We start from the raw sequence: 71,310 nt of genomic DNA, 5'->3' as shown, positions 1-71,310 counted from the left end.
TGCACTTTTATCCTGAATTATTTTAAATGCCAGACATGTTTTATTTTATGCTCTCTTAACAGCTAACATAAGTGGTAGGTAAAAATTAAATAAGTCCTTTGTGATTAACTTTAAGGACATGTTAAACTTGAGAAGTCCTCAGACAGAAGACAGTTACATATAGTGGGGAATATAGTAATGACACATGCTTTCAATCAATTTTGTTTTGCAAAGAAGAAACTTCACATAAACATACAGCAAACAAACGCACCAGAACCAGAGGACGGCAGGCAGACACAGAGCGGAGAGCTCTCACTGATATTCAAAATGTACCAGCCAGCCAGCTTACCAGAGCGGCCACCTACACTCGGAAGAAAAGCATCCTGGAGGGAGAGAATTCACAGCGCAGAGAGAGACACAATTGCATGGAGCGAGACAGGAGGTAAGACAGGGCAGGAAGTCTTTTTTTAATAACATGATTTTCTACCGCCCCTATCATCATATTCTCAAAGTTTTTGAATGAGACAATTGCAAGAATTTTAAAAAAAAAACGACGTAGAACACAGTGTCTTTTTAAATAGTTATTGTGCTTTGTGTGCTTGCAGACGGAGAATTCGCATTTGCTGTGATGAACTCAATATGCTGGTTCCATTTTGCACCTCTGAGACTGACAAAGCTACAACACTGCAGTGGACAACAGCATTTCTCAAGTACATTCATGAAATACACGGAGACAGTCTTAAAAGGGTAAGTGTTTAAAATACAATTATGTTTTTGTATGAAACGTCTTGGTTTTCCAGTCGGAATAAAACCCTTTCGTGAACATGTAATAAATGCTCAGCATTATAACTACACTGCAGTCAGTTGTAATGTATTATCAGTGAGCAATATAGACTGGAGCCCTTGAGTTAGTATGATTACAAATAAGATAGTGAGAAGTGATGCAGTGGACAAGAATAGCATGAGCTGTTAGCATCTTGTAGAGGCAAACGTCTAAGAGATCTAAGATACAGCTGCCAGTGGTTAGTTTTCTTTTTGACTAGATCTAATTTATCAAGTAGATGTTGTATTTGTGGCTTTCTGAACTTTTTTATATTGAATTATTTAAAACCTAAATCTTACTTTCAAACCAGTTAATGTCAGCAATATTTTGTAGTAGCAACCAATGATTAAAAATCAACAGCTTTACTTGATGCATTGTTCAACTTTATTTGCACAATTTACTGTTTGCTGGAATCATGGCAGTATCACATAGTCCCATGACTCAAAGGCTGCTGGGAGATGTATCTGGGAACTCCTAGAAGCCTTTGTCAGCAACAAGCAATATTTCAACAAGGTACCAATAAATTAAGAGGAACAAGCCCTATATTATTTTGTTTTTAATACTGTGGTATGATTAATTCTGGCTATACAAATGTACACACAGCTATGTTCTGTAGTAGCCCATTGAGGTATTGTGTTGCTTTCAGAGTTGTGTGTTCTTTTCTGTCTTCACACTTATTTTTATTTTTTTAGGAGTTTGAGGGTGTTTTTTGTGGGAAGACTGGGAAGCGCATGAAGCTTGGTAGAGCTGAACAATTTGTGACTTATGGAGAACAAGGGAATTCACTGAGCAATGCAGCAACAGAGCAAAAATGATACATCTATAAATATATACGCCATATATGTGAATATATGATTTTTGAAACAAAATAGTAAAGTTAACATAAGGGCAACATATCTCCTTCCTCATGCTTATTGTTTTATGCTTCATGTGGAGGCTGTGCCTAGACTAGTCTATTCTGAACCACATAGTTTGAACTTTTAGCCAGCTGTTATAGCATGTTTGCTGGGCCACTGAATGGTTTTAAAAATTGTAGAAGAAATCATTTATTCCTGCATCCCTTCTGTACCCATCTGTAAATTATATACAGCCACAAGAAAGTAGCACAAGCAAATTATCTTTATACTTTTTTTTTTTTCTTTTAAACGTTTATCAAAGGCAAATTTCTTGCTTTAAGCTGTACACAGCGTGGTCTGTTTTTATTTATTTTTTGTATTGTGGTAAAACAGTGGCACTGATCCTAATAACTCAAGTCTAAAATGTTCATGTGCCCTTCCATAAATGGAAGAGGATGTCCTTTATTTAATAAACCTGTTTCTCATTCACAATTTGGTGAGACTGCTCAAAACTATACTGTGCCTATCTAAAATAAAATTAAATGCTGGGTTTTAAACCCTTCAGAGGTGTCACTGTTTCTTCGCGATTGTTTTACATGGCATATACAACATGGATTTCTAAAAATAAGTAGATGGCTTCAAAAATATATGAAACTGACACTTTTAATCTACTGTGTACAGTTTATTGGTGGAAACAAATTCAGTGCATGTTATCTTTTTAATAAAGAAGCCACATTCAGTTGGTTAATTGTACTATATTGTATGTAGTGATTTAAATAAAACAAATCATTACCTGTACCTTAGTTCAGTGTGGGATAAAATGTGTGTTTTGGATTTGTTATTTTTTGTTTTAAACTATCAATAGTGTGGCAGCACAAACAGTATGATGCTATGTTCTCATACTAGAATGTTTTTTTTAATGTTGCATGCTTTTCATTTAACCGTATTTACATTGAAAAATAAAATAAAAACTCAACACAGCTGTTTTCCTGTTTGCTTGTTAAGTGTAAGTGTGGAAATTCCATTTATAACTTGCAAATTCATTGACTTTTATTGATGTTTGGAACAGAGTAATGTTTTACTGAAAAGTGGCTTTATTCATTATTTCTTACAACATATGATGCTATAGAGCTTTACTGTACATACAGTCACCCACAGATAATAAATACTATTTAAAATCATGTATATTTAATAGTTACAGAACCATTGCATAGTGGATGTGGAGTTTAATTTGCCTAGATGAATAACACTTAAAGAAGATTAAACAAATTAACATGTAAAAAAATGAATAGTAAAATTTGCTGCAGCATCCACACACATTTTTAATGTTTTTATTTCTTTACATGTTTAAAAGGGAGATTTGTTGCAGTATTAAACAAAAAATGAAAAATAAAAACATCAGGGGTTGTTACAAAAAAAAAAAAGAAAATGGTCAGAATGTCAAGCAAGTGATGTTATTTTAGATATACTTAGGAACTATACAAAATACGTGTACCCTCTTCTTAATATATATACAAAGCCCCTTCACAGAGTTAAAGCTCTTGTACAGAAATTGTATTACAAATGAGATTTTGGGATTCGTTTTTGAGGTAAGCTTTCATAACTCCTAATAAGAAGAGATAAGTATTCCACAAACAGGCAACACAAAATGCAAGCTCTAATACTACTGCAAAGACGTTCAGAGAGAGTTGAAGGTAGCAGGGCTTCCATTTCATGAGAGGGATGGGAGGGGCAGGAGTTTATTATACCAAAAAATAAACAAAAGCTTGAAAAATATTGTGAACAAAACAAAAAAAAAGCCCTCAAGAATTGTCTTTTTAGCACCTTTTCAGTAGAGCATTCATAGGTGACTTTTTTGGTGGTTAAGGGACCTGAAATGTTGTTCATGTGCTCTTTATATTTTCGCTTCTCTCCACTTGCCTTGTGGAGGAGCCTTAAAATCTTCCTTTCTTCCCACTGTCTTTTGTTATTAAATATTCAGTCACTCACTCCTTTTCTGTCTGATTTCACCCAGTTTAATGATTTTTGGGGTTGGTTGATTTCCCAGCTGCGACAGGTCCCTGGCAGGCTGATGTATCACAGATTCCAGATGTTCCCTGAGCCCCAGTTGAGCCGACTCTTCCAGGCTCGCCAGGGTAGCCTGGGTCACCATAAGCGCCATCACGGCCATCTTTACTAACTCCAGCTACACCAGGAGCCCCTTTGAGCACAAGAAAACATGGTTTACAACTAGGTCAGCTAGGACTATCTCACTGACACCCTGCACACCACACGGCTGTGCTTTTACCAGATGATGTGCATTCAAATCCATATTGACACCCATAGCTGTATTTATACAATATTATCACTTAATATAAATACTTAGACCATTATAACAGTGCAAAAATTTTTAATATCTACAGATAAATAAAACATTATTTGTTGCTTTCCACCTACCTTGAGGCCCTTGGTCTCCGTCAGGTCCATCAATACCTTTGCCAATATATCCTTTGTCTCCTTTGTTACCAAGGTCACCTTGTGTGTTGGGGGGCGGGGGGGGGGAGTACAAACAAATCAACATTTCCCTTGGAAATCCTAATATGATACATTTCTACAGTAATTTTACAAGTCACCATGCTTTACAGTGTGTTTTTACTAATTAATTGTTTGCTATGTGCAGTAAGCCTGGATAGACCTGATTATTGGAAGATACCTCCTGTGCTGTTTCTATGTACAGTTGTAACACCTCTCTCCTGCCCCTATCTTTCTTACCTCTGGGTCCAGGGTCTCCCAGCTCCCCTGGAGGTCCTCTATATCCTGGGGGTCCACGGGATCCGGGATGCCCTATTGAGCCAGTAACGCCAGTCTGTCCTGGGGGCCCAGCAGGACCCGGGCGACCCACCATGCCAGGAGCCAGTGGTCTCCTCAAGTTAGCAGCCAACTGGGCTATCTGATCTGAAATTGAAGGGAAAACAAAGACATTTTAATTTATACAAGACATTATATGTAGTAACAGTGTAACCTGGGGGTTACCTGCTTTTATATTGTCAAAAGTCTCAAGAAATGTGTGTCATTCAATGTCGATTGCTTTATCTTTTTTCTTAGAGCACAGACTACCTTGGGTTACCCATGACCAATAGGTTAACAAAGCCATTATTAAGGACAGTCAGCATTATCGGAAATTGTCACACAGACTTTCACATGCACAGCAATGAGCTGTTGCAGAAATGACATGAAATTTAAAATATGCAATATTACAGTTTTGTTTCACATACCAAATAAGAAATGGCCAAATGTGAATTATCAGCACACCTATACTGTACCTTTGTGGCTCGTGATGTTCGTGCAGCCATTGGTAAGCAATTTAAACGACACTCTGGTGTATAAAATATTGAGAAACATATTGCATTAATTCTCACCATTGACCATTTCGCCACATAACTCCCTGATGTGCTGTTCACTTGCCACTTTGCCCTAGAAAGGAAAAAGGAGTCTATTAATAAAAATAAAAAATACAATTTGAGAGAGGCAAATAATCAAGCATGTCAAATAAAATGGGAACGGCATTATTATTATTATTATTATTATTATTATTATTATTATTATTATTATTATTTGCTAGAAACTAATAATTGTTACGCTACTTATCAATTTAGGTATCTAAAAGCCTGTTTTCATACAGAACCATTTACTGACATTTTTTGTCGATATTCCAATCCATCCATGCTCTTTAATACATCCATATATACAGGTTCGGGGATATAAATAAAAGTGGTTTACTAGCCTGTATCTCTGTGTGTTCACTGAGCTGAAGTTGTCATGATTTACCTGTTTTATTACTAGATTTTGATGCAGAATAAAAACAGTTGCATCACACTAACAGCAACATGCATTGTTTCCATATTTGTGTAAGATACCAGTATTTTAATGAAATATTATGGGGTTTCAGATTTTTCACACAGTATCTTTTCAGTGATCTCTAATTGGAAATAGTTGCTCTTTTTCCATTTAAAACATTCCTACCACCCCCATGCATGTATATCAAAATAAGGGCGAATCCCTTCAAAGAGGGGAGAGCTGGCCCCCTGGTGTAGGGATGTTTCGGAGTGTTTACTCACAGGAACCCCAGTTTTCCCTGCAATGCCGCTGAGACCTTGTTCGCCCTGGAAGCCCATGACGCCAGGTTTGCCAGGGGGCCCTCTTGCTCCAATAGACCCCTGAGGGCCGGTAAAGCCTTTTGGTCCCAACTCACCAAGTTTCCCAGACTGTAAAATGACAAAACAGAAATCAGAAACTAGACAACTGTATCAATGCTGGTGGAACTTATGAACTGGATAGTGGTGGATAACTGATTTCATTTAAATAAAGCTCTTTAGGTAACACTTTAATCAAAAAGCATTTACCCACTGTTAATTTGGTTCACATTTCTCAACTTCTGTAGTGACTGTACAACGGTGTTTGCTAACACACAGACTTGTGTATTTGACAGCGCATCGTATTCACTTGATCTGCACAGGAGTACAAACATCAGAAATCAAGTGGCATGAACCTGAGAATTAAGATGTTGACTCATCTGAAAAGGATTGTTTTGCTGTTGTTCACTAGCCTGTTCAAACTCTCACCACATCTTGTCCCAATGTTCTAAATCCGACACACTGGATCCACAAACACCACAGCAATAGAACACGCTGTAGATGTTTATGTAGGAAGTAAGGACAAACATACTGGCTAGCAGTACTTGTGTTGCTCTGTACTTGCAACTGTTATCAAATCTAACAGTTTTACAATTATGATATTTAGTCTAAAATCGGTCTTTCATTTTTATGATTTTTTAAAGTGCTGCAACAGCTCTAAGTCAGAAAATCAAGGGTGTTTTTTCTTTCCTATATTTTAAAGAACTATTTTTCCTAATTAAGCTGTGTTTGTTCTTTTTAATGAGGCTCATCTAAACTCTAAATCAAATGAGTAAAGCACAGCAGTATGATACATCAGTGTGCTTGAAGTAATTACTTTAATTGGGTTGCATTTCAGCTCTGCAGCATTAATTATAATTTATTTCCCATTGAGACTTGGAACGCACATTAATAAAGCTGAAACATCAATTCATTCCAGCAATTTCATTAATTGCTATTCAGCTTTCTACCTCTGTACCACAAGAGGGCAGCAGGGAGACACTAATGCTTCATTCAGTGCTTACTTGGCATACAGTTTATACTTTCTATCATACTGTACATGGGGAAGCATTTCCTGTCTGACATTATATTATAAAAGGTGATAACATTGTAGTAAAGTTGATTAAAGATAAGTCAGTGACTTTAAATGTGGAATAAAGATGCTGTTCCAATGTCTGTACCTAATCACTTCTGAGGCATACCAAATAGTTTCACTATACTAGAAATCTGACTTCCCCAGTAGTTTTCACTTTTCATAAGACATTTTTTTTTCTTTCGAACAAGGTGTCTAGGATAATACTTTTTTTGACATTCCTGACAATTTACTTAACAGACCAGTGACAAATTTAAATAAAAACATACCTCTCCTTTCTGACCAACTGGACCGGTAGGACCCTGAAAAAAAAAATATATATATATATATAAATATGCTGATAACTGATAAACATACTAACAACTGAAACATATTAATTTTATGCTGCAAATCAATTTTACTGACACTGTATTTGTAACTAGCCTTCCACATCATCCCATAATATAACTGCCCTATATTATTGGCAAATGCTGTGAATGCATATTACCATTCCTTGTAATTCTGAAACCCAAGTCTGAGTTTGAGGTCCGCCATGTTAACATTGACACTTATATTATAGTTCTCCAAAAGCCAATGATCCACAGCACCAGGAGATTAATAAGCCACTGGAATAATGACATATTCATAACGCATAGGGCCACAATGCATTTCCTAACTCACGAATACAGCCAACTGCTGGTGAAACCCTGTTCACAATCAGCTTACTAACAACTGTAAGGTTTAGGGAGCAAGCTTTTTTTGTAACATTTATGATAATAGCAAGTTACTTTACATACCGGTTCACCTTTATCTCCTGGAAGTCCATCACTGCCAGCAATACCCTAAAAGGGGAAATAAACCAGGAGATCATTATTATATATCGTCTTTGCATACAACGTTTTTAGCCTACAAAGTTGCTAATACATCAGTCTGCTTCATTATTTGATTGATGTGCTGTAATGGTTACACTAGCATTGTGGTACATTGGTGAGCTAGATAGTAGATCAGTTTGCAGGCATTGATCAAATATATTATGAAGGGCGTGTTTATTGGTGGTCATCGTAACTGGCTATGCCATTTGGTTATGGGACAGTTTTATTAAGGATTGCCAATTGGTTTTCAGACAACCCTATTTTGAGTTCTGGGTGAATCTAAATGTACAAACACTGACATCTCAGTTATAGGTATGTTACAGTGAACAAGAACAGAACCAGTTCTATCCAAGACAAGGCTTGTATTCACCATTCTTAGTTAACCACTGTTTTTATTTTAAGATTGAACTTTTCCCCTTCACCTGCAGTACAGCACCATGCCACAAAGTGTTTATTTAAAACAAAAACCAAAAACATGGGAAGAGAGTAACTAGTGACTTGTCATGAAGGAGTTAAACTGGCAAAAGGTCAGTGAGGTCACCAACTGAAAGTTTTCTTACCGGGTCACCTTTGGGGCCTGATGCTCCAACTGGACCCTGGAAGAGAGGAAGAGAGAAAGCGAATAATCACACGTCTGTTAGAATAACATTCAGGACCCCGGCAGCATGTGACTGGAGAGAGAGAGAGAGAGAGAGAGAGAGAGAGAGAGAGAGAGAGAGAGAGAGAGAGCGCCTGATATAAAGACTCACTTTGTTCTCACATTCAGAGTCAGAGCACATGCTATGAGACCGCCTTCCCCCCACATTAAAAACTTACAGTGTACAGGAAGGCAACTAGGTAGCGAGGTATTCCTTGGTGTTAGGTCTTCTCATCGTACCTGGCTCCATGTTGAAGCAAACCCTACTAAACGCTGTCTGTGTAATATGACCATGCTGAACCTGCTCCCACAGCTTTGCACAGAGAGCTCATTGTTGCTCTGAAGCAGCCTGTGTCTCGTGCTTTTGCAAGTTATCCACAGGAGTATTCACTTCACTAATGGAAATAATACTTGATAAAAAAAAAAATAAGTAAATTATACTTCTATTTCTTTAATAATTTTACAAAACATGTCTCCTATAGTGTTTTATTTGTTTGTAGAGAAATCCATCCAAGATGAAATACGGAGAGCTTTGACTTGCATCTCATCTACCATTTCTATCCATTTATCAGTAAAATAATGTACCATTTAAATTGAAGTGCATTACTTCTTACAGAAGATAGAGAGATCGCTGTACTTTCTGACGACAGGCTTGTGTCAGTGCTGTAGTGTTTTCTGTATGGGAGGGGAGTGATGGGGTTAATAGAAAGTGCATTGTCTGACTCACCCTCTCACCAAAATCTCCTCGGATTCCAGTCGGTCCAGGCAAACCTGGGTCCCCAAGTCCACCTTTAATTCCCTGCAAACGCACAGAAAACAATCTAGAATGGTATCAAATATATTGATGTATTATTAGCAATCCTGTTTATGAATCACCCCATTAAAAGCTTTTAGACTTTGTGACATTTTCATTTTCATGACTGCTTTAAGCCAACCCTCTTTACCTCCCTTGTCAGGTGTTACTGTTTACCTTTTGATTTGTAAAGGGGATAATAATGTGGGTGTATCACCACCTTGTGTTGGAATGATGTGTTTCTGACAGCACCTGTATCTGCTTGGTCTGTTTAAAGGGACAGTGAAAACCCTGCTCTAAAGTTCAAACAAAGTGTGACCCACCTGGAAACCTTTCACACCAGGAGGTCCGAGGTCTCCTTGAGCGCCGATCCCACCCTGAGGAAAAAAAAAACACACACAACACAATCCAGTGAAGAGCAGAACTCCTGAACAAAGACAAAGTCATCACTCACATAACCCTGCCACGTTGTGCACACAAGACCAAGGTATGCATTAGCAACAGCGGAATTTTAAGGGACCAATGTGCTGTCATGGAAACAGATGATAATAATACACACACACACACAAGAGGATTGTGCAGGTTTGCTTCTCTTGCCATTTAGCAAAATAATAATTTTTTCTGGATCCTTTAATTGAAGATGTCTACAGAGTTAAAACACAGTCACCAAGTACACTCGAAATATAGCTATTGCTGTATGTGACGAGTTTGTACATTGTTTTAAGGTGCTAGTTTTAATTATAAAAAGTCAGCTTGAATTGATTGGAATCAGTCATTCAGCTTGGTGACAGGGTGCCTCGGCTATGCTGTCTCCATATCACAGGAAAAGAGGATCGGTAATCTCAGTAGCAGAGAGATCCCATTTTCATAGCTATCTATTTGATGATTCACATCATATGTGTCAGGTTTTATAAAATGTACTTTGGAAAGTTGTCCCAACGTGGTGCAGTGTTTTATTCGATTTCTATGCAGGGTTAAGTTAACAGGCAGTCTGTCCATTCCTGGAATTCCCATAGTCGATGGAAGATCTTAAATATCCTGGCATTCCCCCTGGACTCTGGACAAAGACTCTTCTGTACGGAGAGCCACTGAAAACACAGTGGAGCGGAGCCTTTCCACATTCCTCTCTGAATTACTTCTCATCTTGACTATCTGTCACGAGTTTTGCATCCTGATATTTGTAAAGCCTTAAAACAATCAACAGACCAGCTTGTATTGTACTAAACAAACTGGCAATGTTTCCGAATTACGTTACAGTTTATCAAATTTTCATGTAATTTCGGAGGTCTCCAGCTGGACTGGTGGGGTTCCTAACTATTAGGGGTCACTGAAGTGTGGTGAACAATCTTCAGCCAACTTTCTCCCAAACCAGCGTCAGCACAGGTGCCAATGCAGCTCTACCAGTGTGCCCCCAGCCAAGATCGCCAACTCGGCGACAAGAGGAGTCGAACCCTGCTTGCATGACTTTTTTGTTGTTTTCAGGTAACAGCTCCACTTTACACCATACAGCTACACCTTACCAGATAAGTCAGAAACTTCCAGTATTTTCTTTCTGTAACAATACATTTGAAATAAAAATAAAGAACAAAATAAAATGTTGCCTGAAAACTGGTTCACAAGAGTGGATCTGGGTTACCAAACAGCTGGCACCCAGTAACCATCTCTCACCCGTATCCTCTAGAGTGGAGCTGGGATTTGAAGGCAGGGCTCCAAGCTGGCAGATCTCACTAGTGGGCTACACACCTCTCTAGGTCCCACTCAGAGAGAGTAGTGGCTGAGCTCTGCTCTGACCTCTTGACCACACTGCCTGTCAGATACTGTTCCTGTGAACACGTAACACACTATTATGAAGCTCTGATGTGCTTACTTACTGCTATTCCTCTAGGTCCAGCCTCACCCCTTTCTCCAGGAATACCTATTTCTCCCTGAAACAAACAAATACCCAATTGAGTCATTTGAACTGAGAGTCCAATAACAATGCTTCCAGAAATGATTTCTATTAGATCCCAAGATGCTAGTATGTTTTATGATATATACCCATGACCATTCAGATGCACTGAATCACTCAAGAACACATATCATAGGGGTATTTAAAAAACTTGATCAGGAGGTAACATTGAGATAATCACACCCCTACTAGAATAACAAAAAACAGCCACAACCTTAGTAGGTTTGTATCACAGTATTTATGTTTTATTTTACGTAGATATGATGTTCATTAGGTGGATATTGTGTTTTTAAGTGGATTTCTTGTGAAACATTAGCAATTAACACCAATGCCCTCTCAAATGTTCCCAGGCACCATGTGGTGATTGGGAGATGGGTGCACAGTACTACGTTTTTTGAACCCTAAGCTTCTCTTTGCAGAGGTGAGTGTTCTCTCCCACTAACAGCCCATACATTTATCATGCTTCTTTTAGGGATCTCGCCACTAACCTCAGAGAGACTACATTTCACTTGGTCAGTTATTCTGAGCATGTCCCTCAATGGATATCCCCAGCCCCTATGACTATGAAGTGCTAGTGGTTGGCACAAAGACCTTATAAAACCCATCAGATACATACAGGAATACCTGGCTCTCCAGATGGACCAGTGTCTCCCGTCACTCCTTGATCACCCTAAATGAAAGAACACAAAATCAGATAACAGTTCAAATAAAATCAAACAATGCTGATCAGAAATGACAGTTCATTCCATGCCACAGCAACTGATATATGACATTTCTAAGATGATTAAAGATCTCGTTTGCACACAGGAGACCAGCTCGTTGTGTTACTTACACTCTCTCCTTTAGAGCCTTTGGATCCAGCCTTTCCTTGTAATCCCTGAAATAAAAACAATAAAAAATGAGGATTGTATTGTTACGATTACACAGCATCTTTAACAGTCAATTATACTCTGTGCAGTAAAGCTAAAAGAAACTAAATGAAGTAGACACATGTTTTGACTAACCTTCTTCACAGACCTAACTAGGACTACATAACCTAAAACGGGCAGTTTTATTTATCATGTATTTTGACTGAATACATGGGTTGGATTTTAAAATATATGAACACTTGTTTGGGTTCAGTGTAGTCAATAGGTTTTAGGGCAACCATTTACAATGGTCTGAACACAAAGTCAACCCGTTTTTGAAATGCTGTTTTGTGGTATCTTCTTGCCTAGGAAACACCCTCAGGGTCAGCTGTGAATCCCGGAACCATTGCTCCAGTTCATCCCAACGGGGCTGTTAAGCACGGTCAATCTTGGCGCTGTGGGGTCCACGTGAGAGGCCTGGTGATGCTCTTTCCTAGTCCGGTAAACCACTGACGTCTTGAAAGAACCTCTTCACAAAAGTGCTTGTGTTGTAATCCTGCCATACCCAAAGTGCAAGCCAACCCACAGAATAGTCCAGCGTCACCACAGACGAGGTGCCCCATGTTGTATTCCTCTTCAGGCTGTCTTGAACATACCTGTCCATGGTTGGGATATCCGCTGAATTAGAATTGGTTGACACCAGTTATTCCACTGTTGCAGAGTGCAGTGTCATCTGCTGATGAAGAAGCTTGTTCGTTTGACATTATATCTGTCACCATCACTCTTTCTTTAATCTGTGTTGTATTTCCATTGGATGATGCATCATTACCATACGTCTGCCACGTACAAGCCTGTTCTTCAGGTCAGATCTGTGCACATCAGCACCAGCAATAATCTTCATTAGATTCACAGAGGTCGTTTCAACTGGATTGCCACATTAATGATTGTATCACAATGATCATGCCAGCTGATCAGAACCCCTTTCTTGACACCAATTCCACAAGTGTTCCCATTAAAAGCCCCCCCCCCCCCCTCCCCCAGTACTTCAGTATCATTTCATTTCAAATACTGTATATAACCTTGCTTTTCAAAGTTGGTAAGTTTTGGCTCTGTGTTATGGAGGTTTACAGAAAGGGTCTGAGTGACACTACTAGTATTCATAGAGTTACACATTGCTGTTTATATTACAGCATGACATTCGATTATGAAAGCACCAACATGCCGGTAATTGAGACAGTAATACGAAATACAGTCATGTGACAGGAAGCGGAAATATATAGTGCTGTTACAGAAGAGGGGAAAGAGAAGATGCATATCTCATAGGCTAACAAGAAGAGGACAAATGAAGTAATGCACTGAAGTTGGCTACTCCATGACTGAAGAGTTTTAAATGAGTCTAGTATTGTCTTAACCTGCCTCATGACTATTCCTTTGAAGTCTTATATCCCCAAGAAAAATCCTGCTGTACCTTATGGAATCAAAAACATTTTATCCAGGACCCAACCCATAGTTCTAATGTTCCCATTCTCTGTATCTGTCTTTTACATCGGTGCACGCTACCAGGCACACTTACAGGAAGGCCATTGGGTCCCTTCTCCCCTGGGACTCCTGAGCGTCCAGAATCCCCCTGGTGACAGAGAAAAACGCTGTTACTAATAAAACAAGAATACGCTTACATCAAGCCATGTATATTATAATGTACACATGATTATGAAATCATATTCCTGTCTATTTGTTTAAAAGTTACCAACCTTGTCTCCATCAGTGCCTGGCGTCCCGTCCTTTCCATCCCTTCCAGGAATACCCTTCAAAGTAAAGAACAAACTAAGATGAACATGCTGTCCATCAAATTTTCAATGTGCTACTGGGAGATATGGAGTTACCCCTCTTCTTCTCTCCACTCAGGTGAGCCATGGGGTTGAAAGTCTACTCCCGATACACCCGTCGCCATGTGCTCTATCATGTAGATGACAGGGATTTTTACCATTGGGTTTATTTAATAGTTGGTAACACCTTTTTGATTTCAAGATCAAGACTTTTTTTTGTGAACAGCATGTTAAAGAAATATCACTACGAAGCCCATTGTTACTTACACAGGTGACTACAATAATGATTGTTACTACTACCAACTAAACAGCAGTGACGGGCATCGTTCCTGTTGCAACTTACAGGCTCTCCTTTACTTCCAGCTCTTCCTGGCATTCCCTTCGCTCCGGGCTTTCCCTGGAAAAACATAAAGCACAGTGTGAACGACTGTGTGACAAAGGTCATACCTAGAGTGGCATTCAACCCATAATGACAGCCCTAGTCTATGGTGGAAGTGTGCCTCCCAGTAAAAAGGGGCAATTCACTTGTTTCCCCATGTAACAGACGACCAATTAAATCTCGCTTAACTTTACTTAAAAGGTTAGGGTTAGGGTTCTAACTCTGATAGGGGAGTAAATATTATTCAGCTATAAATATTGCTGAATAATATTCTTTTAAAACATTATAATTCTTGTTTTTTGTGTTATTATATTATAGTGTTTATAAGTTAACATCTTGTTGGTTATTAAAAATAAAAATGCAACGCCCCAGACTGCAAGAGAACACGTCACTCTGGTTCGGTGTTTTCAGGTGTAAGGCTGCGTACTTATTTGCTCTCTGATCATTTTATGTGAATTATTATTTTTAACAATGTGGTCTTCACTGGAATTGTGATGAAACTGATGATATGTACTTTTATTATGTAAAAATGACTTTAAATATCTGAACTTTCATTTGTTTTGATCTGATGATGTGTGACATCACAAGACGTTCCATATGTAGTGGGGTAAAAACGATCATTTTACTCACAATATCACCCTTTGGTCCTTTAAATCCTTCTGGTCCTTTCTCTCCTGCGTCACCCTGGAATTGTTAAAAAAACAAAAACAAAGAAATGCTGGGGCTCACCATAGAATACAGTACATCCCAGGGTACTGCTTTAGGGTATACAGGACCTCACCATAGCAACACCACTCTGCCAAATACAATCCATCAGACAGGGCCTTATTTTCTCTCTACATAAACACATAAACAACTTGAGACTGAGAAAATGGGCAGGTGGGCAGCACTGAGGAAGTGTCTTAAGGTGATTAAAAAAAAAAGTTTATCTGGATGTTCATTTTCATTTGTACTTGTCTCCATGTGTGGATGACTTAGAAAAATAACTATTATTATTATGATGATTTTTAAAACATTTTCAAGGGCTTTCTTTAAAAAAAAAAAAAGAAAATTGGCATACATCATATTGTGACACTTGCATCACTACACCCAGTCAGTTCCAAAGCCCAGGCACCAGCCATAGACCCCACTGATCCTATTTCATTCCTTCTTTATTCATCTTTTCATAGCTATTCTGGGGGTGAGGCTGGGTTACATCTAAAAACCTCTGCCTTTTCTGTGGCCGCTGTTTTGACTCTGTGTATAAAAACACACTTACTGTTTTCCCAATGACTCCGGCATTGCCAGGGTTACCACGGAAACCAGGCCGACCCTGAATAAAAGACACAATACCCGTCTTAATAACAGGAAGCACACCCTGCTGCATACTGATTGTAACACTGTCCTAATATATAACAATACATTTAATAGAAAATCAATTTTAAAAAACAATACTGTATCAAAACAGGCCGATCAAATAAAGAGGGGAAAACACAGGGGAACCATTACTATAGACCAGGCGTGGTCAAAGTTGGACCTTCCAGCCCTGGTCTTTGTTCCAACCCTGTTTAAATTGTTTAACTGAACCAAGTAAAGCTCACCCAGACCATGAAGTGATTCATTATCTAACCTTGCCTGTTAAACCTGCAGGGTAATGGCCCTCAAGTGCCATGACTGGACACTCCTGCTATAGACAGCTGGCCCTTCAATATTATAAAAACCATTGCAAACGACTGATGAAGCAATGGTGCATATTCCTTTGACAGTTTACAGTCTTTTAAGTTTTACTTACCCGGTCGCCGACTGCACCCATAGGGCCCATAAGTCCTCTTAACCCTCGAGAACCCTAATGGATAACAAACAAACATTAATTCAACGTATTTGCCACATATTTAAGTTAAAAACACAGCACAGATTTTATTTTCTAAGGATGCCCCATCCCCACCAATGCATCTGAGTTTGCACACCCGTTCGCTACTCTCAAACATTGAGCTCTAGGATCTTTATTGCCAAGAGACGGTCAGTCTCATTCGAAAGACAGCACATCCAGTAGCACAGTAAAACTTGAACTAGACTCAATAGAAGGGGTTTATCCGACACACTACAGCAATAGCACCCCCTGATTGAAACTAAACAGAAATGACGAGTTTAACATAACGCTCATCCTTGCCTCGCTCACCACTTAACAGAGATTCAGAATCACCGGAATCCCTCAGTTTGCTGGTTCTTAATACTTCTATGGGGGGCATCAATGCAAGAGCCGTAAACAAAATGAAAAAAGGACAAACAAACCTGCAAGCCAACAGTTCCTGGGATGCCAGGTGGACCTGGGGGACCCGGGTCTCCCTGTAATGAAAGAAATCAGGAGTATTGAGCCTTGATCCGTTATGTGCCACTGTACAAAACAACACATCCCACCCTCACTCCATTGACTGCTGTGTTGTTCTCTTTACCTTTGATCCATCCTTTCCAAGCTCTCCTTTGTCACCTTTGTGACCTGTGTGACCCTGTAACACAAAGGAGAGACACGTGAATTTAGAGACATAAGTGATTGGATTTGTTATATTTTCTGTGGAGTATCGACCTTTAATAAATCCTGTCTGATTAGGGTGGATTATTTTTTTTTAATGATGTTCTGTAGTCTTCTTGCTAAAGATTTTGTTATGATTTTAAGGAATCTTTAAAATCCTTGAAAAATACATTTAGCCATTGGATGGCACTATTTGCTATGAATTAAAAAAAAAAAAAAAAAAAATGATATGGCTTACAAAAAACAACCTTGCACTTGGGCATTTCAGGTGAATTAATAACCAACTGGGTTAATAACCCTGAGGCTTTGTCAACCAACTCATCCAGCGCCATTCCAGGTTCCTTATTAAGTTTGTAAATGATGTGATGTCAGTATGAAGGAAAGCGAGCTGGCTGTTCATTACCTTGAATCCTGGCATCCCTGGAAGTCCAGAGGGACCTGGAGGACAGATAGCAGGGCACTGCAGAAAGAGACCATACAATAAAGTCAAGAAATAGAATCGCTGTCCTTACGGGTTATCAGGAAAAAAACAAATCCCTAAGCATTAGCTGTAACAGCTAACCTAGCACCTGTTTATTTAAAACAAAAAAGAAACAAACACCTTGAGAATGTTCAGGGTGAAGTTCACTAACTTTCCTAACTTTGAAACTTCTCTGAAAAGTGTAACACTATAGAGCAGCTCCCCTCGGTCGGTCTGCAGGTGCTGCTAGTCCCCCAATGCATTCTGTGTTCGGGGACTTAATTGACCTGTTTAGGAGGCTAACTTAAGAAAGACTACACAGCGTTTGCTAGGTGGAGTTCAATATTGCCAGGGACTCAGGGGTCTATTCCATTGATCTAAACAGCGGCGGGTCTAATTACTGCCACTCAGACATTATACATGTGCACCTATGAAAATCAAACATTTAACACTGCATGCAAGTCTCATTGGTGCATTTCTGTATGGAAATATATTGAAACTTTTTTTCTATTTATTTAAATGATGTTGGTGTCCACTCCCGATCCTGGAGGGTCATTTCACTCCAGGTTTAATAGGTACATAATGAACTACTTCAGGGTCAGGATGCAGGTTTAACTGGTTCAAGAAAACGATTTAGAACAGGGTTGGAACAAAGACCAGGAGTGGAAGGGACAACTTTGGACACCGCTGGTTTAGATCAACTGAACAGACACCTCTGTCTACCCAGGAAAGTAAGCATGGGGGGGGCTTTAATAAGTCCGGTCCATACTGGATGAGAGAGCTTCTCCATAGTGTTATATAATGCATTCACCACAGTGTACCATGGTTTGCCAAGGTTTTTAACATGCTTTACCATACGTTACTGGGCTTTACCATGCTTTCGCTATGCTTTATTACACTTTCCAATGCTTTTACTATGGTAAACTTTTATAAGGGCATTTAAAAATAAAACGCTTTCACTGTTAACGTTTCCATTTTTTGTAGTTTACAAAAATGACCCCTGTTCCTGTATATTGCCACCTTCTCTTTAGTGGCAGATGGGTGCCTGTCCCGCACTAGAAGGTATTAGTCGTGTAACAGTCTGATTATTATAAGAGATGTCATCTGGAACTGTTCGGATTCTGTATGATCAAACTGTGTACGATTATTTCTTATACTAAATCATAAAAAAAACAAAGAACTACTATTAACAAAAGTGTTGCTGTTTATTAACTCTGGAACTGTGCTGTACTGTTCCCACTTGATGTACTGTTTGTAGACCCCCCCACCACCCTGTTAAATCTTCATCTTGACTGATAGCGACACGCCATTGAAATCATCTTTGTTTTTTCATCTTTTACTTGCCCAAGTGAGTTAATGAATTTTAATCAAATTTTCATTTTGGTGCAATCGATTACTGTTCCTTTGTTTAATTTATTTTAATAATATCCAGCTGTAACCTACATATTTGGTTGAATTAAAGGACAGTACATTATTTAAAAAAAATATGATTAACACTTTTAATAATTTCTTAAAGAAGCAAATACAAAATACATTACAATTAAATAAATAAATAATAAAGGCATTACACTACTGTGAAGGTTTTAGACTTCCACCTTGCACAATAATAATAAATGCTTACCAGAGCATCTCCACTGCCATCAGGAAAAGCTCCAGGGAGGCCCTAAAAACAGAGAAGAAAGGTCACCTCTGGAGCCACGGAGATCCCTGTGCAGTGGCACAGCACAGCAAGACCTTTCTCAGGCATGCTTTACCAGTCCTTCCATCCTAGCTGTGACAGAAATCTATGCTTAAGCAAACATGTCTCTTCATTTAAAACGTGATATTATGGAATCTTCTTCATGGTCATTTCACCTGGACAGTGAAACTGTCCCCACCCCTTCAGAGCCACCTTTCCTGTTAGCAACCAATCAGCTTCTTCCCCTAATGACTGACAGGCTTTGCAGCCTGTAAGATGCTTCGACCCAAGACAGTGCTGAGGTGGGAGGATCCAGGAAGTGCAAGTAGAACAGATTTACTTGAAGAGACACAAGCAAACTGAGGACTTTCCATTCCAGATGTTTTAAAATGAATGAAAAAGCCTGGTTGTGATGTCATGTTTCTTTTGAAACAGCACTTTTGAGACCTCTATAGTCAAGGGCGTTGCAAGACAGGTAGGGTTTATTTAGTTTGATAGACACGCTTTAAGGAAAATAACTCTCGGAGCGTATTGTTTGTTTTGTGTACGAGTTGCAGGGAACAGCTTGCTGCTCTCATTAAGATACATCAGCTAATTGGTTTCTATAGTAATGATCCAATCTGACATACTGTCCCCAGTAACTTGGCAGTCACAACCTAACTGGATATGAATTCATTTTGATAATCGGTCCTCAGCCGCAAACACACACAAATTAGTTCAATTACAAAACTGAAAATGTTAATGAAATCTGGTGTAACACTTTAGATAATATGGTGATTCTGTGCGACTTTAAGCTAAGTGACTCTCAATTACACTTAATTATACAGGTAACACAGCACTCATGCCTATGGATGTGTGGTTATTAAACAATTATATTTTATTTCTTAATGAAATCAACATTTATTTGTGATTCGACTGTTTTTAGACAGGTGGATGTGTATTTGCAATGTAATTAATATGCAGTCACATTCATATGCCAGCAGTTGTTTTCCTGCTAAAACCCAGCAGTGCCTGGTAGGTACTACCCAAGTATGAACACCTGCAAAACAAATACATTGAAATATATAAAGATAATAAAATACTGTTTTGCCTGCAGAGACAGTGCTGCTTGTGATCTGTTTACCAATCTTTCACCGCTGTTCATCTGCAGTTAATACTTTGTGATAAGTGTCTAAGATCACCCCTTTCCAAAGTCTGTCCACTACCAACACGAGACTCAATAAAGGACTGATAAATTCCTTTAGTGCTACTATAAACCCTATCTTGAGTTCAACGTGCTATGCTTATCTCCGATTCTTTGTTATGAAAGAATATGGTACTTTGTGAAAGCAATATCCTATAGTAACAGGAAACCCTTAAACAGCTTTGCCCCATGTTTTGCCTGCATGGTTTCAGGTGACTAGGAGACACAGGGGATGGATCAACAGCAGCTGGGAGGTTTCTTAGGAGCCGCCTTTGCAAACAACTGCTGACTTATGTGATTATGTGGTATTACTCTTAAAAGGTATTCATTTTGGGTCAAGACCCATAAAATAGTTTCAATGCACAGTAAATAAGGTGGATAGTGTGACTGTTTTGGTGCACTCTGGTATGTGGTTTGTTGTTTGAGTAATTTTTTTTTTTCTGCAACCTGTTAAATGTCCAGCAGGTGGCATTGGTGTACGGTATATACTAAGCCTTTGTAACACTGTAGTCTGTGTTGTGAGTAACCAGTGCGTGGACTGTCACTGTCACATGGCACTTACCTCATGGTGAAGTTCTATATCTACTCTATATCTGGATTTTGTAACACCCATGACTGATCTCCCCATTCTGTTTTGGGGAACAGGTCAACGTCCTTGCCACTTTATTTCTCTTCCCAATGTTACATAAGCAATCCCCAGCTTGGGGAGCTCTCTGTCTTTCTCACTCTGGCTGTTGGTAAGAAGTCTGCCTGCCTGTCCTCACTGATGTTACAGACTGCTACACGGGGGTGTTAGAGGTATACCGGACTGTATACCCACTGCTGCTCTGCCTGCAAATGAACCTGTGCAGTGAGTTGATTGTGTGGCCAGTCTTTACTTGTGCAGCCTGAGAAGTGAACATGTCCTATCATCTTTATAATGCAAAACATTTTAAAATGTAATAAAACTTACTGGAGGTCCAGGAGGACCAGGGGGGCCAGAAAGGCCAGGAAGTCCTTCAGGCCCCTACAAGAAGAAAAAAAAAGGATCAGTTGCTATCATCATAGCATTTTGAATGCATGTGACGTTTCCAGTTTTCATAGAAGTATAAGGGGGGTTCTGCTGTATTAGTATTAGATTTATTTATCACTGATTATTTTATATAAAACATTGATGATCTTACTGCAGTGTTAACACAAACATTTATTTTCACAAAAATGTTACCTACTGTAGCATCTTCTCCAGTCCCTTCCCCCTCCCAGCAGATGTCAGTAGTGAGCAAAGATGCAGAGGACATACATGTGGCACTATGCAGAACACACTAAAGGTATAAAGTTATATAAAATTAAAAACAGCATTAAACTGAACTCACTGTCGGTCCCTGTGGCCCCAATCCGCCTGGAAGTCCACTTGCCCCGGCTGGACCCTAAAGAGTTAATAAATAAGTAAATAAATAAACAAATACATAATTAAAGGCTTTTTTGTAGAACGTAGAGATCGGTTCATTGTTTTTTGTTTACCAATTTTAATGACACTAAAACAGATGCAGGTCAAAGGTCAGGACATGGTTGTTGCCGTTCATTTCAAGATGCTATTTTGTTTTTGATCGAGTGTTGTTAAGATCTAGACATTAAGGATATTAAGTTAGATAACTGCCCTAGAATTACTGGCTCAATTGGCAATAGTATAAGTTTAGAGAGTCAGCTAAAAACAGAAAAAAACAAAACAAAACAGGATCATAACATCCTGTAGACCTGAAAATAAATGCAACTGCTGGCATGCTGGCATGCAGAAAAAAAAAAAAAACACTTACTGGAGGTCCTGGTCTCCCTCTTCCCTGTCAAAAAGGAAATGTCAGCTTTAATCGTGATTTCGTTTTTCATACACTCCGACATTAAGTACCGCGGTGCTTTAGGCACGTGGCTGTTGAAAGCATGTTCCATTCTAGACACATGTGTGCTGTCCTTCATTGGACATTTAACAAACAGCCTATTGCTCTTAATTAAACACATTTTGTGTATTGGACTTAGAACCAATCAACTCCAAACAGATGTACCCAACACAGGGCAGCAGATTTATAAGTGAAAAGCTAATTTGGTAGTTAATGACTGCTATAATGTTACCCACACAATGATGCAATAGTACAATACTACTACTACTACTACTACTACTACTACTACTAATAATAATAATGCTTACAGGTGGCCCTCCGGGCCCTGCAGGTCCTTCTTCCCCCTTTGAAAGAAAGAGAGAGCACAGCATTAATACCAAGAAGTAAATACCAATAAAAGCCAATAATAAAGCCGAAGGGTACACAGGTTATTATTGGTGTCACCGAAGTGGATCACTCAAACTGACATACAGCCCACATGGTCTTCTTTCATTTGCTTGTGAAAACCAAGCTGGTGTGGACAGCATGGCAGCATTGAAAGTGAGAGCTAACTGCAGGGCTCTGGTGTTCTTTTCACTCGGGGGGGGGGGGTCATGAGAAATTCCACAATGTGTTTACACCCATATGTCGGGTCATCAGTGCCGCTTTTAAAGAATGACCCAAGAGTTCAAAGATAAGGCCCTGGAAAAACACAAATCAAGCCCGCACTTGTTAAACTTGGACATAGAATGGAATCAATCGAAATTCCCAATGGATTCCCCAGTTGTTTTGGGTCATTTATTAGTGACAGGCCCTTACATACAGTAGTATAGTCCATGTACATGCATCATGTCAACATGGTCTAGCAGCCATGACTAGAAACCTGAAATAACAAGGGGTCACGGTACGGTGCAGTTCAGAAAGAGTTTCAATCCATTCATTTCTTATACACAATAACAATTCTAATTAACGATAATAAGAGAAGGCATTAGCTTTGTGGAATGAGCAGCTGTCTTAAAGCAAAAAAGTGTTGAAACTGTGAGATTTCCAGACTTTAGCAGTAAGCGTGCACATTCCAGACAGGCTTACGAAGCCCTTCACCTTATCAAGGCAAATGCAATTCAAAGTGGCCCTCATTAAAAAAGAATCCAGCTAAGATCTAGCGGCAGCTTGACAAATCCGTCCCGAGAGTCCTGCACAAACAAACCCGCACCTAACATGTAGTGAAGGAGTCCTCTGATCGCTAACCACTCTGCTGTCACAACCTTCTTTAATTAAACAATGTCAAATAGATTTTATAGAACTTCCTGTGTTGTAACTTCATTCACAAGACAAACTTATCTATTTTTTTTGCAAAGCATCACTTTTAAGAAGAGGAAATTCTTCCTGTTAATGTTAATATCTACAGTTATAAACCTTACAGATTGCCCCAGGGCTTTAAAATCGAATAGTGGGTTTGTTACAAACATTCAACTATGATACATTACAGCAATAAATTACCTTTCAAATGTATTCATAACACCATTAGTAACTTCCGTGGATTCCTTGTGGATAATTACTTCTCACAATCTGGGGGTGTATGGAGACTGCCTGTCTATCTGTCTGACAACTTGGCTGAGTGTCACACTAACGTTTATACATTTTTCTAGAGAACTGCTTATCCAGTGATGATGAAACTGAAAGCTTCAAAAAGCTTATTTAATTGTGAAACTTGTCTGCATATCAATTCTTCCCATGTATACAGTGGATGCAGGTCATGGTGAGGGGCTTGTCTGTGAATGATGGCTCAAGGTTTATGTGAAAGTACTTACCCTGGGTCCAGGGGGTCCATCTTTACCTGCGATGCCATCCTGACCTGTTAAACCCTGCATCGAGAGAGAGCAGACATCAACCATCAGGAAGAAAAGAAATGCTCTTGAAGTTACTGCAAACACATTCAATTAGGTTTGAGTTCTTTCAGCAGTCACATATTCTGAATGGATCATTTACACGAATCCTTAATAAATGTAGGGCTTCATTTATCTTTAGAATATATTTAAACTATATCCTCCATCATCAGATGTATAATCGAGATGTTGAATTCATATAGCCCAGCTATATTTCGTTGTGATGCATGTGCCTGTTCAGGTTGAAGTTGATCTGCAAAGATTTTCATGCACAATAGATAGTGAAAACCTCTATCTGGTGCAGCATAGGTTCTCTGGTCTCTAGAAACATATAGCTTGACAGGGAGTTTTCTTAAAAGAATACATTATTCTTCAAAATTCTTAACATTGCCAGTTAAAAAACCCACCAAATAACTACTTTACTCTTTAATATATAATGTACTGAAGTGTCCTGTGCTGTAAAGCATGAGCCAGGGGAGCACTGCACTCAACAGGAAAGGGTTTTCAGTCTGTCTGAAATTCACACTCTCATAGGCAAGGCTCTACTGTATAGAGTACGTGTTCTCTTGGATACACTTCTCCCTCAGTCTCCAACTGCACAAATTCCACATGCCCTGAAGAAGCTTAGGATTGCTACCAAAGTCATGTCACTCGCCATTACTCAGGTGTTTGCACTTAACACCTGTTTTTAAGGTTATTAAGATACAAATTGAGTTCTCTTGCATGGTTTGAAAAATTTATTTTTAGCAATCCCCTAGTGGCGAAAGATGTGTCCAGCAATGTTTTAGGTAAAAAAACAAAAACAAAAACACATTACATGACTTAGTTCAAAATATCAGAATTGTGGCTAAAACCACTAACCTTTTAACGTGTTTTTATTTACCTTTTTTTTCCTTTTTTTTTGCATAGCACACAGTGCCACCCGATGGACAAATTAATTTTCTACACACGCAGCACACAGTTAGTATACTGGCTGTCATATCTAACAAATGTTAAAGGACCTGTTGATAATGTATAGTGCTTGTTGCAAATCTCAGTTGCAACCCAGTTGTAATGACAGCAGCAGCAGAATTAAACAAAATAAAAGTGGAGTACTCACGTCAACGCCTGGAAGACCAGGCAACCCAGGCTGTCCCGCTCCTCCTGGTGTACTGGCTTTTCCTTTAGGTCCCTAAAACACATCACAGAATCACACCTGTTCGCACACACAGTCATCACTAATCTTATTGATTTGTACTGTAAGGGAGTGATATTCTTACACCTGTACTTCTAGTTTCTTTTCTCTCAGTCAGCAGGGGGGTTCTTTCAAAGGTCAATACGTTTAGGGGCTGACAAGGAAAATCATGATGCATGTTTTGCTTGTCGCTACAGAAAGGGGTTCAGCCTCTCGGAGGTAAACTGAAATATTCCAAACTTGAACACACACGCGTTCAGCCAAGACTAAAGGATGCTAAACAGCAGCGTTTGCTTTTTTCACTGTCGTTTGTCCACACACCCCATAGAATGGTAAGATACAAATTCAGAGATTTTATTTTTAAAACTAGGGGCAACAACCCTTCAAAATAAAGATTCTGATTGTTTGCATTTACATTTTAATTGGACCACACCATAATGGCTGCGCAGGGGAAAAGTAGCATTCCTGGCAGACATTTTGGTAAGGTCAACATGCAAGCGCTAAAATGTGAGAAACCTTGCTGCTAATGGTGTTTACGATACAGGGCCCTATTCACAAGCATTAAAGTCATGAGTTTTTAAAATCTGTTATAAAATACTGATATTAGAACTGCTTTAGTCTTGAAAATCTACATGGAAAACATTTAGATGCCAACAATTTGTCTGGCACCAACAACAAACCCATAAAATATCAACAAGTGATCCTGTCGGGAATCTGTTTGGTTTGATCCTGCGCCATTCCTTGGTATTTTGAGATCAGAAGAAAATGATAATAGAGCATTTCTCTAGAGAGCAGAGACATTTCTAAACAATGGTTGCTAAGGAGTGGACAGCCTCTATGGAAGCAAAGGAGTTCTGAAGCCTGACCCCAAAGAAGAGCTACAGTATGTCAATCCAGCCGGTTACAATGGGAAACCTGTATTTCACATGAACACTTTCTACATCTTGAAATACTTACTGATGGGCCAGGGAGACCAGGAGGACCAGGTTTTCCCTGTAAAAGAAGCAAATAAATGAATCATTAAATTAGAAACAGCAATGCATTCGTCTTGACTGCAAGTGTCTCCTATTGTTCTGCTGAGAGCAGCACTCACACAGTCACCTGCACTGTAACTGAATTGTTACAACAGGACAGGCATTTGACTAGACGGTAGATATTTTAGTTTCATCCACTGGGCTCGTTCTAATGGGGCAGATCAGTAGGGGGGAGTACACCCTCCATCACAATGATCAACTGAGTCAAGACAAACAGGCAGGCCAACACTCACGAATTAGGAGTGCTAGCAGGGGGCGAAGTCTGAAATCCTGTTTTTTTTTAGTTACCCTGTTGACAGCAATGCCAAACTGTATCATTAATCTTTCCAGTGTTTAAAGTTATATATATATATATATATATATATATATATATATATATATATATATATATATATATATATATATAATGTTTCCCTTTTTTACCATAACTGTAGTATTAGTTTAAACTGATTGCAAAGATTTCTGGCCACAACTGCCACTATCTATGCATGTGTTTTGAAAAGGATGGAATAGCACTAATATGACTGGCTGCAGGTGGGCTCCCGTGACTGATGCTGCCTTATGCTAGTTGCATATGTGACTCTCCATGCTGATTGGCTGAACAGACTTTTGGGTTTCAATATACTGTGTGTTGGGCAGGCAGCAGCACAAAGGAATATCCACTAGAAACTGTCTTCAGAGCATCAGATGATGCTAAAGGGTTAGGGTTAGGGTTAGGTTTTAGGGCTGGGGTTGGTTAAGGTTAGGGTTGGGGTTGGGTTAGGGTCAGGGTGGGCTGATGTCAGAGAGGTGCAGGGCTCTGGAAGTGAAAGGAGGGAGTGCTGGGTAAATGCCCTAGAATCATCTGATGCCCTGAGGACAGTTTCTAGTGGATATTCCTTCCTGGTGCGGGCAGGCAGAGGTTCATGCCTTTTCCTGGGCGGAGCCTAAGCAACAGCCTGTGACAGACTGCTCAGTTGTCCAATGGGATAGTGATCGAGAATGGGCGGAGATTTCTCAACTTGTTAAAAAAACAAAAACAAATAACTTCTGTGGAGGTCATTGTTGCAATAATACTCTTAGAGAGTCTGATCAGTCTCCCTACTATGCAATGGTTACTTGACCTCTCATTTCAAACTAAATGTTTAAGCAAATATGAAATTAACCAAAAATGATTCAACTATCAACAGCATTGCAAAGGAGATGTTAAATCTCTACAGTCCTGTAATGCAGGACATACGGGTGATGGTATCATAAAACATAAAGTCAATATGATTATTTATGACATCTTGTTAAATAAATACATAGATGCAAATACATTTGTATAGCCTGAAGAAGACACAACAGTCTATTATAAACAATATTCATAAACATATGAAAAGCAGCAACTGCCTTGTCCAATATATTTCACAATTCTGTAACACAATATAGTTCCAATATGAAAGTCACTATACAAGGCTATGTTGTACTGTACTGTATTGCATTGCATTGTATTGTATTGTATTGGATCAGATTGCATTGTATTGTACTGTATGACATATTTTATCTGTAAATCTAGAAAAATATGCAGATGTTGAATTAATATAGTTGAAGCAAATGATGCACAGAAGTGGATGTTGGACTCTATTTGCACAGTGCCCTTGTGTTGGCCAATCACTTGATATAACAATAAAAGCTATATTCTATATGTGTATTACTATTGAGGCTTTGTGAGGGCTATGAGATAAGAATTCAACAGTAGGCCGAGATGCAGAAATTATGGATAACAGTACAGGAAGGAAATGCCAGGTCATATGCCAACGACTTATTAAATAATAATAATAATAATAATAATAGGTAACAATACTAATAATACCCATAATTAAACGAAAGCAGTGAGTCGTCGTAACCGCTATAGTAACAGCAAATACGCTAGTACCCTCGTCTCTCCACCCCTCCCTCCCTCCCTCCTTCTCAAGCCGAGCCCGTGACGCGCTCCTTCTCGCTCACACACTGAACACTCACATCAATGCCGTCCTTCCCTGGGGGTCCCGGCGGACCTGGCAGGCCGACTGGTCCTCGAGGGCCGGGTCTCTGTGGCAGATAAATACAGAACCGATACAATCAGTGACGTGCTTCATATTGATCAGGATATTCTGATTAGAATGGAATGAATCTATTATTTTAATTGATACCTACATGCCACCTGACAGATTTGTAAACTCGTTGAGAAGTCTGTGTATGGCTAACCTAGCCTTTGTTTTTATTTCGGGATACAACGTGTTAACGTTGTTGTATGATCTTTAAGTTACATCACTATTATTGAAAAGTAATACTGCCTGTTATAGTATCGCCTGGGATGACATGAGAGGCGCTGTATAAATGCTTCTTGAAATACTACATTGTATTGCTGTTAATTGCCATCATCGGTTATATGCTGCCTAAAATCTACGCTTGTTTGTAATAGCAAGTTACTTAATTTAACTCAATCGATAAACTGCTTGTTTTAGAATATAATAAAATCTAGCACCACTATATATATATCAATCACCATTATTACGATACAACCAAAAGCTAGTTTAGCAGGAATAAATACCGACTACAAAAAAAAAAAAAACATTAAAAAAACATTTTGATACAGTGTTTAATACTTGTGTGTTGCCCTAACCAAAAATAAAAGGTGACACAGAGATTTTCATGAAAACTCCAACAAGCTGAGCAATTTTACTGCCTGTTAACAACGGATATTAAACCATAAACCAAATATTACATAAAGTAGTATTTGGTTTAGAATGTAAATATCTTCCAGTGCAGAATTAGCGACCATTATGCAGGCACTTAAAATAACATTGTCCCAATGTAACATACAACACGGACCAATGTACAATATGCAACAAATACAATGGTCCGATACAAAATAATTACATTTAAGTTTGACTTTACAGTCGAGGAGGCAGAAAGTATTAAACAAACAAGGCATAGGAAAATGGAGCTTCTGTGATCCCTATGGGTATAAACCTCCCAGCCGTCAAGCCGAATGAACAAAGGTGTTACTGTATAATGGCTACTGGTCTCTCCAGGAGAGGAACGTTCCAGATTCCTGAACGTGGATGCAAAACATTCCTTCACATTTGAATGTTAGAATTTTAAAAAAAGTGTAACATTAGAAAGACCTGCCTGTATAGGCTTTGCATGTGTGTGTGTGTATGTGTATATATATATATATATATATATATATATATATATATATATATTATTTGCGTAAATGAAAACTTGGATAAGACTACCCTTCCTGCAGTTTCTCAGTTTATTCAGAAAACGACAAAGACAGCAATTGCAATGGAACTCGCTGCTGGAGTTCACGACTTAAACCTATAACGCATTGCTCCACACGTAAGCCGCTGTGACTGCGCATTCAGGTGTTTTCAATATTGTGCAGTTTCTCTCAATATCACCAGAAACTTTAATCCAGTCCCACAATTCGACTACTATACGCTTGCTAAACACATTGGTGAGCGTCAGAAGCGTAACTTGTTGCCAAACATCGCATTGTGGCAGGTTGAATACGATCCGTAATGTGCATACAGAACAGACGCACCCTTTCTTTATGCTGAAAAACCTTGCATTCCATCAAGAAACGAAATACGTTAAAATCAAGTCATCCCCAAATACATTACCTTTAGGAAAAAAAAAATGCATGGTATTAGTGACCGAGAAATTCACAATGTCCTTCAAAAAGTTATTATCAGGAGTACACTGCGGCTGGTGCGCTTCGGTTGCACGTTCTGCATTTAGACCGTGTGGATATTTAGCACTTACCTGGGCTAAGGAAGGGGTCAACAGCTGGCAAAGAAAGAGTAGCCCTAGAGCCGAGAAAGTAGCCATGGCTCCCGTCCTCTCAGCACTGATTTTAACTTAAAAAACGGCTCCCCCTTTCTCTTTCCTTCTCGCTCTCTCTCCTCCCGGTTTTAGACGGACCGTTCCGTCACCTTGCAGCTCAGACCTCGAATGCGTTCACTTTGTATCCAGATAAACCTGAGTCTCCAGCTGAAGGGGCTGAGCTCAAATCACACACAGAAAGAGGGGAGGGAGTGGAGGCAGAACACTGGGACCAAAGGGGGACTCTCAAAGTGGGCAGGTTGAGCAAAGCAACACCAGTTATGAGAGAAAAAGGGCTGTAGCACTGGGAATCAGTCAACAGGCATGTCAGACATTCTCTTAAAGACAGCAGCTTTTTTTTATTCAAACAATTTAAACAATATTCATTATTTTTATCCATCAAATGATACAAATAAGAATTTCATACAAATAATTAAAAAATGTTTTAAAAACATGAACAACGTATTCTTATTTTTTGATTAATTTGAGTAAACCTTTTTCAATTTCAACTGGAAAAATACTGCAATGGAGGTATTCTTAATTTTTGCTAACATAGTACCCCTTAAATTTTGTTTTCTTCTGTTGTAATTCATTTAAAACCTATTATGCTGACACCCATAACATTAAAACCAAACTGCTTATCTTGAACAATATTCCTCAAACCACCACAGAAAGGCAACTTCAGGATTTAAGTTCTGAAATTCCCACTGGTCTCAGTTTGAATCCTGAGAGCCACAAACACACTGTTCAAACTGTACCAGCATATACATATAATACAATACAGTACAACTGTAACTAATTTAGACTGCGCTTTTGTTTTTTAAATATCAAACTAATGCACTTTGACTAAGGTTAGAACAGCAGTTGCTTTCGAATGCGTTCAAACAGGAGAAGTAGCCAATCAAACTGTGCCACACGGAACTTTACATTCATATAACATTCATTTAGCAATGCAGTTTAAATAATTTCACATTCCATATCAGAGTCTTGACAAGCTCCTTCATTGTTTGTTGCGATGGGATCAGATTCCATTGGGCTTGGAGTTTCAACCTTTCCACTGGTGGCACCATCATCACCATCACCGTCGCTCATCTCAACATCTTCACTTGTGCACCCAATGCCCTGTCCTATGTGTGTGTGAGAGCCCTGGACTTCTGTATTCGTGTCTTTAGCTAGCCCTTCTTGTTCAGCTGTGTCCTCATTGCCACGGTTGGTAGTCTGATTTAATTCACCAATTCTTGCTGATTGATCCTCACTCAGCTGAGCCTCCGACACACTTCCAGCACTTTCTTGGGAGCCACCAAGGATTACAGTTGAGTTGCTCTCTGCCGTCTCAGTGCTCTTCTGTTCACAATCTGGACCTTCATCGGGTCCTTCACTTACACAAGCATCCGTTTGCACACCGTTCTCATTGTCTTTGGCTGCTGCTGTTTCAGACATCTCAGAACACCCTGTTCCATTTCCCTGGTTATCAGTTAGATCTGCCTGATCAACTGGCTTGCTATCTTTTAAGCCTGTATCATCTGTCACTGTCTCCCCATTATTACTTGCCTCTGGTAACCTCGTCCCTGAATTTGCTGAATCTTCATTTGGCTTTGAATTGTTTTTTCTGCTGTCCTCTTCGAGTCCTTCATCTTTGGATTCTTTGCTGTTGCCGTCCCCATTCAGGGAAGCATCACTCGTACCCTCGGCTGGCTGTACATTATTATCTTGGCATCTTTGTGCGTTATCAAGCTCATTATCAACCGATGACCCCTCTTCAAGAAAGCTGCCTTTGCCTTTCCTTTCTGCATCTATACTCTCTGCCAGGTCTTGTGTGGTTTCGCCTTTTCTCTCTTTCTCTGGCTCTACATCTTGCTGCATTTCTTCTCCCTTTTCTGGCACAGGCTGAGCTGCCTCACACTGATTAACTTCGCATGTGGAAAGACCACCACCGCCGCCTTTCTCCTTACGTTTCTCCCCAGGCGTGTTTCGTCTTTTGAATCGCTTCTGAATTTTCCGGGGACACCATACGAATTGTTCCTTGGATTCGTAGTGATGGTAGGCATATTCAATCAGTTCCCTGCGTTTCTTTTTGTCTCGGATTGAGAACAGGAAGTAGTCCAGAGCACTGTGCTTGACGCTGCCCAGTTCCTTGTTCACCAGGGTCTCAGTCAGGAAAAACTTCACGAGTGGGGCCTGGTAGTGTTCAAACCCAAGCTCTCCCAAGCACTTGAGGATGCGTGATATGCGGAGGTTATTGTGCGAGTTTCTGCATTAACAAAGACAAAAGGCAGTGATTTAGTAAAAATAAGACTCATGACTTGGACGCATATTAATAAACTGGCCCATATTAATCAACTTATAGAAGGGTATTCATTTTCGCTTGATCCTTGCAGGTAGATATAACAAACATGTATTTACTTCATTTATTTATAGCTTGATAAGCGGAGGCAAGGAATTAATATTGCGAGTAGAGTAGAGACTGACGTATTTGACAACAGCCTTCTTGAGAATGTCTTGCAATTGGATGTTTGGACAGTTGTTTGAGTCAGACACAAATGCTTAAGGAGTCCTATCTATGTTTGTATCTGAGCTAGGTGAGCAGGCGGAGATGTTCAAAGATAATGCATTTCTGCTCTGAATTAGGGGCTGTCAGCACTGACCGGTTCAGGTTACTGTATCGTTCCTCCCAGTTGTTTGCTCGTCTCACTTCTCCGGTCCCCTCATCCTCCAGCTCTATACCATAGAACCCCAGCATGAGTTTGTACGACTTGACCAGCCTCTGTTTTGCTTCCTCAGATTGCTGAAATGCCTGAAAAAACATGACATTACGCACAGCCAGCATGAGAAGGAGGGGATTGTGTCGGTCTGCGTAATTACTTACTGCAGCTCTTGAAAGCAGCTTTGAGAACGTTTTGCTGTATTCCAGCGGACCAGATATCAGTGAACTGGAGTACATTCTAAACTTGGAAAACATTTACAAAAAAACAAGCAAACAAACAAAAACAGTTACAAATGTATTAACAGGCCCAGTGTGAGTTTAGGTTTCTGAATAGGGTCTATTATAATGGTGCGTTAGTGCTTTTATAGCTGATGATTACAAAGTGCATCACTAGACAAATCAGTGTCAGTCTTACCAACATACTGTACCACTATGGTATACTGCACTTTTAAATGTGTCTGATACACCGATTTCAAAAGGCTTGAAATGCTTGGTGATCGTCCTGTGGGTTTTCTTTTGTTCACAAACCTTAATTTCCTTCTGTGTGAGTTCATAGGCCCTGTAGTTCATTCCTGGGTCCCGCAAAGGAAACAACCTAAAAGCACAAATTAGTGAATATTAAAATACAATGGAACTGTTTCCCCTTCATTTATTGAGCTTTACCGTAGTTTTATCAAAAGCTTTACCCCATTTACTGATTATTACCCCCAGTTGTCTGTGCTTTGCCATACTGCAATGCTCATCCCTACTTTGAAGAAATGTTCTTACCACTGAATGTAGGAGTGAATTCTTTCCAGTTTCTTATAGTTTGTCTTCCATTCAGAGTGAAACTCCTCTATTGTTACCCCTAGACAAGCAAACATAATAAGAGTTTCCATGAATACACATAGAAACACACGACTAACATTCATCCTATAAAATACTGACATACTGTACTACTAACCCCTCTGTTTACTACTGTATTACTATTATGTCTGAATCCTAAAATTCTAGGTGATGCAAAACTTTTGGCCAAGCTGTAGGTCAAAGGGATTCCTCTCAATGCTTGGCTCTCAAGTCCAACTACGCAAGGAGTTCCTTGAAGTAAGAACGGTTTGGGGTGCAGGTCTTAAATACTCATTGTTTGCCAGCACTGCTTTCTGGTGCACTTGCACATAAAGCATTTGGAATTAGATTTTCTATTGAGAATTCACTGTCAGCACATATGCATAGTTGTTGCTAGTCTGTATGCGAGTATCACTTACCGTCTGGCTCAGAAGGAAATGAATTCTGGTAAAACAACAAATTACACATTTCCTTATTTACATTCTCTTCATTTTCTTGCAGATTCTGTTGGACAAAGACAGTTGAAAAAAAAAAAAAAAAACTTGGATTAAACCAATTCCACAGGTCTCTGTTCCATCTTAGAGAAACAGAACACTGCATCACCTATTTTAACAAGTTTAAAATGAAATCACAATACTTACTGGATATCGGTGCCGATAAATCTGCATATCTTTAGCAGCACGCATATTTCGTGAAGATTGGAACCAAAAGCCCTGCAAAACAACATAAAAACAAAGTCAAACTAAAACCTCTCAATCGAATAAACAAACATTTTGTCAAGGTGTGTTTGCATGGAAAATATTTGTTTTTTCTGGTTTTCACTGGAATAAAACTAAAGAAAGTTTTGTTAATTACCTTTTACGTATAACGTTATAGCTAAAGGTTTTGCATCACCCTATAGAGTAAACAAATTTTGCTTCATTAAGTCGAATGAAACCTGCTGAATAATGTTACGGTAACTTATTGAACTACATAATGCTTTGTAGTTTTCCATATACTTGATGAAAAACTGACAAATGTTAAAATGTGACATTTCTAAATCTAACATGAAATACAGTACTACTACTATGGCTTCCGGTGGACTTTTGCAATATAATTTTGTAGTTTCTTTGATTACATGTTAATGAAAAGGTCTAAATTATGTTTTTTTTTTTTTAAATGATGTCTCAATCCTAAGATTCTAGGTGATGCCAAACCTTTGGCAGAGCTGTAGGTCAAAGGAGTTCCTCTCAATTGCTTGACTCTCGAAAGAGTCAGAAAGCCCCAAACAAATGTTCCTCAGTGAATTTGTACCACATTTCTACATTTCACTTATAAAACATTTACTATGCATTATTGTTAAGTATTTTTCAATGGTTCTTATTTAATATACGGTCGTAAAACCACAGTACCACCACACAGAAATGTGTGAAGCCCGGGGTACTGGTAAAAAAAGGCTTTCTTTCAATCCTAAGGAAAGCAATTCTCACCAGCAGATTCTGTAACATTCCCAAGATTCCACTGCCTAACTGTTACACCTCTGTGCCCTAATTGTTACCCTGTATTGAACATGGAAAAGGCAGGTTGTACACAGATGTGAAAGCATTTCCCATGAATCCCCAGTAATTTAAAGGTACGCTATTAACTGGATGAGCTACTTACTGGCAATAGGAGTATGACACAGCTTTTACTAATCATCAGGGATGCCTACACTAGTGTACTAGCATGACACCCGCTTTCTAAATGGGTCATTCTTCTGCTTGGCCTTTCTGTTCACATCAAGCTTTTGTTTAATTCTAGATCTCATGTGCTCTACTTTCTTGCCAGGAAAAGCTTGTACCTCTTTAAAGCTGTCTGTAATACAGTGTACCAGGGATGGCAATAAGGCTCCCAATGCATAGCAGTTTGATTCTGGTTTTGCTTGGGTTTGAGAAGACACACCTCAGCTTGTTTCCTATACACTGTGGCTAATCAATCTCCTATTGAAACCTGGAATGGGTGGCTATGCCATAGGAGTCGTCTTTCCATCCCTGGTGCACAGAAGGGCAAAGTATGGGAGAAACACGAAATAATTCGATTTTAGTGCAAAATTGTAGCCTGGTTCGGTTATTTCGTGTAACACTGCAGTTTAAAGTAATGAACAGTATACCGTGGTTTATATCGAAAGAGGGAGGAAGCAAGAGACACACTAGTTACACTGACTCCGCCCATTATGGGCGTGCTGCAGTTGTTTGCCCCACTTCATTTCCTCGTTCTCAAAAGGGAAGTACCGAAAGTGGTGTCACTGAAAAGACAGCTTGAATAAATGTAGCGTTGATAACGACACAGATGCAGTTGAAAATCGGTGCAATAGAACAGTTGCCGTGACACACCACCCCCCACCCCCCACCCGTAGAGCGGCATGGCATTAGCTGTTGTGCCCGTTTCTCATACACGAGCATGACAAAGCACTATGTGTACGATACCTCCCCGGGAAGAGATGGAAATGAAAGTAAAACAATGGAAACGGTGTATTACTACGATGATGACTATGCACTTTTATTTATTAAACTGTGTATCTGGAAACTTACTATTTTTAAAAAAATAACGTCGTATAAGTATACGAATTGTTTTATAGTATACTAGTACCACATTATTATGTATTTCTTAGCAGACGCCCTCCTTATCCAGGGCGACTTACAATTGTTACAAGATATCACATTAGTTTTACATACAACTACCCATTTCTACAGTAAATTTTACTGGAGCAATCTAGGTAAAGTACCTTGCTCAAGGGTACAGCAGCAGTGTCCCCCACCTGGGATTGAACCCACGACCCTCCGGTCAGGAGTCCAGAGCCCTAACCACTACTCCACACTGCTGTTTTGCATTTCAAATAACGCTCCGGTAGTTTAAATCGCATTACGGTACTACATCCGGTTAACAACGTTTGCTAAAGATTCCATATGAAACGCGTTACATTCTTATTTATTTATTTTTTGTCAGACAAAATTATGAAATACTAACCCCTGTCATTCAGTTATTGCAAAACTAATGTTAACCACTAGTACTAGGCCTGCTATCGGAATGTAAAACACACACTGTTTTGTTACATGAGATAACTACTGGTACGTTATACATATTGACATTGCCGTAGAATTGTGAAATATAAATCTCATACAGAGAGACCGTAGTTCCAAATATATTTCTGGGGTCTACCCGTAGCGGCACACTGATCTCCATCGTCAGGCGAATCTTCCTCCTCGCTCAATGAGTCCCAGGTCGAATCATACACACAGTCCAGATCGTCTTCAGAAGGCATAACTAAGCTAAAAATAACAGACACGAAAGGTAAGCACTGTATATGCACAGAGGCAAATGAATCAACTGGGGAAAACACAGCCGACGGAACTTTTAAAAAGAGCTCGTTCCAAACTGGAAGGAACAACAAGCCCCCGGCTTCACCAGAACAGAAAGCGAAACTAGTTCAATTCGCAAAGAGCTCGTAAGCGGTGACAGCAACGAAACCGCCTCTTTCCAGTTCATTTATCAACAACAACCGGCGCTGTAGTTTAAGTACTTGCATTATTACGTTTGATTAGATTTTCATAAATGTAATAATATTTTGAATTTAATTCATGTGTTTACATCAGTCGAACAAAGCTAGTACTTAAAGTCCAATTCCATGCGGTACAGGGACCCTAGGATCTTAATTATATGCCAGGCTTATTTATATTGTATACCGAAATTAAGTAGGCACAAAATAATACATACATTAGTTCATTAATAAATAGTAAAACAAATAAAAAATAAGTATTATCCTTTTGCCCTGCATTTTAATGGAAAATGTCTTCCCAGTAATGGTTATAAAGAAATGATGCTACCCTGTATAAACTTGCAACATGTTCATGTTTGTTTCATGCAAATGCATTATAAAATGTAATTTTCATACGAGTACTTGCTTCCCCAGTATACACATGAGCGCCAACCGGCAGTGTTGTGGTGCAGCAGTCTAAAAGGGCCCCTTCCTTTCACACTTAACCTATTGCATTTAGATTGGGAACCAATAAAATAAAGGAAGGGGACCCCACTGACTGCTACACTGACAGTGCTGAGCTCTGTGCTTTATCGGTAAATCGCTAATTAGATGACGTTTAAAATGTAAAAATACTTTTGCATGTAACAAACGTGACTAAATTGGTCATTTAGGCAGAATAAATGTAAGGTATTTAATTTCTTAAATACGTTTACAAGTGAGTTTTACTATATATGTATTTTAATAATTGTGAGGCCACTATTGAATACTAACAAGCAGGACTTTCCAACACAGAATTCCGGGAGGGGTTACAGAATTCCCGTAGGTGCTGAGATTTGTAAATTTCATTGGTTCAGGTGCCTCTTTGTGGCCTTTGGTGGAACTACAAGCGTCAGTTGCAGTATGTTTCTGTTGTAGATTCACAGAAGGGGGAGTATTATACACCAGTATCCTTTCTTTTTCTATCTCCTCGGAACTGGATTGGGATTAAATTAAATGGCTCAATTCTGGGATAATGTAGGAAAGCAAATTCCTTTTAATGGGAAGAATCCATTGCTCTGCCCACTAAACCACACAAGGGCTTCATTAAAAGTAATACATCAAAAAGTAAACCAATATGACAGATGACAAAAGTGATGAATGGATATTTCAGTACAGTAGCGTATAGAGCCACCTTTTTCCAGGGCAAATAATACATGAACGGTGCAGTAAGCAGTACTTGCCATTACTCTTTCCAAACCCTTCTCTCAAACAAGACAGCAAGGGACTGTTTTCAGGGAGTGCTTTCCATGGTAATGGACTCACAGAGCGGTTAGATACTCTCAAATGTCACAGCAGAGTGGGTTTTTGCAGTGCCTTGTATTTTGTGTCAGTGTAATTGAAAGGATCTTGGTACAAAGTGCTAGCCACTGGTTTTATCAGAAATGAATATGCTGGTACAGCCCTCTGACTCCCTTGGCTGCTCGCTGTATGAGCCAGCGTTCTGCATTTAGAATGATGGGGTGTGCAGAGCATTGTGTGTCACAGAACACTCCATAGACTCCAATAGTTCTGTCCAACCTCATCTTGAAATATCTCCAAGCCACAGTCATTCCTCTTTTAATTATTGCTTCTGTCAGTTGTTACTGTTTCCTTGGTTTTCCTGTTTACTTCCTTCCAAATTTCTTCTCAAGTGGATAAGCCGTTCTTAAGACAGAGCTACAGTGTTGCCTCCTTATCTTTGTACAGTATATATATATATATATATATATATATATATATATATATATATATATATATCATTTCCTTCCCTGTGCATTTGACAGTTGGTATGACTGACACAGCAATGGACCTCTGCAAGTCAGTAACCGAGACGAAAATGAAATGCAAGAGGATAATTAGATTGCAGCTTGCCGATTCTTAATTGGTGTTCTTTAGTTGAAATCCCAGTTGCTATTAAAATAGAAAGGTGAACCATGTAGGTTGTTACAAACATTAAGAAAAAGCCCTATATTGTGTATGATCTTCCAGATTGAGTCAGCGAAGCTGGCAGCTTGTGAAAGAGGCTTGTTAACAATGATCAGCCAGCTCCTTGTTACAGCTCAGATTGCTTTGAAAACAGCAAAGCAACAGACTCACCACCATTACTTATTGCAGCTAATTGCATGGCTTTGGGAACGGTGTAGCATTCATTCAAACACACATTTTCGATTGGTAATAGTTCCTGAAACAGTCTTCCTTTCTTTCATTCTTGTCAGAGTCATTTCACCAAAGTAACATTCAATAAAATAGCACTTTGTAGCCACACATTAGCTTGACACCCAGTGATAGTGTTTAACCCTTCTGTCTTAGTTTTGCATGTTTAAAATTAACCCTTTACTGCCCATACCCATTTAATGCCAATTTTCTCAATGTCAAATATATTGGACACTGGGCAGTTAAGGGTTAAAATCTATTGATGCAAAAGTAGGGTGGACTTTTGTACCAAAAGGATACAAGAACCCATTCATTTTTTGATGGCTGTTTAAAAGACATAAAACATTTCCAGTTGCTTTAGAAAAGGAAACGCAAGGCATCAATTAAACCTACTGAGAAAGTGGGTGGTCAAGCATGACAAGATAATGATTTCTTAAAATAACATCAAGCTTTAAACCTTATAGGCAAGTTTTGTATACTGTATATGTTTTAAAAAATGTTTACCCAATTAAACTTGTAATGGCTATGATGAAAGCCTATGTTATTTAAATTAATACTTGGTATCTTGAAAATAATTGGTTTTAAAAACAAAATGCAGGCTCCTGAAGCTTTTAATGCCGTTTTAATTTATTTATTTATTTATTTATTTATTTATTTTTACATTTCCCTTGCTATTGCTGTGGTGTTTGCAATCCATTCTGTCCTGGGTCGGACTGAACAGACCTCCTCATTCAAAGTCATGTGACAATGTGACCTTTTAACCCTTACAGCCCCGCCTAGAGTAGAATACTCTACAACTTTACAGACTTTACGTGGTGCTGGCAATGCTGAATGGTCAAACTGTCACATGGCTTGAATTCAATGAGTTCTGTAGCTGCTCTTGAGTTCCGTTTCACTGCCATAGCATATACTGCTAGATCAGACAAACAGTGTTTATATTAGTAAGCTAGAGTACCATCAGCTGTGGACTGTATTGCCAGCTTTACAGCAAAATGCAAAAAACAGATGATCACTAGATGGCTCTGGCTCTTGTAGAAAACACTTTGTCTGCTCTGGCCTATGTTAGATTTGTCTATAGAAAGCAACTACAACTGAAAAGCAGTTCTTGAGGTCAGGTTAAAGTACTTTGCCACGGATACAAAAGCGCCTTGATGTGATCAAGAAAATGGCCAAGTTACACAAGAGCCGGTTGGAAACGTCCATGCTGCTTAAATAACATAGAAAAAGCAGGAGCAAGTATTTCTGTGTCTCTAATTCTAACCTGTCCGGAGCCCCTGCCACACCTCTAGGTGGCAGGCCTGTTTCTGTAAGTGTAACTGTAGGTTTTCTTCCTCAGTAAATCAGATCCAACCTGTTCCTACTTTTCACTTGTTGATGTGCTTTTCCCTATAGGAGGAATGTGATCTTAAATTACCCCCCTCCATTCTCTGGATTTCAAGTTCTATTTTAATCTTAGTTACCGTGGAAACGGAGAGATGTTCAAGCCCTGTGCAACAAGGCCCGGTTTAACTGTCACAGCTGGAATTTAATTGTTATATCGGATTCTGCCGAATCAAGGCCCTGGTTTGAACGATCGGCAAGTTTTAGCTGAAAGTAACATTTTCACCATTAATTTTCGGTTTTTAATAACCATGCGCAAGTAATGCCTGAGGGGAAATATCGCAGCTCCTGTGAATAGAAAGAACTGCCTAGAAGTAGCTGCTCTGTGCATTAATGATTCAGGCCATTGCATCATCAATGATGAAGACTCAGATGACGAAGACGTGGAGCTTAGCGGTTTCAGATCCGATGATTAATGCCTTTAATTCTGCCACTGCCTGAGTCGAACCCCCCCCCCTCCACCCCCACTTTTGCCTTAATGACAACTTTATGCCCCCTGGGCGTTGACTCGGCAGATTCTGGTATATACACAGTATATATATTCTTACTGGAAAGAGAATTAATCAGAGCACCTGTAGAACTCCTCTGTTTGTATCCTGGGACACTATCACCCTTCATGTAAATGTGCTTTATTTTGCTCTTATCAGCCCCTATTTTACTGCATTTAATCCTGTACTTCAGAATACTGTAATCTGCCAAGTTTTTAACCTGTAGTACTTTGTATTTAATCACATCCTGATGTAACTATCACTATTTAATCATATCCTGATGTAACTATCACTATTACCTGCTGTATTATTGAATTGTGGTTTGTCAAACTTGTACTTTACTTGAACAAAAGTTATTGTATTTCTTGCTCTTATTGTATTACTTGTATTGTAACGCTTGAAATGTTTTTGCTTACGATTGTAAGTCGCCCTGGATAAGGGCGTCTGCTAAGAAATAAATAATAATAATAATATATTTTACTTAGAATTAGAATTAGCCACATAGTGATTAAAAAACAAATGTGGACTTGGCCCACTCATATGTTAAAGTTGTTCATATTGTGCCACATTTTTTTTGCAAGATGCTCTATATATACCGCAAATAAATAAATAAATTAAAAAAAATGCAGTATAATTATGTTTTTCCTACTGTTTAAAATTACATCTTTCGTGAATTTACTTGAATGTCTCATTTACATTTTTTTTTTTTTGTCTATTCCTTGGCTATTGTCTTACAAAAATTCATAATAGGAGTTTATTTCATGTCAAATTGTGCAGTTGTTGTATGACTCATAGAACTATCCAGGACACCAATCTGTGGCATAATTGAATTCAGAGATGACTGAGAACAAAGCACACTGACAATTTCACATACTGCACAGTGCCTGCAGCTTCCAAAGCGAACTTTGTACTGCAAATACTCCAGCTTAATTAAACCTGTCTGTATAAAATGTGTGTGTGTGTGCATTTGCTTATGCATTTAGTCTTTGTACATTTACAGTGTTTTCTTTTATACATTTAAATACAGTTGGATGGAATTTACTCATCTAAACAGTGGCATACAGGTATCTTATTACAGCCTCTCTTTAACTCTTTATTAATCCAGCTGGGGACAATTATAATATATTATAATATATGAAATAAAAATAACTCCTAACATGCATGTTAATTCACGTTGCTTAAGTAAGTGGCTTTTTGCAGGTGTTTTTTTCTCTGTTTAAATAAAAAAACAGAAGGCTCTGGTTGTTCTTTGTGATTGTGCTGTAGAGCTTAGCCCATCTGCTTTGATCTGACATTCTGCCATAACCTATAGGATCCTTTACTGTCCCCCAGTTTATTGTGCAGTATGAGGGGTTGACGTGTGAAAACGTCATTTTGTGTAGATGACGCACGAGCATTACGTACAAAAAAGAAGCCTTGCTTAGCCTCATTGAGATATGGCATAAAAATGATGTTGCTCAGTTTGCATTTGCTGCTGCGTCATTTGAATTAGCTTTAAAATAGCAGGGGTCAGATTCTTAACACTGCAAAGGTTAACCATGGTTATGAAGACACAATGTGCTCTGGCATCATGCAGAATAATTGGATCCGATGTATTCTTTAAAGGTCATGCTGTGATGTCATTGTGGAACGTGAAAACCCGCTTTTGTATGAGCTGAACGTTTGTGCCACTGATTGATACAATCCTACTCTATACAAACTCTTTAAAACAAGTTCATGAAATTCATTCTGACAGCAAACGCTTTGAGGCGTGTTTTAAATAATGTTAAAATCCATTTTAATAAGGAGGGGAAAAAAATAGTGATTATTATTTTGATATTTATGTTAAAACAATATTTAGATTCGTGTTCTCCTACTTTAAATTATTTCAAAAATTACTGATTGCAGATTTAATTTAGTGTGTTGAGTGAATTTTCATTTAGTTTCATGTAACTTTAATGAGTAAACAAGTCCATAGCAGACTGATTAGTAAACCACTTTATTACTTATTAATAAACGGATTTCTGCTGCCTTCATCAACCTAATGAGACTGTACATCACAGAGGACTACTGGCTGTAAAACATTTCAAATAAATGCAGTGCTATATCTATTTACAGTACAGTAAGTTCAGAATGGGGATATTTACTCTACAGAATGACAGCTGATTTTTTTTTTTTTATCTGAGACACCTTGTGATGCGATGGATGCAGCTAGTATATAAAATAATATATATGTTTTTATCTTACACTTACATCCTTCACATGACGTTAACAACAAGAGACAGGATTTTACATTGTAAAAGAACGCCTTTGGGTCAATTGTAGTGCTTGTTCATATATTATATATTTATAAAATATATCATTCAAAGTAAGCGTAGTTCAAGCTGCACTCTGTTAAAGCACAATATGACTTTTCTTTCAAATATTATATTTTTATAATCAATGAAATGATTGAAACCTTAATATAATTTGCCCCAGATCCATTGTTCTGGATTTTGTGCACTTATTCAGTTGGAAACCCTGCTTCGTTTAAGTTAAATATCCTGATTTAAAGAACACACACTATATGAAAATACATGTCATTGAAGGGTAGAAGAAAAAAAATGGTTTGAATAACAGAAAGTGTTTTTGCAGCATCATTTAGGGCCCATTGTGTCAATGATAATAATGCTATTTGATAATTAATATTTCCCAGTCAATAAAATAAATAAAAGTAACCTCCAAATGCCACACTAATAATGTAATATTTAGAGAGTGAATTGATGCCTCAGTAAAAGCAGTGTTTTCTTTTTTATTAGATTTCACACTTTCCTGAAGCAGAGTAATAAAAGCACACGTCAATTTAATGACATTCAGAAGATTACAGAGCAATGTTTCTATAATGCAGCAAACACAGACACGATTCAATGGCTGCTGGTGACAGTAACAGTGAAATTATATTGTGTCTTACATTTCAAGATTGAAGCCAGTGAACTCAACAGGGAAGATTCAGAGCTGTAAATTCAGCATTGTCCAAGTCAGATTTAATGCAGTGACAGTGATGAGCTCACAGATGCCTGCTATATGTGTGTGTGTGCGTGCGTGCGTGCGTGCGTGTGTTTATGTGCGTGTGTGTGTATTTAAATAATAACTTTGATAGAGCAGTCAGAAAATATTGAATTGAGAGTTTCAATAGCCGCTCAGGACAAAATGGGGAAAAATATGTAAATAATATGTAGATTTCCTTATATAAATGAAAGAGCAGTGATTTCTTAAAAGCTTCTCAAGAGACACAGAATTTGTTGTGTGTGCTGGCCTTAAGCAAACTCCCCCAGTTAAAGAGTAAAGTATTAGAAGTATTTTTTTTTTTTTATTAGAAGTATCTTGTATGGGATTTTTTTTTGTAGGCAATTAAAAACAAGTGTTGAATGAATCATTAATTGCTTTTGGTTAATATAAATTCCTTAAATTAATAAAACTTAAAAAAATGTAATTGCCGAAAAATGTACATTGAAGCCACAGTAGAGAATTTAGTAATCAAGAACAAAAAATAATAACACTCCCACAGCAGAGTATTTGGAAACACAATATTGAGCTGAGAGCTTTCCAAACATGACGTGATTTAACCTAAGGGAGCATGAAAGTGGGGTTAGGCACAGAAACATGAGGGAGTCCAGTGTTCAAGTGTCTATGTAAGAACGATGTCAGGTTGCTCCTGCTGCTCTGGGGAAGAGTGAAAATGAGCAACGCTATAACTGCATTGCACCTGGAACAGCGCAGCATCATGGAGTAGTTACATTTCAAATGCAGTTTAACATCACCAGAGAAAAACGTTCATTAATGCAGTTTAAATAATATTTAAACTGCATTTGATAAATGTCTTCAGTCACAGCACTGGGGAAAGCGTTTGACCAATTGTGAAAGAGAGTTGAGAGTTCCATACTGTGGGGTGGTGTTTGGCCGCAGTGGTCAGCTTAGAAATGAACAGTGTTATGCGTGCTTATGCTGTTTGTATATAAATCAACCGGATTTAGCTAAAGGAGTTTTTAGAGTCATTACAATCACTGTGATATTTGATTCTATAATTTACACTGTTAAAGGTCATTAACTAAAAGTATTCATACAACATATCTTTAATTTGTGTATTCAAACAGAATTATTTTGACATTCACCATGTAAATGTAAAGAGTAATGCATTTTCTGTATAATATAAAATTAATTAATAATCCACATCTTACCGAAAAAAGAATGCAAAAAGAATCTACCTTTAAATCCCAAATTACTTAGCTATATTATTGTTTCCTTTTGCAATTAAACGAATCCAGAAATGATAGCGGACTCAGTGTAGTTAAAGATGTATACTTCGCACCTCCTTGAATGAAGTGTCAAGTCATGCACTGCTGCTTTTTACTGGTTAGTCAGGCCTGTGTCAAGCACAGCTGCTGTTCAGGGCCTGTGATTCTCCCTCACTGGTGCTCTTTATTCTCCATGCTTGTCACACTTTGGAAATGTCTATACCCGTTCCAGCTTGTGTAATGCAAACAGTTACAAATGTCATCCTCCAACTTTGTCTGCTGCAGCTCTGTCCAGAAGTTTTGCATCACCTCCAATTTTAGGATTGAGATATCATTTTAAAAAAAATAATGTTACGTTAGCATAATTCAATATGCTAACGTAACATTATTTAGCAGGTTCTGTTCCACTTTATGAAGCAGAATTAGTTCATTCTATATAGAGGGTGATGCAAAACGTTTGGCCAGAGCTGCATACTATCTGTGACATTGCCTATGGCTATCATTTAAGATGAATCCTCCAGCTAGTCTCTGTAAATATGCTGTGTGCCTACATCCATCTCTCTGACTGAGGAAGCTTATTATAAGGACTCAACAACACATGACAGTCCTTGTGCTTTCCTTTTCCATGTCTTTCAAACTCGCAATATATCTCCCGGGCTTTTTACATGTTTTGTTTTTAACAACAGTGATTTCTAGCTTCTAGCTGATATTAATAAACAGCCATAGACCATGTATTTATAGCAGAGGCTTACTGCTCCCACATAAATGTGAACGAAATTGCACATGCGACATTATTAAGTGCGGTGGGAGAATAAAATGATAAAAATAGAGCCCTTTTTCTTCTTAGATAGCTGTGAGAGGCTCAGGGGTAGCATTATTCAAGGGTCTCTGCCTACGGGAATGGGGATGTGATGAACAGTGAATTCACTGAAGGTGTCACGATTGCTATGGCCACAAGCGAGTTTGCAAAAAAAAAATTCTGACTGCCGCTTCAGTCATTAAACTGGACCCTGCTTTCAGGATTTATTCGGAACTGCTTCAGGTTTAAATACCAATCAAATGTAATGTAAGAAAGAGCTCTATTTTTATAGCAGTATTTATTTTTAGTATCTCCTGATCTGCAATTTTTCAGAGCTGTATTTATTTATCGCAATCACTCACTTTAGCCACAGTTTGTTTGAGAAGTCTGTGTTAAGGTGGCTTCTCCTGAGTTTAGCAGGAGCTGTTCTTCAATTCTAGTTGCCTGGCAATATACAACAGTGCAGTAAATGGTTCTGATTAATCTTAATCTCCCTCATACCCTTATTAACTATCTGAAAAAAAAGAAGTTTCTCTGTTGCAGGTTTTTTTTTTTTATCACTGCTTCTGACTAAAGGTCATGTCATTTACTGCTGGGGAAAAGAAAAAGAAAAAACATCTTGTTGTCATGACAGCACCGAGCGGCTAGCTCTTGGCCCATAATGTGCTGATTGCCTTAGGTGTCTTTAGACGAAGAAAAGCTGCCGTCATGACAGAGCTACTGCAGTGGAGAAGTAAAACAACACTTAAAAACTCAGGTATCTGTATCTTTACTCTGCTTCCACTTTGAGCTGTGCAGGTAATGCAGTGGTAGTGATATACTGTAAGGTAAATGATTATTGGCAAATATTTATTTTCCCACTGCAGTGTTTTTTCAGCCAGAAACCAACACAATGGAACAGCAAAACAGAATGGTGCCAACCAAGTGCGCTTCCAGAAAACTTTCACACGGTACGTGCAACTGAACCACACCATCATCCCATCTCATGCTGATAACGGCTCTGCATCAGCATGCTGTAAAGTGTTTCAGCTGCATTTTTGTTCTTTCCTGAGTTTCACAGCACCAACTTGTAGGAACTCCTGATCTATCTGTGCCTCCTACAAATACTGTACGTGTTAAAACAGAAAAGAAGGTTTATTAAAATAATTCTAGCAATTTTACATCGTGCTTAATTGGTTTAAAGGTGTGCGGAAATGAAAGGGTTATCATGAAGACATCTTCAAACAGCTCGCTGAACATTTTAAAATCAGTTTATATATGACTGTCCTTGAAATATTACAGAACAGTGTGCAGAAGAACAACTTCCTTTCCCTGCTAGGCCGCCTTCAGTGTGCTCTGATCTGAATCTTATGCAAACTGATGGGTACCAAATTATCCGCACTTCCTGAATTAAATACGGAAAACTGGGCACAGCTCTGTTTCTTTGTGTCAACAAATATCTTTGACCTTCAGCTGTAGCTATGAGGGAGAGGATCTTACCTAATTGCCCATTTAGTGTAGGCGTGGAGGAAAGAGTTGTGACATTACTATTGTAGAAACAGTGATTTGCATCCGCCATGCTGCCATTTCCAGTGGGAAGCACTTTTCTTTTTACCAGATCAAGCTGAAATCAGGACCTCCATTCCAATATGTGGACTTCTCCATGAACCAGCAAGTTGGAATAGAGAAGTTTCAATTTGAAAATTGATTCTATATTCAACTCAAACTTTGCCAAACATTAATGACTGTGCTTTATTACATTTTGCTAGGCTTTTATCATAAGGAGAGATTGCAGTAAACACACACACTGATCAAAAATCCCATGCATTAACCCAGCACACTAATCTTTTTACTCACTCCAGCTCTGCTTCCCTTATAATATAATACCCCAGATATATTGTCTAGGCATTGGCAGTCACGACGGTAAATCCCAGCTCAGTTTGGGAGCTCTACAGGGAAAGCGCCAGTGTTGTGATTGATGTTGTCACATTTATCTGCCATTTGGGCACCTGAATGTGTTCAATCAGACCTTTTATGATTGATAATGTGTTTTAGGAAGATCCAGCCCTCAACTGAAGTCCATTCTTGTCTTCCAGGAAGAACAAATGTTCATCATAAAGTTTGAATTATGATTCACAGAATGTTTTAGTTAGAGCCATAATGACAAGACAGTGTAGACAGCCAGGTAAGATTGTCTGGCTGGAAAAAAAATATATATCATAACTCTTCTTGTTTTGTCTTTGGTTGACATTTTAATGTGCTTATTTCTGCATTACTATGCAGCATTTATGATTAGTATGAAGTAAAAGTGGATTGAGAATTACCTAAAAGCTATCCTCCTCAAAACAGGGCGTTATTTTACTGCTCACACACACCATTTTGCTATCTTGTCCAGCCCGCCATCCACCCAGACTTCCGCATCCTTTCTGTTTTTATTTTTTGATCATTTTTTATTAATTTGAAAGGTCTCTCACCGTTTCATCCCACTTACTGTACTGATCAGGCCTGTAAATCAATGCCCTCTCCTCCCGCTGTCAAACTTCTTTTCACCCCACAAAACCAACAAATGTTGTCAAAGCACTGAACCCTGGAGGGCCCAATCTGTCTGATCTCTGGCAGCACCCGATCAGAAGGGGTCGCTAGAGAGATGTTTGATTTTCTTTTCCCCAGCCCGTAGGAGCCCACAGTGGGCCCCCATCCAAGATATACAACTTATCCCAAACAGGAATCACCAGGTGAGCATTTAGATTTTACTGATCCGTGTTGGGAGGATTCCAGTCTTTTCATTCAATATTTGCAGTTACAGGAACCATGTCCCTGTTTGTGGGATCCTGCATTCTGCATGAATCCCCCTGAGGGTTCTGTAAGGATACTTGTCAGACAAAAGCCCCTATTTCTAGATCTTAAACTTTCAATGGAAACGCCTATGTGAGCTGTGGAACACCAAACCAGGCAAATAGAACAGCCAGTTTAAACTTGAGTGTTAAGCAAGTGGCACAGCATGTCAAGTCAGAAACTCAGGCACTCACACTGCAGACTCACCATGCAGCCACCTCGGAGCTACAGCGTCGGAGGATAACGCAGTTCCAGGCAGCTTATAGGCAAACCCGCAAGCGCCCGGCCAGACTACAAGGGTTGCTGGTGCGTGGTGAGCCAAGGACACCCTGGCCGACCTAAACTGTCTCCCCCTCGGGCGGTGCTCGGCCAATTGTGCGCCGCCCCCTGGGAACTCCCGTCCATGGTCGGCAATGGAATAGCCTGGTCTTGAACCGGCAACGTCCAGGCTATAGAGCGCATCCTGCACTCCACGTGCCTTCACCGGATGCATCACTCGGGAGCTCCAATAAACATTCTTAACACTGGTTCATTGCTGTGTGTGAAATCAGTGCCAAATGAATGGTCCTTCACAGCATTCAAGCTTTTGCTTTTACCCAGGCGGTCTGCATTTCTACTGCTGACCTTATCAGCAGTCAGATCGGAATAATATTCAATCACTTTCTGCTTCGCCAGGAATCAAAGGTCCCAGAGATGAAAAGGAAAGGCATCAAAAGGGGCATGTTCGTCTGAATTAGTGTGTAATTATCTGGAAGTAAAAACACTGATGAGTCTGATTAGTTTAGAAGTATTAACTTCACTGTTATTGTCAGCTTGATATAAAGTACAGACTGGCAGCTGCAGTACATGTTATATAGTTCTGTTATATTCCTTTCTCGTAATGGACCCCTGTTATCCTACTTCCACGTGTTATAATAACATGCTGGAAGCTACAGGTTACTGGACAAAGTATTAGAAACCCTAATGCCATTAAACTGTCAACTGGGGCGTATGGGCCACATCTGGGCATTATCAACAGATTTTGTTAAATGCGGTGCTGTTTACATTTTTCTAGAATAATATATTTTGAGCGACGTTGACTTATCATTCGTTGATCCTTATGGAAGACCAGTAATTATTGCAACTGCCATCCGATCACCTACAGTTAGGAACAAAGGTTTAGCATCACCCTATAGAATTAACACATTTTGATCCATAAAGTCGAATGAAACCTGCTGAATAATGTTACGTTAACTTATGGAATTACAAGCCGCTTTGTAGTTTTCCATATACTTAATGAAAAATGGACAAAATGCGATATTTCAAAATCTAACATGAATTACTGTGCTACTATTATGGCTTCCAGTAGACTTTTGCAATATCATTTTGTAGTTCCTTTGATAGCATGATGCCAAATAAAAGATCTAAATTAGTTTATATTTTGTTGAAAATGATGTCTCAATCCTAAAATTCTAGTTGATGCAAAACTTTTGGTCAGAGCTGGACTATAAATTCTCTAACAAAATCGGTCAGATTTGCTGTCTTGCCTATTGCAACCTAACCTGACTTGGCACAGGGAGGTACTTTTTTTTTTATTATAGAATACATGCTATTTGTATGCAAACATTAGTCACATTAGTGGACAGCTTGTTTATGCAAACCTGTTGACTCCATGCAATTATTTTGGTCCTATTCCTGTACATTGAGTATAGATGGTAAAAGGGACAACTTCCCTGGAGCCTACCCGGCATACTTACCCGGTGCTCGTACAGCATATATTGCTTCTGTTTCTGAATCGAAATTCGGATTCTATGTGACATATTGAATGCATTTTTTAATCCAAAGTCACATTAAAAAAAAGATTGAGTTTTAGGGAGCTAATCTGTAAAATGTATTTGGTGTTAATCTGATAATTTTCCCTTTTATGTACCAGTATGAACTGATTCATACAAATACCTAGCTATACTTCTCATTTTTCATGTGCTTTTGTTCCGTTCGCTACTGTAAGAAACATTATGAATGCAGCTGAAGATTTATAAAATATAAGCAGATGTACTTTTTAATCAAGTGGAATTTATAACGTTTAAGAAACAGTAGCCAGATTAATTACCATTTAAAAGTGAACCATTTGAATGTTGCGAGGGGTCGTCATTAATTGCAAAAACAATTTAATCAAAAACAGAATTACAATTTAGCAGATCTAAGCTTTCATCACCAATTATTTGATTCTGTTATATAACTGTATTTGTATATTACAATTGCACAGTGTCTTGAGGTGGTCTCCATAAAGGCCCTATGTACATCTATATTCTATTATATTCTATTCTATTCTGTTCTGTTCCATTCTATTGTATTCTGTTCCATTTTATTCTATTCTGTTCTATTGTTGTACAGTGTATACAGCCTTATTAATAGTTCTCAGGTCACAGGCCTCTTCTGAGTTACTCAAACTGCTTTTTATTTAATTTAGCTCAATGGTAAGATTCTAATTGTAATGGGGAGGGTCCACAGTTCAGTCCTTGATGTACTAGCCACATGTACCCCTTGCAACCTTGATGAGCAATCCATGTTTCATTTCTGGATTAAAGGAGGCTGGTCTCTGTTTGTAGTCGGCATTTGATTTTCAAATAAAGCTTTTTCTTTAGCTGTGAACCGTGAATTCTCAAAATACATTTTTTTAAGAATGCTGTTTTTGTCTTTAAAGACTAAGAAAGCCCTGCTCTTTGAAGAGTTAAGCTAAACTTTATTTTATTTATTTATTTATTTTTTACTTGTCTCTGCCAACATGGGATATCTGGGGAGCAGCCAAAATGTTAGCAGGTCACCAATTTTCTCCTTCTGCCTCAGCTTCTCTCTCCCACTGCTGAATATATATTAAGTTTAACCAACACTATAATATGCCACAGTTCATTGAAACATATTTCAGATCAATCTCCAAAAGCTGGGAATGGGATACGAGCCAAACTCTAACTCTGAAAGTCTCCCTCGCTTTCCTGTGTGATGCACAGCCCTGCACTTTATATCAGAGGATAATAATTACAAGCAGTGACTCAGAACAGACTGCTGCAGTCATAGCTTGCACTGGGAACTCTTCTCTCTCAAATGTGCCTTTCTTTAAGGTATCTCAGAGGACTGGCACACTCGGAAGGGCCTAATTTGCTAAGATTCTGTTCTAGTGTCCAATCTGCACCAATGAAAGAGATCTCTTGAGCTCAATGAGTGGGCATTGCTCTGTAGAGGTGGGCGTTGTGCAGAAATTGCACTTGTGTTTATAGATAATGTAAGGGTGGGGATGAGTTTAGAATAATACTGTAATGTAATGTTTAACATTTGACTAAATGACCCATCTAACTGTACGGTAACTGGAAAGAGGTTGTGGTGGAAACTGTACTTACATATTATGGTTATTAGGTAGCTGCAGATCATTTAAACCTTGTAATCCTTTCCATCTGCTTCTGATTCAGTGTGAGTCCTGATTCTGCTTCTTCATGCATGTGCAGGTGCTTCCCTGACGCTGGCACTGGTTCTGCACGTATTGAACACAGATTCCATGCCAGGCACTTGATGTAATGTAATTAAGAGCAATACGTTATGCCACCAGTAGTTAGTCAAGCATTTGGTGAAATTGCCAGAATGAGCAGCATTATTACTTGTCCCCCATTTCTTGCGCTGAAGATCTTTTGATTCTGCTTTTTATACTTTAAAGCTGGATAAAAAATATACCGTTCTTTGGTACCTAGACAATTGGAGCAGAACCAAGCACAGTAAAATGAATACAAATGGAGCCAAAATATCTTCAACAGAAGAAAAAGGATAGCAGGGATAGAAATCCTTGTTAACATTCTTTAGAGTTTTGGTGTCTTATTTGGCACTGTCGTCCACGTGCATACTTACAAAAAAAAACAACATTTAATTCAACTTGCCTGTTAGCGTTCTGCTTTGAATGTATGCCTTAAACACCCCCTTTCCACAAAAAACAAAGATTACCTATTGCAGCCTAAATATATGAAAAATACAACACTGTATTACCAATGCTTCCAGAACATTTTTCATTTTCCCTTACGGGTATTGCACACAAAACACCCCATCAGTAAATGCACAGAAATGTCATGTTCTAGATAGTTATACTTCAAATGGGGAAAAGCAATGAATGCAGCTAACATGGTGTAGTTCTGTTTAATGTTCTTCTTGTCCTGTAGTTTAGACCGCCAGTCTAGAAAAATTACAATAAGAGCTTTTGGCAAAGCTTTAGGAAACAACAACAAAGGCAAACCCAGACTCATAACAGTGTCTGAAGCTTGCAGATAACCCATAGGTTCAATTCCATTGAATTGATTTCAAAGGGACTGACAGCCATTAGTTGGGCTGTTACTTCTGTCCAGGTTTTACTAGCCTTGAAGAAAAGTGCTAAATTCAATTTGTGTGCCTCTCAAAGTGTAAAGTTTGTTTCCTCTCTATAAATAAACAAAACTCAACATTTAATAGCGGTATTATTAAGGTATAAGTAATGTTCAGTATAGAAATACAGTCATTACTGCTTAATTATGGCCTATAAGTGCCATACTGACAGAGTAAGTTCATATAGTGACTGCACACCTTGGTGGCTGTACCCTTGATTGGAGGCTGTATAGAGGACACTGACCTTTTCAAGTTACATTAAGCCAGCCTTATTATTGACTGCATACATAATTCAGACTCTCATAGTTCAATGTTTTATCTTCTAGACACCCTCCTTTGTACACAACAGAATAGCCACCAAACGAGCTAACACACCTCTGATTTTCATTGGGCTCTCATGTTCAAATCATGCAAACTAATTATAATCAAATACTTAGCAATCACTTAACATTTACTTTACATCAATCAAGACACAACGATGTCAGACTCTTCACATGTACAAGGAAAGGTGCATTCCTGAGAGGAACCAGGCTTGCATTGAAATCGGATTGTTGAAACTTATCAGACCTTTCAGGTTATGAGGGTGAAAACAAAAAGTATCTGCTGCTATTCTTTTGCTGTACAAGTCTCCACAGCTAGGTAAATATGTAGTTTAACTATGGTACTAGTTGAGAGAGGTGTTGTACAACAATCTGCCACCTGATATCATGTGTTGGACAACTTGGCAAACAGACAAACAGCAGGTACAGCAGGCTTGGTCTGATTGCTAGGAAGTCGAATGCTGCTCTACCTCTTGCCACCAGTGAAGTGCTGGCTAGCAACAAGAAGCACTTCTCAATAATGGAGAGCCAGCATTAAACCATTGAGTGCTGTATTAGCCGAACTCTCTCTGGATGGTTATTCAACAGAAAACTCAATGTGCCACCGGGTTATTGATTCATATGACATTTAAACAGCTGCAATACAAACATTACAGCTGGAGGCTGTGCTATTCCATTGCGCATGGAACCTGCTTCAGTTCATTGCACTTTGATCTCTGACCACTCTGACAGACTATTGTGACAGACAATTGTATTTCAGTCTATTTTTGAACTTCCCCCTTATATGTTCTTATGGAAAATTGATGCAAGATATTCCGCTGTGCACTTGGCCTTCAACCAGACTGAGATCTGAAGCGGAGGTATAATTGATTTGCACAGACTCTGGTCAGAGCAGAGTATGGATTGAAAGCACAGTTTACAATCTGATAAATGGTAGAGACAGTAGACAGGCAGGAAACAAATGATAAGAATAGCAGAACAAATGAGGAGAAAGCATAAACATCATGCAATCTGCAAACAGAAACATCCAGTTAGCAGACCGGAATAGGACAGATCTACTCAGCTATACCCTTGACTGCAGGCTGACCTTTTCAAGTTACATTAAGCAAGGCTTATTAATCATGAAGTGATGTTTTTACACGATGAGCTGAAGGGAACCAACATGCTGACGAGCTCAAACTTCTTCAGTTACTTATGTTACCATAGCAACAACACTCCGTTAAGAGGTTTCCACGGCCTCTCAAATTCTAAAAAGAACCACAGATCAGCTCTATAGTAGCACACAACCCCAGGTAATGCAAACAATGGTTTGTGGTTGATCTGCAGTATTTGCTGGTGTTTTGTTTGGATACTCATCTTCTTCAGATTCATTACATTAACACTGCAAACAATTGGCAATTGGCAATTGTAGAATTTTGCAATGAAAAATGTATTTGATTCGGTTATGATCTGGTCTCATAAACTGGTCTGTTGCCACCCTGAACCCTTCTGATTTGAAGCTTGATTGTTTGAAACCTATTTAATTAGTTCCTTATCTCACACTGTTTCTTCCACCCTTTTCCTCTGTTTGTGGCATTTCTAGTCCTGAGTGTTTCATTGATGTTTGCTGGCTAGATGGGAATACATCAGTTAAAATAAAAAATACTCCCCAAGTTGTCTGTAAACAAGCCCGCCCTACACATACACGGTCCAAAAAAAAAAACAACAGCTAATCAAGGTACTGAAATATGAGAATATCAGCTGTTTCCAAATGGGAGATCTCCCAAAACGACTGGTGGAGTTTTGTTTATAACAAGTTATTGTGGGGATTATGACACCATTTTATCTTCATGGGTATGTTTATACAGTGCAATTCAATGCAAGGCTAAAACAACTACAGATTTGAAGAATGTCACCCACCATGTGCCAGTGTGACCAAATGCTGCATTCTCAAGTCATAATGTTTATGCCTAAATGCTTATTTAATCATGTCAAATTCACAAAGGAGAAGCACAATCAAGGAACAAACTTATGCAATGAAAAAGTAAAACTAACATTCAGATATTAAACTCTACATTGCTTGAACAATGCCATCCCGTTTGATAAGCAAGGTAAATGAAATGTTTCAATGCGATGGAATGAACTGTAAAAGTAGAACTGAGGCCGTGAGTGCTTGAGAAAAATGAGCCGCTGCTGCAGTCTAGAGTGCTGTAAATAAACACAGAATACAAAGCCTACCTCAGAACAGATACCTGTATAACAACTGACACATAACTGATGAATAATGCAGGAACATGTTACAAAGGCAGATCGGAAAATATCTGAATGACAAGTCAGCTCTTTTGTTATCATGCAATACATCTTAGATTCTCAGAACTATTTTTTTTAGCTTTGGTTCATAAAGTTATTCATCAAAGGTTCTTAGATTGTAGAATTAAGACACGATACATATGTTTTCTCCTTCCGCAATCAATTTTTTTTCTCAGATGAGCAGCATTAGATTGAATTTTTCTCAGAGATCCACAGAGTAAAATGTTAAAGATTCGTCCCCATCGACACTGCTCAGAAATAGGTCCCAGGTCATTATTTAACAATGCAATATTTAATGAGAGATTTCAAAGAGTGATTCTGTTTCAGAATTGCATATTACTTGCACTGTGTTTCATTAGCTACCTAATCAGACCTGTGAGGAGTGATGAAACGATTTACTTAGTTCTGTGATGGATAGAAAATAATGGGAAAAAATAAGACCTTTCCAATATGAGAAGCCCAGATCATTTTACACTCTGTAAAATATGTTTTTTTTCAGATTTCTAGTCAATTGTTAACGGTTTATTACACGTTAATAGCATTATGTAATTGTAATGACAGAGCTGAGGAGAACGCTGAACACGCCAGCGTTCTGACAAATTCAAACAACCTACAGTGTTAACTTTATATAACGTAGCTACCTTTCCTTGTGTATCACCATGACATATATAAGCGTTGCATGAGCACAGCAGCGGAGTATATATCAATTATCCAGAAGACCGCGCGCGTGTGTGCGAATAAACCTATGCTACAAAAAAGCTGCGATACTTTAAAAGGTTTGCCGAGTACGGTGGTGCGCGTGTGAACACTTTCAGGACCACGGTCAGTACCTTTCACAAACACGCACAGAGAGCAGCCACAGAGATCGACGCGCAGTCATTAACCATTTTCATGCTATAATAGCTAATTGGTTTCAAGCCTAGATTGTTATAAAACGTTTTCCTCGCACCAGCAAAATTGGATATTGACAGTGTAGGTCTGTATCGTTCGTCTTCTGTCATTCAACTGCTTCCCGTAATAGGTAATGTCCTGATGATGCTGGGGAAATGGCACGAAATGGCCTAATAATGAGATGCCGTGTCAAGATTAGTCATTTCTGTAACAGGACACGATTGAATACAGGCTGCTTTTACATCTAAAGGGACTTAAAATTGTAATCCAGTAATAACCAGCCGTATCGATTTTGTTGCATGATAGCGTACCAATTATCATTGGCTTATGCAGAGTCCAGAACCTAACATGAATTCATCCATGTATGAATGTATGTATGCACACAGGTACCCATGTATGTAAGTATGTTTATATGTATGCATTTTAGCAGCTGCAGCTGGGCAGTTTAGTGCAGAAACAAATAAACTCCAACTCGTCGAAGGAAATAGCATGTTCAATAATACAGAAATGCGCGCAGCATATTAGATTGTGGCACTTCAATATTGCCATTAAGTTTCGTCCTCTTGTCACGGTAGAGCAGTGATACAGAGCACTGCACCAGCTATTTCGACACCCTCTTATCCAGTTTCTCACATTCTGAAGATGAAGAAGCAGAACGTGAGAACGCTCTCTCTGATCCTTTGCATGTTTTCATACCTGCTCGTGGGGGCAGCTGTATTCGATGCCCTGGAATCTGAATCCGAGAGCGCGAGGAAAAGGATCCTGGAGCAGAAACGCAACGAGATGAAGAAGAGGTACCGATTCACCGACGAAGATTATCGAGAGATCGAGAGAGTGGTTTTGCAAACTGAACCCCATCGAGCTGGGAGGCAATGGAAATTCGCCGGCTCGTTTTACTTTGCAATCACAGTTATCACGACTATAGGTAAGTGCATTTATTATTATTATTATTATTATTATTATTATTATTATTATTATTATTAATGTGTTTTTAGATACAGTACAGTATCATACACCGTTAAGAATGCACAGTTAAAACAAGAAAAAAAACACCTAAACAAACACACTTGCAATTCAACTGAATCATTATTTTATAAGACCACAATTCAGTAATGTTTTAGCCCATGTTCATTTTTACAGTTCATATCATCTAACTTTAAGAAACTTTGAGTTATTAAATCATTCAGTATATTATTAGTCACACGTTTATTATGCAGTATATTCGTCTGACACAACAGGTTGTTAATTAAATGTAACTAACTGTACATTTTCATTTTGAAACATCCATTTAGTTTTGCAGCTTTGCTTTTTTTTATAACGATCAGTTGTTTCAGCTATGCAATCTAATGGGACTGACATTGTTAGAATACTTGTTTTATAAACAATAATGTTCACTTTTTTCAACCCTATTATCTTAAGTTTGAAGCAGTTCATTTTTGTTGTGTGTATGTATGTAGTTTCTCGGCTAATTTCTGTTGCAGTTTAAAATGTCAATATGTATCTCGCCACACTTCTTAAATTATGCCTTGATGTATCTACATGTCTGCAGTTCATTAGCTTTTCATGTGGGTTATGGCGCATTAGAGGGGGCATAACAAACTCGCTGAAATATTACTAACATTGGGAAAAAAAGGTTTTCCAATATTTATTTTTTAGTTTTACAGTGACTAATTAAAAACGTTTTAATTGTTTTAAAATTTGGCCACCCATTTTCATTTTAGAGATATAATAAAAAGATATAAGGATTACGCTGCGTTTTGTATTTTTCTGTTTTGGTCTTTAAGGTTATGGCCATGCTGCACCTGGCACTGACGCGGGGAAAGTGTTCTGCATGTTCTATGCGGTCCTGGGCATCCCTCTAACCCTGGTCATGTTCCAGAGTCTGGGTGAAAGAATGAACACTTTTGTTCGGTACCTGCTGTGGAAAATCAAAGAGTGCCTCGGCCTGAGAAAGAAAGATGTGTCCATGGAGAACATGGTGCTGGTTGGCTTCCTATCCTGCATTAGCACCCTGTGCATTGGAGCAGCCGCGTTCTCTCACTTCGAAGGGTGGACCTTCTTCCACGCCTATTACTACTGCTTCATCACCCTCACTACCATCGGCTTCGGGGACTTTGTGGCCCTTCAGAAGAAAGAAGATCTCCAGGAAAAGACCCCCTACGTGGCCTTCAGCTTCATGTACATCCTGGTGGGGCTGACCGTCATCGGGGCCTTCCTCAACTTGGTGGTTCTCCGTTTTCTGACCATGAACTCCGAAGACGAGAGGAGGGATGCAGAGGAGCGGGCGTCAGTGAAAAGAGAGCGGGGCATGATCACCCTCAGCATGGGGGAAGATGGCAGGAGCCAAAGTACACTCTTCTTGCCCATGGAAGAAGGGACGAGCCGCACCAACCTCATCCCGCTGGCCACGGATGACCAGGAAGACATGCAGAGGCAGCGTCCTTCCAAAGCCGAGCCCCGGATCGGCTCGCTGTGGTCCTGCATGTGTTACCGGTCTCAGAACTGCGACAGCCCTGCCCCCTCACACCAAGAGCACAGCTCGGTGTACTTCAACTCCATTTCGTACAAGGTCGATGGCATTTCTCTGAGTACGCGAGACAACACAGCCTTGTCCTCCCCGGGAAGCAGACTGTCCCCCAGCCGCTGCAGCGTAAGGGAGTACCTGAGAAGCAGAAGAAAGTCTGTATAGATCTGAACCACCTGAGCACAGCATTTGTACACATTTGACAATATTTTTTATAATGTAAGGCATAACCTGAACACCTTGAAGAGAACAGCGTGAATCATGTATATATTACTATTGCTTATCCTTAACTTCATTCGTTTCTCCTAACTGTATATACCGTATGCTTGTGCATGACACTGAACTGGAGCATGTCGTGACAGTATGTAACAGGCAGCGCTGGTTCTCTTCAAACAACCAGTAGAATTCACAATTACAACAAACACATCTGCAGCCTTGTGTTGATTGTTCAATCAGTTATGTAAAGCCTGCTATTTTTGTTTTTTTGTTTTGGAACTTCCGGTTCTTTCAATTTGTCGTTTTGACTTGAATACAACCTTTATTGTTAAAAACAAAAAACAAACAAAAAAAACAGTTTGTAGAATTGTAAAATTACAATAAATTTTGATAGGGAATGTGAATACAGTATTTTTTTTTTGTAAGACATCTAAATGCACCATATTTGAAATATTTTATATTGAAGCTCATTGCTTTTGAAAGCACTGCATTGCATATTGAACACTATGAACATAGTAAACTAGCTAGCCACTGCTGCAGTGAGGCACCTCCATGAGAGGGCTCGAGATCCAATTTAGCACCACCCTGCACTGCCACCCTGCACTGCCAGCCTCTACTGATGCAAACACCTCTCCTTTCAGGCTACTTTAAACCGCACGATGTGGTTGCCAATAGAAACCTGGTGACGACATTTTTTTCATACGGCAAGCAGCAGATCCAAATCCAGTTTAATGGTTAATGGCTTAAGCGTACAACAGCAGTACCTCAGTCTGCAGTCTAACTGTACAAAACCATACAGTAAACTGCAATTGAAGATAACTGTACCTGTAGTTTAACATTGTTACTGCACTTACACTGTGTTACAACAGCAGCTTTGCCTATGTTCCAGTATCTATTATACCATGTACTCAGAATGACAAGTGGAATATATGAGCAATGCACAATGTATAATATTAATGAACAGCTACTAAAGGAACATGCAATTTCAATGAAATGGCCCTGTGCAAATTTGCAGTATTTTGCAGACTCTTATTCTGAAATAATTCAATACATGAAAAAAACATTTCAAACCAGTAAACCACTTGTTTTCAGTCAGTAGCCATTAAGGAAGCTAAATATCGAAGAAAGCAGTGAAACCCTTTGGAAGATTAATATTCCTGCCAGCCGTTCCTTACATGCCAGGGGAACAACCTTGTAAAACTCAAAGCACTTCTCAATGCCCAAGATATGCGTCAAAACACCTGCCATAACACAGTCAGCGTGCTAATCCTTAAGCGCCTGCTGTAGTCTGTTCTACACAATGGCAAACAGGCTGTCTTGCCCATTGTAACTGAAACCAATCTGTAACAGAGGAATGCAGCTTTTATATATTACAGAATGGGAGGGCTGCCATCTTCCTATACACACAATTGATATACCCCCATGCTCCAATATTGTCCCAATACTTACTGGATGGTTATGTACATATTAAACATTATAATAAAAAGCTAATTATATACAGAATGAGTTTTTTTTTTGCAGAACACACAGTTATGTTGCCACTGAAACACTTGTCCCACTCCAACAGATGTCCAATAAAAATGTTGCTTTACATATAAATGGTAAACTGATTAAGCGATAGAATTCTAAATGGTAAATTTGAATTGCACACCATCTGTTGTGGGTGTAGAAGACGCAAGGAGAAACACGTTTAATTCATTATAACAGCTTTAATATGAAAGTCCTTTGGCGCTGTCACCTGACTTAATATTTCAAACTGGTTGCATCAATTAATACATTTGTAAATGGGTTTTGATTTGTTCATTTATGTTTTATGCCATTTCTGTGCCTAACAGGCTAAAGCCGCTTCTTATCGAACTGTATGTAATAATGAGGTATTTTTACAGCATGAGCTCCCTCTAGTGGTGATTGTGTTTTTTGCAATTTCCCCAACACTTAAAAATGCCACAGTAAAGGATTGCTTGGTCTATAGGTATTAGAAACAAAGCTGTCCCTGCTTTCAGATTCTCGAAGTGATTTCCACAACAGGCGCAAGGAGAATGATTAACATTGATTATTCAGCAAGTATAATTCATTTGTTTTGTCGTCCTAAATGACAGAGTCCAGGGGGCGAAGCCTCCCCACCTGTACAAGCCAAATGTTCATTCTGTTAAGGTGCACTGTGTTTTACTGTCCTTTGTTTTTCTCAGGAGTTTGGGAAATGCATTTCCTTAGTAGTAAGTGAGGGAAGATGTTTTTGTTATTTAGGAATACTATATTTTTAGTCATAATAAAGAGGCTGTTTCAGTACAAACCGTACCATTGTTTAGTAAACACAGAGACAGGAGTGGAACTGCTTTATCAACCCATTTTACTGGAAATGACAACCCCTTCTTACTATACAGACTTTAAAATGAGACTATGGATTAGCTAGTAATCCATCCATCACGGGATTCAAATTTAAAGAAATGTCTTTACAGTCAGCATAACCACACTAGGCTCCACTGTGAAGTCTAATTGTATATATCTTTAAATCCTAGCACTTTCTGACCTTGAACACATTGCGGGCATTACAGAAGTTCCTCCTAATAAGCGATTTTCTAAAACAACAAACATTTTCTATATAAAACACACATGATACGCGAATAAAATAGCCACAAAGATCCAGGTAAAGTATTTAATATGTGTGTTTATTTTTGAGCATGAAACTACTACTCTTCGATAAGAAAAGAAACCTGTGAATCATTTACAGTGCTAGTGCTGCTCAACAGCTTTCCATGCAGCCCTATATCGCAGTGATCTATAATGATTAGGCACCCTATTAGAGAGCTTAGGAAGCCCAGGCTATACAGGGCGATTTATAAAACAAAACTGCAAGCAAAAACTTAGCACTTGCAATTTATGCACATAATGCCCTGCATTTCAACTGTAAATCAATTCCAATTGAACAAATTGCATTTTTACATTAGCATAAGAATAACCAGAAAACACAAGCTGCATATAACTTATTTTCTAGTACATTCGCTTATAAGCACTGAATTTGCAAGGTTGATTGCTACCGTTATTGAGCAAGCCCTTTGAATGACAATTTGTACAGAGAGTGGTACAGCACTGAATATGCTGGATGTTTCATTGGTTGTGCTGTTATTGTATTGCTGCCGTCCCCTCTTTAGTGAAGCACATAACTTTAGATCAAAAACTTACTGTATGTATTTTGGCTCATATTGTGTTACTGTTTATAAAAAAGTACAATAACACCTGTTGCTCTGTCTTCTCGTAGAATGAATTCTGTCACAATTTCAAATCCTGCTTTTATCTCTCTGCAAGTACAGTAAGCGCTGTATTCAGTGCTGGCCTCCGTGGATCAAAAGTGATCCTGTGAATCACAGTTTCTGTTATATTACACTTCGTCACTTAAGAGCCCATGCTTCCATGACATGCACAAAGAAATCTTCTGTTTTAGACAAAATGTCGTTGTTAAAAGTATCACACGTATGGCTTCTTCCATGATAGAGGTCTCCATCCAGCCATAATCCAAAAATACCCCTGTAGGAAAAAACAGACAGTTCACATGGTGTTCCCCTGCGAGTTACAGCAAGCACTATCACATAAACCCATTGTTCAAATTCTGCCTGGTATGAAGATATGCTAAGATTGGAATTACATTGCATATAAACCCAAGGGTGGCAGCAACAAGCCACAGTTCTGTTTCTTATTGCAATTAATTGAATATTGTGTTTGGTTTACTTTTTGATATAGTCGGTGTTAAGGTCAAGCAATACAAAAGGACATTTTGATTCACAGTAGTTATTCACTAGATGGCGCTGGCTCTTACTACTACAAAGACACGTTTGTCTAATTACACTATTTTGGTAATTGTAATCAGCTCAGAAAGACTGCAAACATAAAAAGGTGCTTTTTACTCCCAAATGACGTCAACGCAAGCAGGTTACGGCACAAACCAGCTTTTACTTTTTTCATATAATTAAAAGACAACAGAGCACACAATGAAAACATAATGAATACCTACCTCCCTCCCCCAAAAGCAAAAGAATCCAGATTCCCTTTTACAAAGAAGGAGTTTTCGCTTGTCCATTTAAACACCTGACAAGAAATGATGGGATTAATGATCTGTACATGACAAGATGCATTATTATCTTAGCAGATGACACAGTCTGCTGTTATTGTCTATATCACAGTTTTACAGCAGGACATGGCTGTGTGGTCCAGTGGTTAAAGAAAAGGGCTTGCAACCAGGAGGTCCCCGGTTCAAATCCCACCTCAGCCACTGACTCATTGTGTGACCCTGAGCAAGTCACTTAACTTCCTTGTGCTCCATCTTTCGGGTGAGACGTAATTGTAAGTGACTCTGCAGCTGATGCATAGTTCACACACCCGAGTCTCTGTAAGTCGCCTTGGATAAAGGCGTCTGCTAAATAAACAAATAATAATAATAATAATTTGACTGTAGGTCACAGGTCAGTTCAACATGCAGGCGAAGGATATAGTATTCCAGATTAGTATTATACATTTGGAAGCAATGTCAGACATTTGGAATAAACATTATAAATTGGAACCATTAGAAAGGAATAATGCAAGGTGGTTACACTGGGAAAACAACTTATATTACAATAATAACAACGATCACCTCACCTGAAGTTCTGGTGAGAAAGAGAAAAGAAAAGTCTCTCCCGTTCCATAGAAACAGTCACTGACCCTCAATGGACTGGAACAGAAGGCACCAAACACCTGGGACAGAAGCAGAGCTTAATATCATCCTCAAAGTGACCATGATTAACACAGGTTAATTTTCTTTTACAGCGATAATAATGATGAAAATTACCTGGCCATCGGTATCTTTAATGACTATAAATGTGGAGCAATCCAACCCATGCATAGATCTGTACAGGGTCCTCAGGCTGGTTCCATGCTTCATGGTGCTGTACTCCAGGGTCCAAGTGCATGCCGTGAGTCTTGGAGGAAAGTGCATGGAGATCTAGCAGAAAAAAGTATGGTGCACGCTTTTTACACAGAATTGTGAGGGTCTGGAACCAACTGCCCAGTAATGTTGTTGAAGCGGACACCCTGGGATCCTTCAGGAAGCTGCTTGATGAGATTCTAGGATCAATAAGCTACTAACAACCAAACAAGCAAGATGGACGGAATGGCCTCCTCTCGTTTGTAAACTTTCTTATGTTCTTCTTATGTTCTTATGTATTAAACCTATGTGATCAGAACAAAGTGCAGAAATATAAAAATTCTGGGTTATGTATACCCACGAGCTTACATGGCTGTTTTTGAATACATTTGCTGCTAACCTAGTTTCAGACAAAGTGGGCTAATGCAATATAATAAAACCTGCAAGCAGGTAAGCAGTCCTGTTAATCTAAAGCAGGCTAGTGTCAGTAGCTTGTTCCTGAGCTCACCTGTTTAATCTGCTCCCCCAGCAGCACCTTGCTCTCCTCAGATAGTATCGGCTCACAGGAATCTTCGTTGATGCCTGGGGGTCGGCACGTGTTCTCAGCACTGAGGTCACTGTTAGAAGAGCTCTCATTGGCTCCCGTTGACCTGCAGGTCTCACATTCTTTATCATCCTCATCCGAGGACTCTTCAGACACTGGGGCCTCATTGAGATGGTTGACCTGAACATTAAAGCACACTATATTTCTGCTATTCCCATTTTAAGGACTGTGTTGTCTTATGTTTGTTTGTTGTTTAAAAAGCCTGTTTTGCTGTTCGTTTGTTTTTGTTTTGTTTTTTTTTGTTTTAGAGCAGGTTTGAATTTCCATTTTTCGGTACGGGTTAGCTTTAGAAAATGTTTATAAATACTCATCAAAAAACCCTCAACACAAAAAAAAAAAAAAAAAATACAAAAATCCTTAAAACAGTCCTTAAAGTTTTGTGAATAGGGCCCCTCATCTTTAATCAAATAGAAATTTCAAAAATTAAAGTTGTTACAGTCTGCAACACCACAGACAAGTTCAGAAAGATAATTTGTTCTCCAAAATGTGTACAGTATGCATATTGCCACCACATTTCAACTCCTGCTAGTGCTTAAACAAACATAACATCGACAGGTGTGTAACCAGTATTTAGTAAACAGAAGTGTGTTTCTGTTTTCAGTGCCGGTGGTGTAATCCACGGCAACTTTAAAAGAACAGCATCAGTTTTCATTACAATTAAATCATATATGATTATGATGAAGCTTATAGTAGTATTTGTTCAGTGCAGGTGCTGCAATTCTCATATTAACTGAACGTTTGCGAAGCACATACAAATGTTATCGTATCTGGCAGGAGACTGTCATGCTGCATATAATTAATTTTGGGAGATTAAATGAAGAACAAATGTGCCACCCAGTCATTGTGCATTGGAAGTCAATAAATAATATGTGTGGTAGCACTGTAGTCATGGGATCATTGAAATCGGTTGTTTGAACAATAGATCTATTCAGGGATATTTACTGTACAGGCGATAGAGGAGAATAAAATACAGTCCAAACAATACATGCTAGAAAATTAATTACATATAGGATAAGGCTTGCTCATCAAAAAGTTTCAGTGACAATTGTCCAAATATCTAAATGACCCTTTGCTCCCCCAAAGAAAAAAAAAAGCATTTTAAAACAGGACATTTCCGCTAAGTCCTTTAAATTGTATTAAAGGTTATGAGATGGAAATAAACACCGGTAAGCAAACAGTAAAACAAAAAAAACACAACATTTATTAATGCTTGCTGAGGAAAGCAATGCTACAGTATTAATAACAACAACAAAAGTCTAAGGTATCTTTGGAGAATACAGAAGTGTTGAAATCCTGACGAAGATAGAGCGGAATACCTGGTAGACCTGGACTCATAGCTTCGGACAGGACCTGCAGTACTATTATACCGCACAGCACTGTAGGTTGTCTATTTGCTTTGTCAACTAGAGAAAGTTGAATTACATAGAATAGGACAATATATTTACAATTGTCATAATTAATGCAATCAGCAACAGCATACCTATATGTATGTATGTATCTATCTATAGCTCTCTCTTTCTTATATATATATATAAACAAGTGTATGGTACTCACCAACGGGGAGTAATGCATCGCTCTGAGCATCTTTTCTTTGTTATCGAAGAAAGAAGAAATATTATATTTTCTGGATTGTACAGAAAAGAAAATGGACCTCTTGCTGCCCCCACTGCTGTCCCAGCGGTACCCTGTGCTTTATGGTCTTGTTGATAAGCACACCCACATAAACACTACGGATAATCAGAGACGCGCACCGCTCCCTCTCTGTACAACGCTAAGTTGTATGCGGCTATGGGACGGGCAGTAGCAGCCTGACTCGACATTTCCTCTGTCTTGTCAGGCGCTGCTGTCTGTGTAGAGTAGACGACGCCCTTATTTTATTACATTTGCTGCGAAACTACACCATGCGGGTTGGTTTAGGACAGAATGGGGTATTGAATTATCTACGTGCTTGAAGAAGCCTAGTACGGGTTTCACCAGATAAACACCGCAGTCTTCTTAACCAAAAACAGGTTAGTAGCCCAAAAAACAGTATTGATTTTGGGCTTGTTGTTATGATAGGCTCCTACAAGTAAAAATGCAATAAGCGTTCACCTGCTTCCACGAATATAGTTCTAGTCAATTTGACGGCTGTTAAAATAAAGAAATAAAGAAATAAATAATAAATAAAAATAAAAATAGCGCCCAATGAAATAATACAGCAACCCAAAACTCAAATTCAGGATATTACCGTTGCATACCAGCAGAGGGGTATCATTCAGAAGTCTTTTCAGGCAGACTGTACTTTCCAAAGCAAAGACTATTTAGGTAACGCGAAAATAACGCATTCTACTGCAGAACACAACCCCATTGAAAAACAAAAAACAAAAACGTTCTCTCACGGGTCGTTGAGGGCTAATCCGTCCAATTTACACGTGCACGGTACGTGGGCCGAAACACGCTAAATCGAATTAATGTTAATCAGGTATTTATTTACAACCAATAAAGCATTAGACTCGAATCATGTGCATCTCCCGGGGAGAGGGGAGGTGGTATTCTACAGCCTGGTTTAACAGATATAATGTAGTCACCTGCTTTATAGTTTGGATGGAGGTATAATTTGGTTCAATAAAATAAATAAGGACAATTTTTTAAAACAATGGTGCATGTAAATGCTACATACATACTCTAAGGCATGGTCATTTTTTTTCTCATAAACTTCATTTTTTACCATGTGTTATGTGGTGATTAGGTAAACTAGTGTTTTGAGTTCTTTTTTTTATTGATACAGGTGCTTTTTTTTTGCTGTGGTGATAAATTAGAAACAGAACGGCTAGCATCTTGGAATACATTTCAATTGCTGCCCAACAAACACACGTTTTGTGTTCAATTTGAAGAAAAGAGAGTTCTGTGAGGAAAAGAAGCCAGGCGGAGTCCTGTCTTTTCATCTGGAGGCACATGGGAAGAGCGGAGAGACTGGAACAAGAGAGCCCCTTTACTGTTCACCAGTAATCCAATCCATCTCCACGCGCAAGAGGTGGGTGATTCATGGGGCCGTGTGAATTGCAGGGCTTCAGAAAAAACTCTAAAAGCATAAGGTGGAGCTAGTCTGCATCTCTAAATACATCTCACAAATAAATCAAAAGTGTTCAACCAAAATCCATTCAGCAGTGGTATCCCAGCAGAGTCTGTAGCAATCACCTTACACTCGATCACCATGTGCGATCATTCATTGGAAACTAATTGTTCCTCCCCTGTGGCTACCTGGTCAACCCCAGGCTGACCAAATAAAAACAACAAAGTGTTTGAGTGTAACTTTCCCCCCCTATTTATACAGCACTACCATTTGTTCCCATTCCTCTATAGCATTTTGCAATTACAATGCCTGGATTGTCGAATGATTTCAGATGTCTCCTTGTGTTTATAGAGCATTGCTTTTTTTTTTTTATTCCATTCTGTAGTCCTAAGTGCATATTGAATGTGATTGTTACAAATCTAGCCTATTCTCTTATAGCAGAGCCAGCTATGTTTCGGATAATAAAATAAAAAGCTGTTTTAAGCTTGAAAGCTCGTTGACCTGCAGAACAAAGCAATTCTTTTTTTTTTGCAGAATCTGGTTAGTCTGAAGTATCTTTCAGAATGATGACCATTCAGGTGGGAATAGAACAGGGCTTGTATTTATTGCTCACCATTTTTTTTTTTTTTTTTTGTAATCCATCAAACCTTACAATGCACTGACGTATTGTCAGCCAAGGCTGGCCAACCTTACTGCAAAATGCATTTTATTAGTGACTGCAGAGGGCTATCAAACAACCAAAAAAGCGAGATGTTTTAAAGTCAGATGGTTATTTCTTTGTTCTTGTTGTCTATACTGCACAGCACTTTGCCAAAGAAATTGAATACAATACGGTTTTCTGTTGGGTACCAGAGTCTGTGGATTTAAGATAGTGTGACCGAGCGTTATAATCCATGAAGCTGCAGACAAATAGATGATTTAAATGTGCATTTCATTTTCTATAACTCAGCACCCCTAAATCTGGCACTTTCCAATACAACACAGATTTAAGCTGTTATTACCATCATTAATACTGATGATCCCAACAGAAAGAAAATGAAACAACCCGCTGCCGAATGGAGAAATGTGCTGAGCTCAGTGCTAAGACTGGATTTGTTAACCCTGCATTGTCCTCTGTAAAGTCAGACAATATGTTAAACACATTCAAATCAGTATTTAAACCATTCAGGAATTACATTATTATTATTATTCTTATTATTCTTATTCTTATTCTTATTATTATTATTATTATTATTATTATTATTATTATTATTATAAACAAAAACAACAGCAATAATAATGCATTTCTTAAACTGTTATCAAAGTGTTTTTCACTTTTTGATTTGCTGACAGGTCATGACATTATGTTCACTTCTATTAAACTCAGTCTTTCAGCCTTGGCAAGGTAATTATAGAACATCAGGTTTATTTCCTAACAGTCTTTGTGGACCCAATGATTTTCTTGTAACTGCCTGTCACAAATGAAGCAATATTATGGGCTGCCAGACCTCTGTGACCCAGTGGTGGGCGGATGTGTTCAGATGACGCATTCTAGAACCTTGAAAGCGAACGGTGACCTTCCCATTACAGTTTGACCTTGACCAGTGGCTTAAGGGGAGCAAATGCTGTACAGTAAGTGCCTCATCCCTTCCGCTGAAAGACAGGGGTAAGCACTGCAAATTACACACGGATTGCATTCGCCATTCGAGTGCACACATGATGGGAATCTAATGAGTACCTCTGAGTGCTCCACACAAACTCACATTCAGCCCTAATCCTTGCACTAATTCACATTGAGAGGTACTTAATGGTAAAATGATCACACATAAGGTTTTAGCCTTCCAAACCTGAATGGGTATTTGAGTTACAACATCATTAAAAACTGGCATTTTAGTACAGCTGATTTGCTCCTTCAAGTGCAGTCCAATCAGTGACTGTATGTATGTGTCTATTATAATATCTGGAGGCATTTCATTAAAACATCTTCCCCACGAGGACATGCTTAATGGATTTTAGCTTCATTGTTGACCCCCATACACAATAAAAAGTGGGAGCCATGGGGGATTGCATATACTGTATTACAATGTATGTGTAACATTTTGTTCTGCCATGCTTAAAAAGTTCTCAAACGTTTACTGTATACCACAGCTATGGCCAAAAGTTATGCATCACCCTATAGAATTATAATTTGTTTATGAAGTCGAATGAAACCTGATGAATAATACACACCGCTTTGTGGTTTTCCATATACTTAACGAGAAACTGACAAAAATTTAAAAAATGTAATATTAATGGAAAAATTGTAGTGTTTATAAACATATCATTTTGTAGTTTCTTTTGATTACATGATGTTAAATAAGAAACAAATTATGTTGATAGTTTTTTCTCACCCCAATGAAAGAGTCATCTGATATCCTCCCTGGTGAAGCGACCTTGTCTTTCACTGTGCAAATACAGCGACACCAAAATGATTCCCCTTTGTCTTTGCAAACGCTTAAAACAACAAGTTAAAACCGAAGAAACTACTGAGTCTCTGCAGAGCGGTCTGGGAGAGCTTCCGTGCCTGTCTGCTAATATTACACAAATATTAAGACACAACTTAGTTGAACTGAAATTAAACTCGCATGTTGCATGTTGTAGTTTTTCAAAAATGAGTATATGGGTCTTTGCAGTGGGATAAAATGCTTTTTTAAAAAAAAAAGGAAAAACCAGCCCTTACATTTGCATTGAAGTGCTCTGCCAGGTTTTAGGAATACAATGATCTAATCAAGGTTTGTTTATGCACCTGACTTGAGGATTTACATGTATGGCCTCATTATAAAACAAGGCCTTGAAGCATGCTAGTGATGCCTTGCTGTAAAATATGGATTCTCTTCCAATTTATTTTAAAACAGATTTATTTGTATTTATTTTAAGACGTCCTTTACTTGGCAATAACAGTAGTTTCTATCCACAGAAAGTCGAGGGAAGCTGTAACATCCAGACTGCTCTGTTGTGCCATATTACCTGTAATAATGGGTTGATTTATACTGCGTATTATATTTTTTTATAGTCTTGGGAAGTGGGTGCTGTTCATTTGCAAGATATGCTAAGAATGTGTTCTCATACAAAAATTGTTGATGTGCAAAGCCTACACACCTTCAACAAAATATTGTACTGTTTATATGTCCTTTAATTGATCAAGTTTCTTTTTGTATTTCTTTCGTAATGACAACAGATATCCAGCGGATGGCGCTAGAGTTCTGCCCATTTGAAAGGCGTTAGAGCAAGCAGCAGTGGAAACATGGTTAAACAGTACTTGCAGAACATTTTTATTGAAATATCAACTTTCTTTTAGCAGCAACCCGAGAGTCATGAGAAATTACAAAATGGGTAATGCTGTGATAAAGGGCTTTCTTTATACTGTGCTGTTGCCTTCATTAATGACCCTATTTAGGTCTCAAGTCATTAAGAAT

At 38.7% G+C, this 71,310-nt stretch overlaps 5 protein-coding genes across 12 annotated transcripts in view; 2 read left to right on the top strand and 3 right to left on the bottom strand.

Moving 5' to 3' along the window:
* The window catches only part of LOC117422348 (transcription factor-like 5 protein), a 6,739-nt gene extending 3,657 nt beyond the window's left edge, over positions 1–3,082 (top strand). Inside the window, exons 4-6 of one of the 2 annotated variants that reach the window (XM_058990910.1) lie at positions 217–421; positions 585–726; positions 1,495–3,082. In XM_058990910.1, the coding sequence (XP_058846893.1) occupies positions 217–421; positions 585–726; positions 1,495–1,617 (470 nt within the window). In that variant the 3' untranslated portion in view covers positions 1,618–3,082. Of the gene's footprint in view, positions 1–213; positions 422–584; positions 727–1,494 lie in introns of both variants that reach the window. The other variant, XM_058990909.1, reaches the window with a different exon arrangement.
* On the bottom strand, positions 2,715–29,981 carry LOC117417103 (collagen alpha-3(IX) chain-like). The gene is made up of 32 exons (XM_058990902.1): positions 29,716–29,981; positions 27,922–27,990; positions 25,862–25,897; positions 24,830–24,901; positions 23,656–23,709; positions 22,174–22,209; positions 21,788–21,811; positions 21,347–21,400; positions 20,947–21,000; positions 18,755–18,796; positions 17,077–17,133; positions 16,597–16,650; positions 16,436–16,489; positions 15,936–15,989; positions 15,423–15,476; positions 14,795–14,848; positions 14,129–14,182; positions 13,711–13,764; positions 13,533–13,586; positions 11,944–11,988; positions 11,728–11,781; positions 11,035–11,088; positions 9,487–9,540; positions 9,098–9,169; positions 8,294–8,329; positions 7,659–7,703; positions 7,152–7,184; positions 5,736–5,882; positions 5,037–5,091; positions 4,390–4,572; positions 4,075–4,152; positions 2,715–3,838 (listed from the first exon to the last, which is right to left on the bottom strand). Exons 1-32 carry the CDS (start codon positions 29,779–29,781, stop codon positions 3,654–3,656), a joined length of 2,037 nt encoding a protein of 678 aa, XP_058846885.1. The 5' UTR covers positions 29,782–29,981; the 3' UTR covers positions 2,715–3,653.
* A 117-nt stretch (positions 29,982–30,098) lies between these two features.
* Positions 30,099–37,291, bottom strand: LOC117396932 (opioid growth factor receptor-like). Of its 6 annotated transcripts, none has more exons than XM_058990904.1 (8): positions 37,225–37,291; positions 36,444–36,591; positions 33,946–34,017; positions 33,724–33,808; positions 33,248–33,326; positions 33,008–33,074; positions 32,421–32,569; positions 30,099–32,026 (listed from the first exon to the last, which is right to left on the bottom strand). In XM_058990904.1, exons 1-8 carry the CDS (start codon positions 37,239–37,241, stop codon positions 30,733–30,735), a joined length of 1,911 nt encoding a protein of 636 aa, XP_058846887.1. In that variant the 5' UTR covers positions 37,242–37,291; the 3' UTR covers positions 30,099–30,732. The 6 variants fall into 6 exon arrangements, with proteins under 6 accessions (XP_058846887.1, XP_058846891.1, XP_058846890.1 ...); XM_058990908.1 differs by having other exon boundaries at positions 36,482–36,591; XM_058990907.1 differs by having other exon boundaries at positions 36,482–36,591; positions 37,215–37,279.
* An 18,647-nt stretch (positions 37,292–55,938) lies between these two features.
* Positions 55,939–60,611, top strand: LOC117430266 (potassium channel subfamily K member 15-like). The gene is made up of 2 exons (XM_034050141.3): positions 55,939–57,508; positions 58,368–60,611. Exons 1-2 carry the CDS (start codon positions 57,226–57,228, stop codon positions 59,270–59,272), a joined length of 1,188 nt encoding a protein of 395 aa, XP_033906032.2. The 5' UTR covers positions 55,939–57,225; the 3' UTR covers positions 59,273–60,611.
* Positions 60,612–61,971: 1,360 nt separating this feature from the next.
* Positions 61,972–67,242, bottom strand: LOC117425037 (oxidation resistance protein 1-like). Of its 2 annotated transcripts, none has more exons than XM_058990901.1 (6): positions 67,052–67,242; positions 64,729–64,944; positions 64,146–64,298; positions 63,956–64,051; positions 63,333–63,406; positions 61,972–62,848 (listed from the first exon to the last, which is right to left on the bottom strand). In XM_058990901.1, the coding sequence occupies exons 1-6, from the start codon at positions 67,076–67,078 to the stop codon at positions 62,713–62,715; spliced, it is 702 nt and encodes a 233-aa protein (XP_058846884.1). In that variant the 5' UTR covers positions 67,079–67,242; the 3' UTR covers positions 61,972–62,712. The 2 variants fall into 2 exon arrangements, with proteins under 2 accessions (XP_058846884.1, XP_033897577.3); XM_034041686.3 differs by lacking the exon at positions 67,052–67,242 and adding an exon at positions 66,379–67,045.
* Positions 67,243–71,310: the final 4,068 nt, after the last annotated feature.

Source organism: Acipenser ruthenus, chromosome 18 (genome assembly GCF_902713425.1).
Source record: "Acipenser ruthenus chromosome 18, fAciRut3.2 maternal haplotype, whole genome shotgun sequence".
Classification (NCBI taxonomy): Eukaryota; Metazoa; Chordata; class Actinopteri; order Acipenseriformes; family Acipenseridae; genus Acipenser; species Acipenser ruthenus.
Note: the sequence above shows the minus strand (reverse complement) of the source record. Positions and strands in the feature narration are given on the sequence as shown.

Coding starts and splice junctions, on each gene's coding strand:
- LOC117417103 (XM_058990902.1), bottom strand. CDS start 29,781: ATGGCTACTTTCTCGGCTCTAGGGCTACTCTTTCTTTGCCAGCTGTTG. Junction 11,989..13,532: donor AGGGACCCAATGGCCTTCCT/GTAAGTGTGCCT, acceptor TTTTTATTTCAG/GGATTACAAGGAAAGGCTGG. Junction 8,330..9,097: donor GAGGAGATTTTGGTGAGAGG/GTGAGTCAGACA, acceptor CCTCTCTTCCAG/GGTCCAGTTGGAGCATCAGG.
- LOC117396932 (XM_058990903.1), bottom strand. CDS start 37,172: ATGAACATGTTGCAAGTTTATACAGG. Junction 33,075..33,247: donor ATTCACTCCTACATTCAGTG/GTAAGAACATTT, acceptor TTGTGCTTTTAG/GTTGTTTCCTTTGCGGGACC. Junction 32,027..32,420: donor CGATACAGTAACCTGAACCG/GTCAGTGCTGAC, acceptor TTGTTAATGCAG/AAACTCGCACAATAACCTCC.
- LOC117430266 (XM_034050141.3), top strand. CDS start 57,226: ATGAAGAAGCAGAACGTGAGAACGCTCTCTCTGATCCTTTGCATGTTT. Junction 57,509..58,367: donor CACAGTTATCACGACTATAG/GTAAGTGCATTT, acceptor TTGGTCTTTAAG/GTTATGGCCATGCTGCACCT.
- LOC117425037 (XM_034041686.3), bottom strand. CDS start 66,408: ATGCTCAGAGCGATGCATTACTCCCCGTTG. Junction 64,299..64,728: donor TGGGGGAGCAGATTAAACAG/GTGAGCTCAGGA, acceptor TTTTTCTGCTAG/ATCTCCATGCACTTTCCTCC. Junction 63,407..63,955: donor CTTTCTCACCAGAACTTCAG/GTGAGGTGATCG, acceptor ATTTCTTGTCAG/GTGTTTAAATGGACAAGCGA.